Source organism: Sceloporus occidentalis, unplaced genomic scaffold (assembly GCF_023333645.1).
Source record: "Sceloporus occidentalis isolate IW3139 unplaced genomic scaffold, rSceOcc1.0.p SCAF_33, whole genome shotgun sequence".
Lineage (NCBI taxonomy): Eukaryota > Metazoa > Chordata > Lepidosauria > Squamata > Phrynosomatidae > Sceloporus > Sceloporus occidentalis.
In genome coordinates this window covers 286,699-358,787 of record NW_028317013.1, presented here as the reverse complement: position 1 = coordinate 358,787, position 72,089 = coordinate 286,699, and the positions used below count along the sequence as shown (strand labels likewise).

The following is a 72,089-nucleotide window of genomic DNA, read 5'->3' as shown; positions in this document are numbered from 1 at the left end:
ATTATGCAATTAGCACGTCCATATCTCCCTAATTGTGGTCTCATCACCTATTTTCCTCTGACTTGGTCATTGGGGAGGCCTGCAGTTTGTCTAGGTAGTAGCACACTCATAATCAAGAAGAGGGAACACAATCCTCCGTCTGGACCTGTGGCAGGTGAAGGGACTCCAAAACCAGTGGGACATCTGCGGGCCTCTGGATTATGAACATAGTAGAACCATGGAGAACATGCAGCTGGAAGGGAAAACCCCATCAATGCAGCATCCTATGCTCTGTAAGAGCTGTGGTGAGCGGGTGGAGAGCTCTTTGGGAGAGAAGGGATATAGGGTAAGGTCTTGGAAGAGGGCTACCTCATGCCCCTTCGAAAGATCAAATTCTGGCAGCCCTTGCCCTCATCATCAGTTCCTCTTTCACGGAAAAATCATAGAGGTAACAGATCACATCCCGGGGTGGAATATCGAGAGGGCCTCTGATTCCCCCAAACCCCCCACTCCTACATTTCTCCTGTGTCCTATGTTTTCCTTGTCCTCCACAACTGCCTGTTGTGTGTTTGATGCAGTTGTCTTCAGGGACGAAAGGTGAGAATCCAGGCCTGTCAGCTCTGTTCTAACCGAGGCTACCTTCTTGTGGAGCATCTTTTTTTATCTCTCCCACCAAGCCATCCTGTCTTGTCGGAAGGGAAGCAATAAAGCCTGTGGCAGGCATGCGGCTGAAGGATCCCCTCCACCTTTGTTGGAAAGGGCACTGGTGTGAGAGTCCGCCATATTGGTTAGATGTAAGGACTGCCGGAGTAGCAAAATACTTTTGTAAAGCCTGAGGTACCTGGCTCTCCAAGTATGCGTTTAAGGCGGCCTGGAAAACAGAGTGATGGCTGTGGATGTCAGGTCCTCGTCCGGAACTCTCAGGTTAGGCGCCTATTCCTCGGCATGGCAAACCATGCCACCTTAAAGGCTATTATATTTTCCTGACTAGACACAAATAAAAACTAGATCAAGGCCATATCGGCTTGCAATCTTATGTTTCTAGATGAACACATTCTGCAGCAGCTGTTGTCTTGCCCTCCATATCATCTATTAAGTGTAGCAAATGTCCTGTAGTTACTGCTGAGCACTTAATCATAGCCTGTGTAAATACCTCAAGGCTCCGTTCTTGCCCTGCTCTCTTTCTTTGTTCATTAATTTCACAAATGTACATATCCACTGTTAAAATAATAACTTACAAATGTTGGCAGTGGAGTTGATTATTGCTAAACCAATATTACCCACATCTCATATTAAATTAATAAAAACAGATATTTGTGTATTTCCTAAAAAAGAAGCTTCAAATGTCTGAACATTTATGAATCTGTGTGTCAGGGGACCCCTACCTTCCATGCAATCTTTCAACCTACTGATCTACTGATCTAAACATCTACATATAATCTGCTGCCCGGAAAGACCTCATTTTATTCTAGGAAGTCATGCATGTGTTGTTCAATAAAGGGGATGGCAGGACTCTGGCTTAAGTCCTTAGTCACATCCCTAAATGGCTTCAGGACCGCCACCACCTGCTCCATTAACGGCCATTCCCCTCTGCTCAATAGGCTGGACACCACAGTCAAGCGTGGAGTTTCAGCATCCTGACGTAGGTGGTGGTGTGATAGGCCTGCTTTCTCCTGCTCCTCCCTCAGCTGCTGGCTTGCCTTCACGCTGCAATTATAGTGCCTGGCAATTTTCAATCAATTTTGAAAGCCTACACTGCCTGTCAGTTGGAATAGCTGCCCTTGCCACCAAGTGTAGTATAAGAGCTGCACAATGCAAACCCACAAAGTCCCATCTCTAACTGCTTTCAGGATGTTTGCTATCCCATCATTCACCACCATTCAGATTTCTACTGCTGTACTTGCATGTGGTCCAATCCACTGCACCAGCAGCTTCCCAAGAGCTGCCAAAATGTGAGCTGATGTGTGCTACTCATTCATAGTCCCAACATGGAGTAGGAAGGATCTATTCACTCCTCCTTGCACTCAATGTCCCTGCACCTGCTACAGTGGTACTTTCCTCCAAGTATTTGGTCAGCCTCCAGTGATGACCAGTGGATGGTTTGTCCACCTGCCTTGAAGTTTGTACTTCAACAATGGCACACAAGACTGGTAAAGGGAGGATACTACTGGCCTGCTGAAGGTGGTGCGACAATTGAGACGGTAGCAGGAGGCGAGGGCCTCTAGCAGCTGCATGAAGGGCTCCCCCTCAAGCATGGAGATTGCCATAAGCTGACCAAGCAGTCGTGTCGTCTTATTTGACTGCTGCAATTTGGCATGCTCCTTGGGAAAGCCCCAAAGTGTTCTAAGGTAGGTGGAGCAGTGGATGTCCCTGTCACACCTGCCTCTGGGAACCGGTCATACTCCTCGAGAAGGCTGTGGCCTCACCATGCCCTTTGCTCTAGTAGCAGCTGCTGCTGGTGGTGGATGTTGTGGGTCTACTGTTGTCTCCAGTGCCTTCAGTTACCTCCTTAAGCAAAACTGCCCCTGCTCACTACCTCACGACACAACTTGCACCTTGCAGTGTGCCCATCTACCACAGTCTCAAAATTCTCCCACACTGGCGCTCCCCAGAATATTTTTAGATGTTAAAATAAGTAAGGTTTGCTTTTCTTTGGAACGTTAGCCTAATTCTTGATCTTTTCTCTAAGACTGCCATCTAGTGTTCACAACTAGCTACAACATATGCATAGGCAGGCACATTTGTAACAATGTTATGGGAAACATGTACCTGTTGTGTTACACTAAGATAAATAAAGCCTGCAATATTACAAATTACCTTAACTTACCAACCCCTCAAAAAGACTCACGCTGCACTAGACTAGTTCTTTAGTTTCTTGACACTAAATGGGTTTTGGGTTGAGACAACTTTACCAACATCCTCATTCTTCAGGGGGAGGAAGCAGACAAACTAATCTTCCTCACCAGAAAGCCGAAGTAAGAAATTCCATCTGCGCTGACTTTTACTTGAAGCATGGCCACCAAGGGAAGGAGGCGGCCAAAAAGCAAATGCTTACTTTTCTCATCACAGAAATGTTTTTCAAGGAAGGATTCAGTAGTATCTGGTTCAGGGCTGGCCCAAGACAAAATGCCACCTGGGGCGAAGTTTAAAATGCCGCCCCCCCCATTATCTACCCTTCCTCTCCCTCCCTGCCGCCCCCCCTTACTCTCCCTCCCTATTATCTACCCTACACCCCCCCTTGTACTTACCTTTCAACAGTCCTTCAGCGAGTCTCCCTGCTCGGTCTCGGTGCCGGCTTGTAATGCTGAGCGCCGGAAATGACGTCATCTTCCGGCGCTCAGCATTACAAGCCGGCACCGAGACCGAGCTAGAGGGCTAGAGGAGAGAGAGTGCCGCCGAACGGGTACTGACAACTTGGTAAGCGAAAACCACTCGGCGCCCCTCTCTCTTCCTTCTTTAAAAAAAAAAGGGCTTTTTTGCCCCACTCGGCTCCATTGTCGGGCCGGCCCTGATCTGGTTCCAAAGTAAATTGCCAGCACACTCACTCAAAATATATAAAAAAGTGTGGAAATAAAAAAGTACATCATGAGGAAGAGATAGGTGAATCCAACCCTTGAATCATATTAAAAATTGTCTTTCATTTCTTAACTTAAAAGTCACATGAAATTTTTCAGGTATATTTACTCTTAGCCAATAATTCAAGAAGTGATTGTGCCATTATGAAGCCCACTAGAACCTTTATTTACGCGAGACAGTCTTGATTTTGGGTCTCTGTCCCGCTGTCCCGCCTATCCCTTCCTCTGTCCCACTTTGCAGGGGCAGAGGTAGGGTGAGGCGAGAGCGATACTCACCTCAGGTGCAGCTGCGGGGGAGCACACAGCCGCCCGATCAGCAGCTGCAGACTAGCTGGGAGTTCACGATCTCACTCTAGTCGGCTCAACATTAGGGAGCGCGAGGTCGGTCCCTTCAGACCTCGCTTTACTGCTCCCTAATCACTACACGCCGAAAAATAATGTTGAGCGCGGGGCTATGACGTCATCCCTGCGCTCGGCAGCTATACCCTGCGCGTAGTGATGAGGGAGTAGTAAAGCGATGTCTGAAGTGACCAACCTTGCGCTCCCGCCGCAGGATACATGATGGAGGCAGTAGGATGAAGGATGGTGGAAGAGGTAAGAGATGGGGAGAAAGGGGTGTAAGGGCAGTGTATGTGTATGTATGTGTTTGTAAGCTTGTGTGTGTGTATGGGCCGGTGTGTGTAAGAGCAGTATATACATGTAAGGGCAGTGTACATGTATATGTTTGTGTAAGGGCAGTGTACATGTATATGTGTCTGTCTAAGGGCAGTGTACGTGTATATGTGTGTATGTGTATTTGTGTGTGTAAGGGCAGTGTACGTGTATATGTGTGTGTAAGGGCAGTGTATGTGTATATGTGTGTGTGTTAAGGCAGTGTATGTGTATACGTGTGTTTATGGGCAGGTGTGTGCGTAAGGGTCCTGGAAAAGAAGGGTAACATTAGCCTTTTTTCATTAAAAAAATCTCTGCTGCTGTGGACTACTCTTCCAATAATGCACAGCCAGCATTATGGTGAACACCTGGCTGGCTGAGAATCATGGGAATTTTTGTTCACAGCTAGCATCTGCAGCTTTACTGTTGCTGCACTTCCCATGATGCTCAGCCAGCATCATAGAAGTAGTATGTCTGAGTATGTCTGAGCCTCATGGGAATTCAATTCAATGTGTTGGTTATTTTTAATATGCATGACTGCTGACGAAACGAAGTGTGTTTAAGTGGCGATGCGAGCGCGACATTGTAAAGTGCAATTGCTTGTATCGGTGAGTTCCGCTGGATCGGTCTGTGACAAAAATGTTAAGTATCCAGCATAAACTGTGAATATTAACATGGGGTTTGATCACATATATCAAAAAATTGGGAGGAGGTTCTGGAGGGCATCACAACCGGAGGATCAGGACTTCACATTTTACTCAGCCCCTCACAGGGTGTACTCCCACATTGCTTTATGGAACATAACTACATGAAAAGGAAGGTACAAATTGCTACCATCAGTTGCGGAACTACCGGGGTCGCAGGGGTCGCGACTGCGACCGGGCCCCGGCGGCAGGGGGGCCCAAGCCAAGGGGCCGCCCGAAATCTTTTTTCCGTTTTTGTTTTTTTTTAAATAAGGCAGGGGCGTCCAACATGCGGGACCTCGAGGTGCGGCCCGCGTAAGATCGGCAGCCAGGGCAACCGATCTTACGCGAGCCGCACCTCAAGCCCTGCTACTTACTTGTGGGAGGGTCTTCTGGACTGCACAGAGGAAGCGGAGTTCACGTGACATCCTACTTCCTCTGTGCTTTAGCAGAGAAGGCAGAGGGAGGCCGCGCCCCCTGCTGAAGTCTGTGAGCGGCATCGAGGAGCTGCAGTGCAGGTAAGGGGGTGGGGAGGGTGTTTGAATGAGTGTGTGTGATTGAGGGAATGAATCTGTGAATGAATGATTATATGAATAAATGAGTGTGTGAGTGATAGCATGGATGTGTAAGTGCTGGAACCTAGGCATGATGGGACTGTGATTGCTGTTAGCAATCACACTCCTATCATGCCAAGTCAGCCAGTACATGCTGAAACCTGGCCAGCTGCCCCCCTTGTGTAGTGATGCTGCCAGCAGTATGGGGTCTGCACTTACAGCCACCCTGTACCAGCATGTACTGGCTGACTTGGCATGATAGGAGTGTGATTGCTAACAGCAATCACAGTCCCATAATGCCTAGGTTCCAGCATTTACTGGATGGATGTGTAAGTGCTGGAACCTAGGCATGATGGGACTGTGATTGCTGTTAGCAATCACACTCCTATCATGCCAAGTCAGCCAGTACATGCTGAAACCTGGCTAGCTGCCCCCCTTGTGTATTGATGCTGCCAGCAGTATGGGGTCTGCACATCACTTACAGCCACCCTGTACCAGCGTGTATTGGCTGACTTGGCATGATAGGAGTGTGATTGCTAACAGCAATCACAGCGAGCACAGTCCCATCATGCCTAGGTACCAGCATTAACTGGTTGCCTGGGTATGATAGGAGTGTGATTGCTGTTAGCAATCACACTCCTATCATGCCAAGTCATATTGCTAATTTTGTCCAATTGTGTGTTACCTACTTTTATTAAACATGTGAGTTTTTATTATTATTTTTAAAGGTGGGGGTCATTTTCGGTTTTGGCTAAGTGAACCCTGAATGTTTTGGTCCAGAATTTTCATTTTAGTTCATCCCTAGAATAAATCTAGGGAATCCTGAATTTTTAGTCGCAAAACTTTCAAGGCCCAGAAATCAGTGAGAGGAAGAGTAAAGGTTTTGTGTCATTTTACTTTATTTTAATCTGCATATTTTATTAAAGGCCATATTTTTTGTCACAGGGAAAAATGAGTGCGGCCCGCGCACGTATACAATTCTGATGAAGTGGCCCACTGCAGAAAAAACTTGGACACCCCTGGATTATGCCCTTTGTACATGCGCCCCTTTTTCTTTGATTTTTTTACAGATATGATTCAATATGTAAATTGAATTTGTTGAATTTGTTGAAAAAAAATTGTTGGGTAAAAATCATGTTTTTTTTGGGGGGGGGTGAGGGGGGGCCCTTAACAAATTCTCACACCCGGGCCCTGAGGCGTCTAGTTACGCCCCTGGCTACCATGACTTGGTCAGATCATTCACCAGTGATGACGACGCTCCACTACGTCTTGTAGAGTATATCCTATCTGATATCATGGTCATGTCAATTGTTGAAACATGATATCTAATTACTTCAGGGAAAATCAGCCTGAATGGGTGGCACATGGGAGGCACACACATTTGTCATCTGGGATTTCTTTATGAAGAAAGCAGCTAAGCTAAAGAAGAAACACTGACAGATCTCATGCCTAAAAGACCAAAATTCTGGGCCTGCAGCAGTCACATAAGCTGTATAAATACTTAGCAGGTACTATTACGTGTCTAGAGGAGGATCTGCCAATTTACCAATAAACAACTGCAGCACTCATGACAATTATATGTTTATTAAGAAAATGGTAAAGTGCTGAAAATGACTGACTAGAGCCATTTATTTTCCTGATGGGAAATATTGTCAGTATTATATTTTGGTTTGCTTTACTCCATTCCATCTACCTTCAAGGGCATTTATAAGGTTTAAGGTTAAACACATGTTTATTCCCTTTCCATAAGTTATATTTAGGAGAAAATTTGAAGCGATGATAAAGATTTTACTTAATCCAAATAAGTAAAAATATATCACAGCTTTTGGGACACCAGAGGTCTCCTCTTTCCACCTGAAGAGAACTCTGAGATCCTGAAAGCTTATGTAACTTTACCTTTCTACATAAAGAAGTGGGAAACAGTTGTGAGAATTGGTAATATATGCACCATTTTAAAATAAAACATGAGTGAGCAGGCAAAACACATTTCTTTTATTTCTTATGGGATTCATATTCAACTGTAGGTTTTTAACAGAATAGCACAATCATATCTCAAAACATGATCGATATTAAGGGTCAGGAGACTGTGATGGCCACTCCAGAACCTTCACTTTTTTCTGCTGTAACCACTGGAGGGTCCAAGAATGTCATAAATGCAAATTGTCACAGATCCCCTGTGCCTTTAAAGCTCACACACCCCAAAAACATTAGTGAGCCGCCACCACCACACTTCACAGTGGGGATGGTGTTATTTTTGCTATAGGCCTTGTTGACCCCTCTCCAAACGTATCTCTTAGGCTAGGTTTCCACTTGGGTATTTTTTGCAAAAATGCCCATAACGCCAATTCAGCCGCACGGCGTTTTATTAGTGAAAAAACGCAGCAGCCAGATGTTAGCTGTTCTTCAATAGGAAATCGCACAATGCCATATCCACTTGGCGTTTTTCTGTTTGGCGTTTTTTCAGTCCTCTTTGGCGTTTTACTGCTTTTTTGGGCTCTGTGGCAGTTTTTCAAAATCGCAGTATGTTGACACTCTGGCGTTTTTTGCAAGGAAATCTTGGCGTTTTTCTCCAATAGAAGTCTATGGGAGAGAAAAACGCCATGAAAAAGCCATGTGGGTTTTGCCTTGGCGTTTTTTATGGCGTTTTTTTCCACAGTATTGTGGTAAAACTTTTATCTTCTTGTACACTGTGTGCTGTCTCTGTGTAATTTATGAGCAGCATGGCACCCAGAATTGTCTTTGATGTGTCCAAGCTTATTCAACTAGTGAGTATCCCTTGCAATATGCACCATCGTTTTGGGCCAATCTTCCTAAAGGAGCAGACATTCGGAATAAAGCATGCCTTACAAACCACAGAAAAGAGAAAAAAAGGGTCCGCCGGGGCGTGTTTAAGTAGAACTCTACCAAGGAAATGACATCAGGAGGGGGCAGATACTTGCCATTTATCCTAATCCCTTTTAGCTGGGTGAAAATTCTAACTTGTAAAGGCTGGCAAAACTGCCTAAGGTCAAAAAAGTAATTTCCGCAGAAAGGCTAAAACGCCAGAAAAAACGCCCAAACGCAGGAAAATGCAGTGGCAGTTTTCCTGGCGTTTTTCATCAAGAAAATAACGCAGGAAAAATACCCAAGTGGAAACCTAGCCTTATGGTTGTGACCATAAAATTCTATTTTGGTCTCGTCACTCCAAATTAGTGTGTCAGAAGATGTGAGGTCTGTCAAGGTGTTGTCTGGCATACTGTAACTCAGCTTTTTTGCAGCATTGGCTCCTTCCTGGCTACTCGACCATGCAGCTCATTTTTGTTCAAGTATCATCGTATTATGATCCTTGAAACAACCACATCATCTTTTTCCAGAGCAGCCTGTATTTTTTTCCTGAGGTTACCTGTGGGTTTTTCTTTGTATCCCAGACAATTCTTCTGGCAGTTGTGGCTGAAATCTTTCTTGGTCTACCTGACCTTGGCTTGGTATCACAAGATCCCTGAATTTTCCACTTCTTAATAAGAGCTTGAACAGTACTGACTGGCATTTTCAACGCTTTGGATATCTTTTTATATCCTTTTCCATCTTTATAAAGTGCAGCTACCTTGTTACGCAGGTCTATTTTCTGCTCCCCATGGCTCAGTATCTAACCTCCTCAGGGCATCCATGTGAGAACTCTATTTAAACACAGACACTAATTGCAATGTAAAAACCCACAGGTTTGGGAATGTAACCTTTAATTGCCATTTTAACCTGTGTGCGTCTGTAACAAGGCCAAACATTCATGGGTATGTAAACTTTTGATCAGGTCCATTTGTGTGATATCTCTTATGATTTAAAAGGGAGACAAACAACTATGTGACCATAAATGGCTCACTAGCCATAGCTCAACGTACACTAGCCCTTAATAAAATCCTTTTTTTTTTGCATGATCAGTCATTTTCCAACAATGCCAACATTTCACAATTTCTGCCAGGGTATGCAAAACAACTGTACGCAGATATGGAGTGTCACGCTCTTCTTGTTCACAGCAAAGTTTCAAGTATATAGTGTGTGTATATTTTTATTCATTAAGCACAGATTGGGCATTTTACAGTATAACAAAAGGAGGAAATATAATTAATGTGGTTCAATAAGTAAAGACATTCATATTTGCGTGAATTCTAGTTGTCATAACCTTTGAATGCATGCACTATAAGCGGTTTGTAAATTGTTGGGACTATAATAAAATGACAATAAGACTAAAAAGAACTTGGATTTTAAGTCTAAGGTAGCAAAGTTGCCTTATGAAAAAATGCCATTGCATAAAATATCACAGAGCTTTATTTAGAACCACCTGTAAAAAAATATATTACAACCGTATTTGCTGTTCAATTTTTACAAAAATAAATATATCTGCATGACATAAAAGGCAAGTAAATAATTCTGACACAATGACAGTTCATCATATACATAACATTTACAGGTTTTGATCCAATATACACCTTTGCAAAATCGTAGTAACTAAGAAAAACAAGTTGAGAGCAGAAGGTCAGCAGATGTCTATAGCTACTACTTTCACGTCCCTCTCAACATCATGCAATCAATAAATCAGGTCTGTCACATGACACATGTGAGAAACCCCATACATTATCGAACATTCCAGACCAAATGTATAGTATCCTGGAGCTACATGTGTAAGATATGCATTATACATATTACCAATATCTTAATTTGAATCCTGATCAGTGGCAAAGAACATGATTTCTTGCATATTAGCAATCAGTAATGATGGAACATTTAAGCATAATAGTTTGATGCATACCAATGTAACTAGAATACAGGAATGTATTCCACGGATAAAAGTCAAAACAATATTATCTATAATAAACAAAGATTATGCGATGAATGACATTGAACAGTCGTCCAAATTAAAATAACCTCAATTAACTCTATTGGCTAGCTCATAATTTAATTTGCAACACTAGATTATAGGTATAAGTACAAAATATGTACAAAATTTAGCACTAAATAAAAATAAATTACCACAAATAGAAAAATACAGTAAATTAGCAATTTACAAGTCTGCATAGTTATAGGGAAAAAAAATGTAACTGTTGCAGCTGAATTAAGAATTTTGTTGTTTTAAATGCACACATTTTTGGATCTTAGCATTTAACAAGTGGCTTTGTACATGGCTCTGAAGTTTTTACAGCACCTCACTGCAATGAGCTGAGGGCAGAGTTAAAAAAGGCACATTTAGATGTTCAACTCTGAGAACCCTAGGCTGTGAATAAGAGCCGTCCAGCTTTTTTATGGAGCAGTCAAATTCTCACAATTCAGTGTCCAAAACAAAAGGGTGCAGTTCCACCATTCCATTATATATCCAAAAAAATGGAGCCCCAACACCAGTTTAGATCAAAATGTTGCCTTTGAGTCAGCATGCATGATGAATATTGGGTATGATAGTCCAAAGCAGCTAAAGTGCATGAGTTTGCCTATAACTAATGAAAGTTAACACTTTAGACAAATACATACACTGAAAGACTACATAAGAACAATTTCTTGTGATGGTATAATGGAGGTAGCAAAAGTAAGATTCTGGCTTAATATTATTTATGCATTTCTTTCCAATAATTAAAGCAATAATACTTTCTTCAGGGCCACCAAAAACCGATATTGAACAGTATTAATAGGGCTTTAATTCTAAGTGCACTATTCAAAGAACATATTATTCCAACGTGATCCTTCAATCCATCTGCCTCTTGATGTTGGCCCATTTATCCAACCCCTGAGGACTCCGGTGCTTCTTTTTTCCTTAGCCAGTCACTGATAAGATGATATAGTCCACTCACAAAGAAGATAACAGAAATGACTGCGAAGTATCCAGCATAAACGATAAACTGCAAGCATAAAAAAAAAAAAAAAAATTATGTTCAAAATATCTTAAACCGCATGATGAGCACTCTTCTCTCTTTCACTGACTTAAAAAAAAAATAAAAAAAAAATTGTACTGAGAAGGGCTTTCACTTTCCCACCCTTCATGAGCTGTGCCGAGACAGACAGGAGCACACAGCATCACCAGCTCAGCCAAATGTATGCAAAACCATTAAGAATTCTGCTGTGTGTTTACATTCCAATGGTAAAAGGTAATTACACCCCCCCCCTTAGGTACACTGCTGCACACGCGCACACACACACACACACACCTATATTTTAGAAAATGCACATTTACCATTGAACCACTGTGGGAATGCAAGTGATGCATTCTAGGTACATGTACATGTATGAGCAGGTATGTATGATTAAGGGAATGTACGAGTATATGAATGTTTGTAAATGAATGTGTGTGACAGCATGGATCTGGAAATATGGGGGGATAGCATGACAGTTCTAGCATTTACTAGCTGCCTGGGCATGATAGGAGTGTGATTGCTGTTGGCAATTATATATATATGATTTTTTTGGTCCAATTTTGGTGTGTTACTTACTTTTAATAAAAGTGTGCTTAACACACCAAAATTGGACAGAAAAAACAACAACAATATTAATATATATATATATATATATATATATGATTAACAGCAATCACACTCCTATCATGCCAAGTCAGCCAGTACATGCTGGAATCTGGGTATGCCTGGGCTTGATAGGAGTGTGATTGCTGTTATATACATTTATATATATTATTAATGTTATTGATTTTTTTTTGTCTAATTTTGGTGTGTTACATAGTGTAGCTATTTTTTTTTTTTTTTAAAGGTTTGGGGGGTCATTTTCGGTTTCAGCCAAGTAATTCCTAAAATTTCAGTCCCGAATTTTCATTTCGGTGCATCCCTAGATATATACAAATTATAGATCAGTTTGTATTTTATAGGTTTTATACACACAGTGCACAACCCAGTTTTCACAAAAGTGATTTTTTTTTTATTAATATTTTTTTATATTATATGTATATATACACACACAAACACACACACACTTACTTGCATCGGTATATCTAATCCGAGGCCACTGGAATCCACAACAATTAAAGTCATTAAAGTTTGTAACACCAAAGCAGCAAATGTGTTTACTCCAAACACAAGGGCATAACGCTCCATATTCAAGCTTGCTGCGATCTGAAATCTGGAAAAAAAAAAAAAATCAAATTCACACCATTGACAGTAACAGCATCATAAAGGTAACAAAAAAAAAAAAAAAAGCATATATTGTATACTTTTCAGGGGAGGAGCCTCCTTTCCAATATACTCGTACCCAGTTTAATCGAAATGCATGTGAACTACTGTACTTATATTAATCCTCCCATTTTATTATATTGTAAACTGTAAAAGTCTTAGTAACCATGTTAGGACTTAATTAAAAACATACATCATGTCACAACCTGGTTTCTTCTTTTCTAAACTACCACTGTCAGTTCAATTTGATTAGTAGGTCTAAAAACGAAGAAAAATGAACAGAATTCCATGCTTTAAATATATGTATTTAAACTTGGAATGGTTCTATTAAGCTGGTGGGAGCCAAAATACAGCAGATTTTCCGTTTCTAGCACCAAAAAAAAAATAAAAAAATATATACACCGTATTGGCTCGAATATAGGCCGTACTTTTTCCCCCCACTTTAAGTCTTTAAAGTGGGGGTGCGGCCTATATTCCGGGTCTAGCGCCGGGCAGGGTTAGGATACAGATCCCCCGCAGCGGTGCAGGGGACCTGCATCCTACTCCCCGATACGCTTAGACAGCACTTTCCACGGGGGGGGGGGGGGGGTTGGGGGTGCCGGCACAGGAGATTGTCTAAGCGCATCGTGCGGATGGTCACCGGCTGCGGAGGTTGTTTACCCGCATCGCCGCAGCCAGTGACCGTCCGCACGATGCGTTTTACCTCTGCCCCCAAGACTTACCAGAGGAGACTCCCGGGTGTCTTGCGGGGGACATCTACGCAATACGCGTATACAAGTTGAGTACGCGTATTGCGTAGATGTCCCCCGCCGGCCCCGCAAGACACCCGGGAGTCTCCTCTGGTAAGTCGGGGGGGGGCAGAGTGGCAGCATATCTCGGGGGGGGGGGGGGGGAGGACAGTGGCAGCATATCTCGGGGGGGGGACAGTAGCAGCATATCTCGGGGGGGGGGGGGAAGACAGAGTGGCAGCATATCTGGGGGGGGGGGGAGACAGAGTGGCAGCATGTTTTTTTGGTGCTTTTTTAAAGAAAAAAACTTTTTCTTTAAAAAAGCACCAAACTTTTAGGGTGCGGCCTATATACGGGGGCGGCCTATATCCGAGCCAATACGGTATATAAAAAGATTTATAAAATAGAAACTATGCATCGGTGGGGAGGGTTCAAATAAATGAATAGACAAATATGGTACTAAAGGAAAGTGATTATGGTTTAATTGTCATATGATTAAAATACAAAACATCCTATGGGGATGTGATACTAAACAACAAACACAACACTAGTATAGTCCTAGGTTGTATACACCTACTACAGAGACACCATTGAAGTTTAGGAGGTGATCGGTGATCGCCTCCTGAACGCTTTTAAAACGGGTGTCCGCCGCCATACAATGTATGGCGGATGTTGACGCCCCGGGGAGGGGCCAGACATGGTCTATGATGCCGATCTCGGTGTTGCTGAATGCCTCGACATCGAGGCATTACAGCAACACCGTTTAAGCTTAGAAAGTGATTGTTGATCACTTTCTAAGCTTGTTTAAGTCTCATGACATATCAGGCACGTCATAGGTCGTTAAGTGACCATTTTGCATGACGTGCCTGACCCGGCAATGGACGTTAAGGGTTAAAGACACCAGAAATACAGAAGCCTTGACTTACGTTGCAATAGTGATGAGGAGCATATAGATAATTCTGAAGACAACATATGATGCATAGCACACCCAAATGCTGAGAAAAGTATCCATGATGTATATGCAAACAGTGATGGCCAACGAGAAGAAAGCAAGAACCAGCTCCCCATACGTGGACCATGATTTCTTGATGAAACCAACAGCGAAAACTGCAACAGCTCCTGCGGTAAATTAGAAAACGAACAGTGATCGTGTGATTAATCTTATACTTAAATAACAGGTACATGTATGGTATATGAAAAATGTATAAGAGACAAATGCAGAGATGCACGGCTATGCAATGCACGAAAGACCTGATATTAAAGTGAGATTACCCTTCGATGGATCAAAATAAGGTTTAAATTGACAGTTTAAAAACAGCCAAATGTCATCTTTGATAAAACTGCTTTACTTCATTAAAAGGGTGTTCAATATGAACTCCTATATAAGGGCTCCTTATCACAAAGAGAATCTGTCGGGAAGCAAATATTTCTCAAAATAAAATGAAATAAACCTCTACATATCTTCAAGTCAAGATCCTTATCTATATCAGCATAGGCTACAGAGCAACCCATATGTCCTCTATATACATAATAGGATACACATCCCATCATACGACTCAACAACCTAACTAGAAAATTGTAACGCGCTCAAGAAGGGAACAAACTCTGACGCACATATGAGCAACATTATCAGACTCTGAAGTTTATATAAATGTGCCATAATTTGTTTACAATCATTTTGCGTCTGGTTCGCTTATACTGCACAAAACTTAAATTTCACTAATGTCGAAGGCACTTTTTCAGTTACAATTAAATACTATTGCTGCATTACAAGATAAAGAAATTAACTGTGGAGAATGGAACACGTTATCACAGGGGACAAACGAAAACAGAATCTCTGCACTTACCTAACAGTGTAGAAGCGCCCTCCACGATTCCATTGTAGGAGGCTGAATGGGAAGGCGGTGCAAGGTTTTGCCATAATCCTTGAACATAGTTTACTACTTGACAGTAACCACATGTTGACAGGGCCCACCAGACGGACCAACACAACAGTGTGCGGGAGGAATAGCAGTTGAGAAAATCATTCCAAAGTATTCTTAGTACCATTAGTAAGTTGACGGTACTTTCTTCAACCTAAAACCAAGCAAAACTATTTTTTAAAACCATAAGTATGAGATGTGTAATAAACCACACACATTAACTATCTAATTAAATACATACACACAGAGATATTATATATATATATATAATATCTCTATCTAAACCTATAAAGACATTCTGATAATCAAGACTTTCGCCTTGTACCTGTGTTTTGGGTTTTTTCCTCTCTTTCTAGAACAATTTGAAGAATTTCATGCATAGGATCTGTTGCTAGGGATCGTATTATGTAAAGTTCTTTTTTGCTCATTTTATCAGTGTTTCTACCGCCTCTTGCTGAATACTTTAAATACTAATATATATATATATATATATATATATATACACATATATATATACACACACACACACACACACCCCATGCATGAACTTCTTTAAATTGTTCTAGAAAGAGAGAAAAGAGAGAGAAAGAAAACAAAAACAAAAACACAGGTACAAGGCGAAAGTCCAGATTATCAGAGTCTTTTTATAGGAACATACAGCCAGCCATACTTTGTGTCCGCATGTGAAGGCCGTTTTGAGCATTTTTATCCACTTTGTTATTTCCACATTTCAAGGTAATTGGAATAGCATTGAGCTCTCCTGTAAGTCAAAACGGAGTCATGCAACGTCCATCAGCGTGCTGCTTGTGACATACCCATGAAAGGAGGGAAAAAGATTACTTACATTGGCCTTCAGAAAAAAAATAAAAATATTTTTCACTGTTTAAATATAACTAATGTAAACAGAGGCTATAGAAAGACAAAATATGCTTAGAATTGTTAACTTTTTTGGTAGTTACAAAGCAAATGTTTAAACTACAGGTTTTCCAAATGTGATTGCCTTTCATACACTGAAGATATTGGAGACCCCCTGAAATATCAGTACGGTATGAAGGGAAAGCCAAGTGATTTTTCAATTATTAAAGGCTATAACTACACACTTACCCGATTATCAGCAGGGGAGTTTTCGTTGTTTAACGGAATCTGTGCTTCGATGTCTTCAGACTCTGAACCGCATCTCAAGTCGCCATTGTTAATAGAGTCTTTGTGTGAAGGTCCCGTAACATTTATTTCCCTACTGGAATTTTTGTTTTGATGGAAAAAAAGGCTTTTCTTTGGCATTGGCAAAAACCATGCAGCAGAAAATGCAATAGAGACACTGATTAACGAAATCACGTTCAAACTAAACAGAGACCAGTTGGCCACTGAGAGAAGAATCTGACCCATAACAGAGCCAGCCGTGAGACCAGTTAATGTGGCAATGCGACAATAGCTGGTAACTTTCTGAAACATGCTTGAGTCGACCACACTGTAGATATAAGCATAATAAGCTACATCAGTTGCAGTTGAAATACCATAGAAAAATTCAAGGAACTGAATGGCCAAAGTCCCTTGTGCATACAGGAGCATGAACCATGTAACAATGAGGCTCAAACCCTGCAAAATAATAACTGGCTTATATCGGAGATAGTCTGTAGCAAGGAATACAGGGAATAGCAACGCCAGGTATGAATACGTCCAAACCGGGTAGATTTCATTGTAGACCTAGTGATGAGAAACGGAAAAAACATGTCAGCCAAAGGAGCAGTACAGGAAATGTCCACAAAATTCAGCTGGGGGAAAAAAAAAAAGTTAAAAGATAAAATATTTAATGACAGCACTGAGGAAGGAATTTTAGATGACAAAGCACTGATCTTTATACATACAATAGGCTCTAGGAATTTCTGGTTATGCTTCACATGGGCTAAAGAAAAGGAGGAGCGGGCGAGCACGAAAAGGAGGAGCGGGCGAGCACGAAAAGGAGGAGCGGGCGAGCACGAAAAGGAGGAGCGGGCGAGCAAGTGGCTGGACACATACTGGAATAAGTCATTCTGGAAAAGTAATGAAGAAGTGAACCTATTTTAATAAACAGGCACATACGCTTGTCATTAAATCACTATGTTGTTACAGTAACATGAGCACGTTGGGGTGAATTATTGACAGATCATACAACTAACAAGCTTCTCCGCTCCTGTTTGCAAACTAGACTGGCACAGATCTCTGCACATTGACTTCATATAAAATGAGCACTGCCTGCAATTTAAACTGTTCAATTTTCTATAGATGAAGTAATAGTATTCACACACATGAAGAAATACATCCAACTATGAAGTAACAGTCACTGGGGAGTAACATGACATTGGCAATCAAGCTGCTTTAGCATGTGATGACCACAAGTTACCCAACATGACCATGCAAATTAACGATTTAAACAGGGGCAATATACTTTATGATGTGCATGCAGGCAGTGGCACTTTATTCCAGATCTCGCTATCGTAGCTAAGCAGCAATAATACATAGCGCTATATCGCTCACCCAGGCTAAATGGATCTTCCCTGAGTCATTCTGACTCGCGTACCCGGAGGCTACTATGTGGGCACTTACAGCTCTCCCACCCGAACCCGCCATCACCCACCTGTCTCTCAGTCAGGTTCTTGTCTGGCCCCAGCAGGAACGCGGTGAGGAATGGCTCAGACGGCCTGAGGTTGGCGAAGAACCCGTAGGCACATAGGAGAAAGGTGGGCATCACATACCCAGCCCCGCACATAGGCATGCCTTTCCTACAACGAGCCTTCTCCCTCAGCTTCATAGTAAACAACCGGGACCCGGAGGGCAGCCTATAAACGCAGTACGCGGGCAGCCTTCGCAGCAGTCCTGTAAAAAGTCCCGGCAGCGCGTTAGCTCCATGCTCTAAACAGCAAGGTCATTGTCCCGTGCACAGCCTCCGCCATGCGTTTGAAGCCGCACCGGTAGGAGGAGAGATACCAGCCAACTAACACACCGCCCGCTCCCGGCGAATAGCGATCGTAGGAGGTCCTCAATGAAACAATCACGAGGGCTGGAGCCACGCTGCGTCATTTCACTTCATGTCATGATGCGAACAAACATAGCATGCGCTGCGGGACTGACAGGCTTCACACAGCCACCGCCCTCTTTTTACTGTTAAAACTTTATTAATAATACATGATCTGTGAACATAAATGGAATAATATATATAGACATATAGTATGTTTCCTTTAGAAGTAGCTGGTATTTTGCATTACACAAAAAAACCCCTGCTAATGTAGATCATTTCAGTGCCTGCATATTTTATTAAATGTAATAGAATAACTGAAATTTACTTTAGCTTTTCACATATAGGACATTTGAGGTAAAAAAGTCAGTCCTACTTTATTTTCCCTGTGGGCGGCATATTTATATGGTCCATAAGGTACTTGGCAATGTGTGCTAAGCAGGGGAGGTCTGCCAATGGGTTAGAGTCGATTGCCATTTCTACATATAACAACCAAGGAGCCTAGAGTAGCGGGTCTGGCCACTTGGCACACGAGGGCAAGTGCCACCTTTAGCGTCCGCAGAAATTCATTTATAATTATGAATGAATTATAAAAAAAAACCATGTAGAATCTGCATTCAGTGTTAAGCTGCACAAGCAAATTACATTCCATGGAAGAATACAAGACAAAAAAAAGGGGGGGAGAGATGGCAGGAATTGAGGAATATAAAACTGCTATACCTGCCATGTCTGCATTATGCATTTTTCTCCTCCTTCTGTTCCATTATACCGGATTGGCTCGATTATAGGCCGCACCCGATTATAGGCCGCACCATTACAGTTTGGTGCTATTTTAAAGAAAAAAATATTTTTAGAGAAAAAATACAAATGAGTGGAATGGTTAAACAGTATTTTATCTAATGAACAGGAATACATATATTTTAACATTTTTGGTATCTATTATGCAGTTACTCAGCATAGGTTATATATAAAAAAAAAATTGGGGGGGGGCGTGTCCGGCCACCAGGGAAGATGGCCGCTTAACCTCTCTGCTCCGCCGCCGCCCGCCAACTTACCGACGACCGACTGCACGTACCGGTCATGGGTCGCACCAAGAAGCTGCCTGCCGACCCTCCCACCCCAAGTGACCGCTCCCGTGGGTCTTCCTCGTCGCTCCGCAAGTTTTTTCGCACACCCGCCGACCTTGCTTCCCAGGCTTCGGAGGATCACGAGGCGCGGTCCCCTGCCAGCCTGTCCTCTGTTGATGATGGCGCGCCGGCGCCGCTCCCGCCGCCTGGCTCCCTTGCACCGGAGATCTCCCGGATTTTTTCCTCGGCACCATGGAGGAACGACTTCTCCACCTTGATACTGGAGTTAAAGCAGGTGGTCCGGGACGAGGTGTTGGCGCTTCGTACGGACCTCACGTCCTTACAGCACAGAGTGGGGGCTTTGGAGGATGCCTCAGCACAGCACCAGCTGGCTCTACAACAGGCCCGGCATTCTGCAGATCATCATCTCCACTACCTGCAGCTCATACGGCGCAGGGTCGAGGACCTGGACAACAGGGGCCGCCGCCACAATGTGAGGATCCGTGGGGTGCCTGAGGCCGAGCCTCCTGAGGATATCCATGCCCTTTTGACAACTCTGCTCTCAGACCTCATGGGCAGATCCATTGATGCAGAGACTGCCGTGGATAGGGCTCACCGTTCCCTGAGACCTAAGGGCTCCGCTGCTCACCCCCCCAGGGACATCATCTGTCACTTCCGTGACTTTCGTTTAAAGGAGGCCATAATGGCCCGTGCGCGGGAAGTTGGCACGTGGCCCTTGGAGGGTCATACCATTTCTTTCTACCAGGACCTGTCTGACTTGACCCTGCAGACGCGCAGAGCTCTGCGACCCCTGACAACAGAACTTCAAAGGCTCCGTATCCCATACCGTTGAGCATATCCCTTTGCCCTGTCTATCCGTCATGGCGACTCCTCCCTCGTCTTGCGCTGCCATCAAGATCTTCCTGGCATCCTGCAGGCACTGGGGCTGCCAGACCTTCATATTCCTGATTGGGCCCTATTGGGCCTGGAGCCTGGCGGTGCCCCTCCGAGACCTCCTCTGCCGCGTCGCCCTCGCCCCTCTGCAGCACCTGGACGTGCCCCGGTTCGGCTCGGGACTGCCAGCGGCCCTGGATCGTCTCATCCCGCCAGGGAGGCTGAGGAGTGATCAGTGACTGCTACGGTTTATTTTGCCCTAAGGGGGCTCTGTATATATATGTGTTTGTTTCCATGTTGATTTCTCAGCTCTTATTGTGGTTTACCACTGCGGTGACCGTTCCATGGGTGCTGCTGAGGTTTGCTACATGCGTTCCTTGGCGCATATGTTTTATCACCCACTTCATGGCTGCTACCGCAGTCCTTAATGTGACTCACCATTGTGTTGACTTTTGCGCGTGCGGGGTGCGTTCGCCTGTACCATACCTGCATCATTTCTGCACATTGTTTTTTCAGCACTTATTGTGGTTAACCATTGCGGTGCCTCTTGCAGGGGTGCTATGGATTTTCGCTACACGTGCTCTGCCTCGTGCTGGGGTGCTGTTGATGTTTGCTACCTGCGTTCCTCGGCACGTATGTTATGTTACTCACCTCCTGCCTGCACCGTTCATACCCGCTGCTACCGCAGTTATTACTGTGGCTCGCCTTTGCGTTGCCTTCTATGCGTGCGCAATGCCTCCATTCGCACTGTGCCTGCACCATTTCTGCACATTGATTCATTAGCTCTTATTGTGGTTAATCATTGCGGTCCCTTTGCAGCAAGGGTGCTATTGATGTTTGCTACCTGCGTTCTTCGGCGCATATGTTATATCACCCACTGCTTGGCTGCGCTGTTTATACTCGTTGCTGCCGCAGCCCTTAATGTGACTCACCATTGTGTTGACTTTTGCATGTGCGGGGTGCATTCGCATGTGCCATACCTGTACCATTTCTGCACGTTGATTTTTTAAGCTCTTCTTGTGGTTAACCATTGCGGTGCCTCTTGCAGGGGTGCTGTTATCCATTGCGGTGGCCCTCGCAGGGGTGCTATTGTTGTTTGCTACATGCGCTCCTCGGTGCATATGTTCTATTACGCACCCCATGACTGCACTGTTCGTACCCATTGCTATCGCAGCTCTGATTGTGGCTCACCGTTGTGTTGACATTTGCACATGCGTAGTGCAGCCGTCTGTACCATGCATGCGTCATTTCTGCACATTTATTTCTCAGCCCTTATTGTGATTCACCATTGCGATGTCTATGTTTTCTCTTGATGTTTGTTTCAAAGCAGTGCTTCATTATGTTATAATTACAATTTATGTAATTGTGCTCTTGATGTTTGCTACATGCGTTCACCTCCTCACCTCCTGGCTGCGCCGTTCCTGCCCGTTGTTCTCGCAGCTCTTGCTGTGTTACTTACTTACTGCGCCATGCCTGCACCACTCTGTATATTGTTTTCTCAGCTTTTCCTGTGGTTGACCTTGCGATGCCTCTTGCTAGGGTGCTATTGATGTGTGCTACCCGCGTTCCTCAGCGCCTATGATCTATTGCCCACCTCATGGCTGCGCTATTCATACCCGTTGCTCCCGTGGCTCTTCCTGTGGCTCACCGTTGCGTTGCCTTTTGCGTGTGCGGGGTGCATCCGTCTGCACCATCTTTGAGCGTCGATCTCTCAGCTTTTACTGTGGTCGGCCATCGCGAAGTCCCTTGCAGGGGCTCTGCCGTTGTTTGCTGCGCTCTTCTCGGCTCGTATATTATGTTACCCACCTCATGCTTGCACCATCTCTGGCTGGGATGCTGTTATGTTCCCCTCCACACGTCTTCGTTCTTTTTTTTTTTTTTTCTTTTCTTTGCACCATTTATCCACGTTCATTTATCAGCTCTCCTGGTGGTTCACCTCTATGGTGACTCTTACAGGGGTGCTATCGCTGGTTGTTGCATGTGTTCTTCTGAGCGTATCATATGTTACCCACTTCATGATTGCACCACTTTTAAGCGCTGCTTTCTCTTAATGTGGTTTGCCGCTACAGTGGTTTTTGCAAGAGCGCGGTGTTGCTGCTACGTTCCCCTCTACACGTCTTATGTTTTTTACATGCTTCCGTTTTTTTTTTTGTTTTGTTTTTTTTTCCCCCTGACAAATGCACCACACAACCACGTTGGCTCCCCGGGCCCGTCTGGGATGATGCTATGGCCTCCTTTCTACGTGTTAGCTCTGTGGAGGGTCCTATGGCTGTTTGCCACAAGCATACCTCGGCACTTACTTATATATATCATGTCTGGCCCCTTCCTTTTGGCCCTCAGCATTCGTTTTGCGCTATATTATGTTGTTTTCCTTTGTTTTGCAATATCTGCTTTGTCCTGTCTGTTGCGTGTTGTATGCAGTTGCGGGCGGCGGCTTGCGTTTGGTTCTGTTTGTTGGTTGTTTATTTTCATTTTTCCTTATTTCGCATAGTGGCCCTCTTTTTTTCTCTGGGCTGGTTCTCCCCCTTCACGGTAACGCCCGCGAAATACCGGTTTTGTTTCCCGGTGGCCGTGGTTGGTGTTTTCTCTATTGGTTTGTGAGCTACTTGCTCCTCCCCTTTCTCTCCTCTTCTTCTTCTCTCCTCCTTTCCTTCTTATCCTCTCCCCTTCTTTCCTTACCCTATTTTCCCCTCCCTGTGCCCCCCCTTTTTTTTTTCTCCCCCCTCTCTTCCCTCTCTTTCTCTGTTTGTTGCGCATAGCCCATCATGTCTGCTTCGCTTAAGTTGCTCTCTATTAACGCCCGTGGTCTGAATACCCCCGAAAAACGCTGCACCCTCTCTCGCGAACTGAGACGGGGACGGATCGATATCGCCTTTGTGCAGGAGACACATTTCCTCGAGACCCGTGCTCCTAAATTGACCGGCAGGTCCTTCCCCATTGGTTTTTATAGCAATAATCTGTCAGCAAAGACTAAGGGTGTGGCTGTGCTCTTCTCTAGTCGCGTCCCCTTTCAAGTGTTGGATACCCATGTCGATCCGGAGGGGAGGTTCCTTTTGGTGAAGGGGACGATTCTGCATCAGTTGTACACTTTTGCGAATGTGTATTTGCCCAATCGGGGACAACATATCACCTTACGCACTGTTTTGCGGAGGCTGGAGGGCTTCCAGGAGGGGATTCTGGTGCTGGGAGGTGATTTTAATGTGGCCCTGCATCCTCCTCTTGACACGTCTGCGGGTTCTACGAGAACGCCCCGTCGCATCTTGTGGTCGATCTCTTGTCTTCTCTCGGACCATAAACTGGTCGACTGCTGGAGGGCCCTACACCCTGCCGATAAGGATTTCACCTTTTATTCTACACCGCACCATTCCTATTCCCGCATTGATTATTTTTTTCTCCTCTGCCGTCATGCCTCCCTTTTACGTAGCTCTTCTATCGGGGTTGCCACCTGGTCTGATCATGCCCCAGTTTCCATATCCCTGGCCTCCTCTCTCGCTTGCCCCTCGGGGTGCTCCTGGCGTCTCAATGAGGCAATCTTATCTGATGCCACGGCCCGGGCGGAGGCCGGGGACCCCAGGGTTAACTGTTTGGGAGGCCCATAAATGTGTGCTCCGGGGCCACTTTATCAGTGTCTGCTCCCATCGTAAACGCCAGGAGGCGGCTAAGATTGATGAGCTTTATAGTCGAATAGCTAGGGCTGAACAGGCTCACAAGGCCTCTATGTCGGGGGACGACCTGCAGCTTCTGCTGACCCTGTGTAGGGAGCTAGCCACAATCCTTAATCAGAGAATGCACCGGTCCTTCCTGCGCACGAGGGCCTTGTTTTATGAACATGGCGATAAGACGGGCAAATACCTGTCGAGAGCCCTCCGGGCCACTCGGAAGCCTGCCTATATTTCCAGGATTCGCTCCCCGGATGGTCAGGTCCGCTCTCTCCCTTCCGACATCTCTGCCTGCTTTCACAATTATTATCCGCCCCTGCTTGCGTAATTCTTTGTTTGTATTGTCCCTTTCTCTCCCCCCTCCCTCCCCCCCTTTTTTTTTTTTCTTCTTTTTTCCCTCTTCCCCTGGTCTCCTTTTGCCTCTTCCCAGCACCTGTACCCCTGTTTCCCCCTTGTGGATATGCTCTTGTTCTTCTTTCCCTGACCTCACTCTGTTCCTCTTGACTCCCTTGTCGTTTTTTCCTGTGGCTGGGGTCATCTTCGTCTCTCTCATTGCCTACTCCCACGGCCGTGCTTGCCGGTTGGGTCACATTGTTGATCAGTATTGCCTGATGCTCACTTCCTGTTCTCCTCGCTTGTCGTCTCTCTTCGGGGCGCAGCCGCCGCGTTTACACCTGTGGTATGTTCTTGTAACCGTACTGGTTTGATATGTTCTATTTTACGCCAACTCCAAGGTGTACTCCTTGCTATTGTGCACCTGCTCTATTGACTTACTGCCTCTCTCTCGAGGACAAGGACGCTAGGGTTTCGTCTGTTGAATGCTCTTGTGACCGTCCTGGCTAGATGTGTTATATTTTATGTCAACTACGTTATGCACTTCTTGCTATTCAGCTCATGCTGTATTCACTTGCTGGGAGCATTGTTGCTCTTTCTTGTATCTCATGCCATTTTCCCCTTCCCCTCCCCCCTTTTTTTCTTTCTGTACCCCTTTCGTTACGAAACTTCAATAAATATTGATTTACCCTAAAAAAAAATTTGGAAAACCAGCAGCCATTTTAGATAGGTAAGAGGAAATGCTCAGCTAATCAGCAGCCCCACTTAATACATCAAAGCTTTTTTTATTACTGCCACCGTCCTAGGCCCACTTTGCCAACACTTAAACAGATTGGTAGCTTTTATTACAGCACACCAGATTACTGTCAGGAAATGATTGATGACATGTTAATTAGCCTTATTTTTTTTTAAATGAATTAGTATTAGTATCTGAATTTTTCTTTATTACACTATTTTCAGTGCAGTAGAAGTGCGGTTACATGAATAAGAACAAAAATACATAGTTGTAAAATTACTATACACAACACGCAAAAATAGTTTATTTTACATTGGTTAATACATTTCTCCCAAAAGCAGTAACACAGTATAAAAAAACCTCAAAACATTGAAATTTTGAACATAAGATCATTGTGTTTTTTTTACCAAGTAAAAATAGAAACTAGTTCCCTTAATTTAAATATATGCTAATGTTAATCTTCGCACCCTTTTATGAAAGCAACGTAGGGTTTATAATCAAGAGATTATCTCCTGGGCTGTTCTTTGTGAAAAAATGGTGCACTTGAAGTATCATTTTTAAATTTAACTTTAACAATATCATTACGTGCTTACAAACTTATTAAATAGTCAGATCTTAAGCATTTGTATAATGAATACCTTGTACAATGATCGCTTTCAGATTTTTTTTGCAGTCTAGTTTGGAGAATGTCAATGGATATTGCGGTAACCTGAGCAATATTTTTAATCCCTATGCTAAATCTGGATCAATTCAAATGTAAATATGTGAGATACTGATTGTCATGGCAAACTTTTTACACTCTAGTTGTGGTGGATGCTCACTCACCCATTTGGCATCATAGAAACCATGATTAGTGAATCTCTCTTTGCGCAAAAACTATTAGTAAGGAATTTAGTTATTTTTTATTAAGTGGGTAAACAAGAAAACATAATTCTATGTTAATCTGGCAGTCCAACTGTATATACTATGTTGTTTATTTATGCACCACAACCAAAGAGTTCAAGTCTAAGTGCAATGTTTTGGTTCCAGGATTTTGGGATGATTTTCAAGAAACGTGAGATTATTGGTGGCTGAAACTCATTCTTTACATGCCCGCTGCTGTTAATGTTTCCTTTGAATTCCTAAAATAAAAAAATAGTATAGTTTTTCATCATGCGATTAGTTCATTATATAAGTGGAAGTTTTTCCACAATGTATTGCATTTAAATAACACTTAACAGGGTTATAAATCATAATTTTAAATCAGTCTTGTATAGTAATATAAGTAAATAGTAATAGAAATAAAGTAAATGAAAGAAAGTGATATTCCTTGGGATTTATATAAATAGTTTCCAATTGAAGTTCCACAGTACAACTCGCATTAGCACACGCAAAATATGCAATTGATGCAAGTTGAAAAAAACAGCCAACTTTTGGAATCAACAAATTGCCAGCAAGTTGAAACTTTTGTGTGACTTGCAAATTCCTCTTGCTAATACCCTCCCTAGTCAATAGAGAAAAGGATAGAGGGAGGAAATAAATTTAAAAAACGTAATGTGAAGGGTGGCAATTAAACCCCATCCTCCACCAGGTATATTAGCCTATATACCCCATCCCCTTCTCATGGGGATGGAGGGTTAAACAACATATTTTAAAAACCCTAAGGGAGGCACAGGTCATTGATAGTGGGGTATATTATCTATTTTTTATCCCACATCCCAATGGACAGGGTGTGGGAGCAGAGATACCCCCAAGCAGTAGCGTACCTAGCGGGGGGCGGGGGGGCGGTCCGCACCGGGTGCCGCTTATCAGGGGGGTGCCAATTTGCCGGCACCCCTCCAGAGACGGACAGTAATGTCCGCTGCTGGAGGAGCAGGCTCGCAAGGGAGCGGTATCTTCCTTGAACACGGCTTAAAATCACTCAAGGGAGCCGGAGGTCTGTTAAAGACCTCCGATACCACTCCCTTGCGATCCGTGCAGCAACTGCTGCTGTGCGCCGGGATTTGTTGTCAGATCCCGGCGCACAACACTGAAGCCGCGCCCACCGCTGTCCGTGCCCTCTGAACCGGAAGAAGACAGAAGAACTGAAGAAGAGGAGCGAAGAGGAGGAAAAGGAGCTGTAAGGAGAAAAGAGGAAAGGTAGGAAATCATAGAGTGAGAGTGGATTGGTATATGTGTGGATTGGTATATATGTGTGGATTGGTATATATGTGTGGATTGATATATATATGTGGATTAGTATATGTATGGATTAGTGTATGTGTGGATTGGTATATGTGTGGATTGGTATATGTGTGGATTGGTATATGTGTGGATTGGTATATGTGTGGATTGGTATGCGTGTGGATTGGTATACGTGTGGATTGGTATACGTGTGGATTGGTATACGTGTGGATTAGTGTATGTGTGGATTGGTAAATGTGTGAGAGTGATGGGTGTTATGCTGTACCATTTCCAATAAATTTTTCATTTTATAATTATGCTCTAAAGTACATCATAACTCCCATCACTCTATACTGTTCCATACAGTGGCAGAGCTGGGAGACAGAGGCCTTGCAGCCCCACAGCAGGACTCCTGAAAGGTAAGTGAACTTCAAAGAGGGAGAGGGTAGATAGTTAGGAGGGGGTAGATAGGGAGAAGGGAGTGAGAAGGGGTAGATAGGACAGAAGGGAGTGAGAAGGGGTAGATAGGGCAATTATACTCCTATCATGCCAAGTCTGCGAGTATATCCTGGAATCTGGGTATGCCTGGGCATGATAGGAATGTGATTGCTGTTAACAATCATATATATATATATATATATATGTTAATATTGTTATTTAATTGTTTTGTCCTATTTTGGTGTGTTACTAACTTTAAATAAAATATTTTTTTTTATGGTGTGTGGGGGGTCATATTCGGTTTCGGCCAGGTAAGTGCTGCATTTTCGGTTTCAGTCCAGAATTCGTTTCGGTGCATCCCTACTACTAATGAAGTGGCAGGCCTACACCACATCAATGTTTGGCTTAGTATATAGTGATAGGAGTTATGCTGCACTATTGTCAATGTCTGGCTCAATGTATAGTGATAGGAATTACGCTGTACCACCGTCAATGTGTGCCTCAGTATATAGTGATAGGTGTTATGCTGTACCACTGTCAATGTCTGCCTCAGTATATAGTGATAGGTGTTATGCTGTACCACCGTCAATGTCTGCCTCAGTATATACTGATAACAGTAATGCTGTACCACCTTCAGTGTCTGCGCCGGTATATAACAGTAGAAGCTATGCCATTTTAAAGTGTATGTGGGGGGGGGGTGCCACATACAGGATCCGCCCCAGGTGACAAATTCTCTAGGTACGCCCCTGCCCCCAAGTGTGATTTATTTTAATTTAAAGCCCCCATCCCACTGGACATGGGATGTGGGGTGAAAGGAAGGCATGTCTGGGGCTCCATGCCTTCCTTTGTTATTTTAAAAATATGATTTAACCTCCTATCCATTAACAAGGAACGGGGAGAAGTGTATAATGGCTAATATACCCTTCCAAGGATACTTAATTACCCTCTTCCATGCACAGGGCAGGAGAATCATTTAATGTATTTATTTATTTATTTTAATAAATTTAATGATTCAATTTATATGAATAATGAGGGCAGGGGGTGTGGTTTTGCAGGTGTCAGACAAGAACACTTAAGTTCATCTTGAACTTACATGCCCTCACCTGAAACGTACAAATTTAAAACCACTGGCACTCACATGCCCTAGCAAACAACTCACAGATTAGTGAATCCGTGAGTTGTATTGCGAGTGTTACCATGCCAGGACATATGACTGGAGTTGAGTCTAATCAGGTTTGGACGACTGTCCACTCAACTTCTTATTGAATAAACCCAATTGAGTAACTCTTTAGTCATTATTCATTACCCCACATATGAAATAATATGCATCATTATACACCTTTACTTATGAGAGCATTTTCTGTAGGTAACCAATGCAGTACCTTCTCCATTGAATTTGATTGATCAATGTACGGTTTCCAGTCCCTTCCATTTTCACTGTATTGCACACTGTATGATTTAAGATACATTTCAGTAGTCATTGACTTGGCACCCTGTGTTATTATCCCAGTAACCCTTTTTGTCTGCAGAAGATCAATTTGAAGCCATTGTTGATTGTTGTTTGCCTACAGAAAATGATCAAATCATAATTTTGCATTACATTTACATAAACTGTTGACATATTTTTGCATTTATATTGCTATCATTAGCATTTTGCTGGTGGATCAGCCACCATGTTAACTGTTGATTCCATGGTTTAGTGTGCCTATTAAATTTATGTAATTGTACTACAGATTAAAATTAACACATCAAAATGTACTAAAAATCCAGCAAAATGCCTGTAGGAGCAGCCACTATAACTACCATGCATGATTAACAATCCTCGTTTCCTTCTCATTTGGTGGAGACTGATTCTAGACGCTTTAAAATAGCCTGGCACCAAACAGCCCATGTCGTAAACCAAAAATCTCAACTGCCATATTTTCAAAACAAGTTACAAGGTCAATTTTATTTTGGTGGTGGTAGGGGGTTTGTGCGGCTTCAACAAAATTAAATGTCATCTGCTCAATTTTGGATTGTTTTTTTTATTGGATTTCTGATTTCTGCATATTGAAACTAGATAAAGCTTCATGAAAAAATGCATATTTTTAAATATCAAATTATTTTTTGGGAAGAGCTTCAAGGATGTGAAGTTTTATTTGGAGAAAATAAATAGACTTGCCAATATTATTGGTATGGGCTATATTTGTAACTTTTAACATTCTCTGTTGAAGTTTAGGGTTTGAGTTCCAAAACATTTGTGTGTCTCTCAACACTCCTGCTTGTTACCTTGGCTTGCCAAGCATTGACACTGCCATACTTGTTGAGACGCGCTAAGGAGGGTTTCCAGGATGAAGAATACCAGGATGACTTGTATGATGAAGCTGTTATTTGCTCATCCTTAATCATATTATTTTCCATGCCCAATGGTGAAAAGCAACCTAAGAATGAGATTTGCGAGCATTTAGAAACAAATGTAATCAACAATGTATGAATAAATCTGTTTTGTTATTTATTTTATTATTATTATTTATATTATTATTATTGTGCACAATTCCCGTATATGCACATACGTCAGTTTGGCTGCCTTTTCCCAGCCCAGTGATGTAAATCACCTCATTTCACTTTGTGAGGTAAATCACATCCAAAATCCATTTTGGAACAGCCATCAATTTTTTACCAACACATTATCAGCTAAACATGTTTAGTATACATGGATGATGATAATACATTGTTAAATAATGATTTATAATTTGACACTTACAGTACATTTCTGTTTTGTTAAATTTTATAAAAACGTTGTTGACCCTAACTTAATGCAAATTTCTAGACTTATTGTTTACATCTGTAAAATCTAGACTAAATAGCATAAATGTAAGACATTTAAAAATTTTACATGCATAATTACGTTAAGAGAGAGAACCATATATTTGTCAACACTATCACATGAAAAACCCTACCTTGTATTTCGCACCCAAGTAGCTCCAAACGAAGTGTTGGTCTGTTGTAGTATTTCGTTGGATAAACTCTCACGTATCTGGCATAAATTGGAGGATGGAACTGATTTTGCTTTATAGTGGAAGAATCACTATTTCCATCAAAGAGCTGTAAAACATGATTTTTTCACTTTTAATATTCACAAACTAGATGAATAATGAAAAATATTTAACAGCTTTAGTCCCGTCTACCTGATGATGAAGGAAAAACAGTCAGAGATTGTATAATGCAAAATCTTTTGAGTGTGGTTTAGATGCTTATGGCATAACAATTTACATATCTTTCTATGGCTAAAGCTTTTGAAGGTACCTTTTGTGATCCAGTGCTGTTTCCTTTGAAAGCTGCCCACTTCTTATTATCTTTGCTGGATACAACAAAGAACTCTGTGGTATAATATGGCTTCAAATATTTACTGGCTCCTTGTGTTTGAATCCCAGAGATTAGAAACATCCTTTGCAGATCCACCTAAAACAACAATGGCAACCAGTAAAGACATCTTGTTATAAGACCAATAACACACAAGTAGTAGGTATATTGACAGTCAGATATTGAGTTATTTGAGTACTATGAAAAAATAGTTTTACAAAACCGACAACAGCAACTGATCTTACACCAAGGGAATGCCTAATTTAAGGACGATTAACCTTGCCCAAGTTGTCTTATTGTCTTAATAAGAGCATTTGCTCTGAAAAAAATCTCGTTTTATAATCGTGCAAATATGGTAATACAAAATCAGCAATATTTCTTTAATTTATGGACCACTATTTATGACAAATTTTTTCCTTGCGATTGTTTACTTATCACATTTTTCATACAATTCTTTTGAAAATACAAAATTAAAAGCATTACATACTAAACACATACCTGAATCCATGGTAATGAAGATTTACTCATTATAGTACTCCAAGCATTGTATGAACCAGCATTGTTTAATCTGGCTAATTTGGGTTCCCAAGAATCTGTGGATAAATTAAAATTGTACATAAAAAAGATATCAGAATTGACACTAATAATCTTAGATTTACTTGCACTTTTTTATTGACAGTTAAAATGTCATTTACAGTGGTCTGTTCCAATCATTCAGAGACACAGAGGTACAACAGTGTCTGCCAGGTGTGCCATCAGGGAATCTATTTTCTTCCTTTCCTCCCCTATCCTTATAAAGGGTCCTCCACCAAACAACAATTGGAAACGTAAAGAACGTGAGACTAAACTTTATGGAGAAAATTATGATCAGGACTGCCATCAGGAATTTTGAGGTCCATTAAAGTGTGCCAAGGCCCCCTCAGCACCACTCCCATTGTTCACTGAAATCACTTTCTTAGTTTCCTATAACTATTATTTGTTTACCCAGTGCCCCCAGTCTCTCCACTGTCCACAACACTCTGCTACCATCTCCACCAGTGTCCTTAACCTTCTAACCCCCCCTGCATATCTATACCCGTTAATGGTATACAATTGTGAAAGGATGTCTTCTGTCCTTACCCCTCTGCCTTCATTCCCCCTTAGTGTACACACCTCTCTGCCTCCTCCTTCTTTCAGTGTCTATCTCCCTCTCCACTTCAGTGTCCGTATCTCTCTGCCTCCATCCCTACTTCAGTGTCCATACCACTCTGCATACACCCCCACTTCTGTGTCCATACCATTCTGCCTCCTTCCCTCTACACAGTGTCCATACACGTCTGTCGCTCACCAGTGTCCGTACCCTTCTGCCATACCTCCTGCCTTATCTGCCTCCTCCCTTCAGGGTCCATCTCCCTCCCAACCTCACTGCTCATACTCCTGTCTCCATACCCCTCTGCCCCTATCTCCTAGTACACCCCGGACATATGCCCAGCAGCGACTTTTGGCAACCATGATATACTGTACTACACCAGCAAAGGACAATGGTCATGATGTTTATATATAACCACTATAGATATTGTTCTTTCTGGTTCAATGTTAAGCTTTTAAATTACCTGTATAATGAGATGCAGTGATCTGTTGATCAGATATAAGTCCCGTTGTCATGCCTAGCGGCTTGTTGCAATCTGCAGAGAACACAACAAAGTTTATTTTAACTAAATGTGCTTGATGCATTGCAGACTTTTTTTTTTATAACTTAGTATTTGGAATTGATGATTTCTAAACTACCAACCAAGGGTTACAACTGAATAGAGTGGGGACAGCCACATCTTCCTGACAGCAATGTATTTATTATGGGTCCTGCCATATGCCTGAGCCAGGCAGCAACCCCAGTCATCCCTTTCTCAGTATTGTGTGTGAGAATGACAACCATCTGGTACAGCATGCTATGGGTGATGTGCTGTCTAGGTACAGCCCTTAAGAGTGCCCCTAGATTTGTGCCACCCTGTGGACCTGCCACTTTCTCGGCATTTTGGGATTAATGCCCTGACTGCTAAACTGTTAATTGTAGGATAAAGCATGGTTTGCAATTTATCTTCTTGTCTTAACTTAACTATATGGTCACAGATTCAAGACTGTCAACTATGTTACATTGACAGCAACAAAAAAAACAGCTCTCCTAAGTGATTAAATGGGGTGCATGTCCACAATGCATATATTTTCAAATATACAATCGAGACCATTAAATAGTTTGTCTACAGATGTTGAAATACCTGACAAGACATTTAACCTGCTCTAGAATGCTGACTAGTAACACGCTTACCTTAAACTATGCCCTAGGCCTAATCCAGCGCAGTGCCACCAACAGTCCCCTCTGCGCTGCTGTCCTTACTGTTCACACTGCGCCAAAATGAACATGATATGAATAGGCTGGGGAGATCAATTATCTCCCTTTTAACAGGCCTATTTAGCAGTGGGAGCTACCAGCAGCCTGATACATTGTCTCTCTGGGATGTGGCAGTGGGACATTTCTGCTGCTCTAGAATTTACCACCGATGCTGACGCAAATATCCTCACACAATGGCCGACACAAACATGTGCAGATACGTAAAACACAGTATACAATGACAGCGACAATTTTACATTTTCAATGCCAGTACAGTTTTCATAACATTAAAACGTTATCACGCTACCTGGAAAAAAACATAAAAAATTGTATATTTTCTTTTCTGACTGCAGGACTAGGGAACTACTGAGTGTGACCCTCACAGGATCTGATGTCTGTGCGAGTGCCACTAAAGTTGAGCAGCAGATTCTAATGGCTGATGCTGATAGCTTGGCTGCCGAGCTGGATACATAGGTGCTGTTGGCTGGTATATACTCATCAGCTTGAGACATTGATGGCATCTGACTGGAGTTAACAAATATATTAGATTACCTTCTTATAACTATATCCTTCTGAGGAGAAGTCAGGTGGGCCCTGCAATAAGCTGGCGCCATATACAAGTATAGTGGGCTTGGTCCATAGTCCACTGATGTACCACCTGCCACCATCAACATAGATAAGGTGGTGGTCCCTACATGGCCATGGCCTGCAGCATGGCATAGATATGTGGCTAAATCCAGGTATGAGTTAAGGTTAAGGGTGGGGGATTGAGACCTCCACATAGGTGGCTGTGGTGTTGATGTGAATATGAAGTAACTACAAGGGTGTTGTTGAAAGGAATGTCATATACCAGGACCCAGAAAGTACCAAATTCCTTTGGGATCCCAGTAACTGGAACTCAGACTCTGGTGGAGCAATTTCTTGCATTTGCTGAAGGTGATCTTTGTGGGGGCCCTCCACCTTCATCCTGCATGTGGCTTGCAGCTTTAGCCATGTTTTTTGAAGTACTTTTCCAGTCAGCCAATCTCTTCTATATGGCCTCGTCTCTGTCACTAGCTGTTACCGTAAAAAAATAAACCTGTCTTCTATATCTCTCTCTCTTGGAATCACTATAGCGCTATCCAAAAACAGGCAATGTCTTATAGTAGGTGTTTATAGGTTAGTTGGAAAATATCCCGCAAATGTATGATCTTGATATAATGAACTTTTATTGTGCCAAGAACATGGCCTAACATCAATGTGGCATTTTTCTTTTCCATTGGAGAGACTGCAATTTGTGATTAAGTGAAACTGAGAGAGGAATAACTAGTTATATCACAGCAAGTGGTCTTCATTTGCCGCAAAAGTACTATACTACAATAATACTACTGTCATTCAAACCATATTTTTTTTTTGTATATGAAGAACGCTTTTATCTTACAAATTCCTCTTCCTCAATAATTCTTAAAACATATTATGTAAAAAGAACTATAAACAGTAACCTATTGTAGATTTCACTGGTCTAGGTTTCAAAAAAATAAATTTTCCCCCCGATTTTTTTTCAAATACATGTTTTTTTTTAATCTATGCTTAGCATAGTGTGTTTCCAATGTTAAAGGCTCTGTATACCATGACAGCTACTGTCTTTTGGAAGTTCCAGAGTAGGGTGACCACACCAGCCATGTTTTCCAGGACACGTATAATATTTACATATTGCTGACCAGCCCTGCAGCATGGGGGGACTAACTGATTAATTGGTTCCCTTCCCTTCCGTAAATCTACACATCCCACATACTGCAAGACAGATTTTTTTTCTGGCCTGGTCTGCAATATGTCAAAATTATATGTGTCAAAATTATATGTGTCCTGAAAAACATGGCCGATGTGGTCACCCTATTCCGGCACTGGTTGTTAATTCCATTTCTCACACTATTTCCAGAGTCTTCTCCTTTGACCAGAGATCAATAAATAAGTGTCCCAGTCGTTCCCACAGAACAGCAAGGGCTAAAATAATGCACGGCCACTGGTGTGGCAATGTTTTTTTATTAGTCTAACATATCTATGTTATTTATTAGAAATTATCACCTTAATATATACTTTTAGAATTCATTGTCAATTGATATAACCATAATTGATGCTTACGTGCCTACCTTTATGGATAATATGAAACATTGCCTGCATTCCTGCTTGCTGATATTCGGCAACCTCGGTATCCAAAAGCCACCAACCTTCTCTTGATGGCTGCATTTCAACTGTCGCAAATGAGCCTTAAAACAGAGAATGAAAACTAGTAAGAATTACCAGATTTTAAATTCCATGGATAATTACCGTATTGGCTCGATTATGGGCCGCACACGATTATAGGCCGCACACGATTATAGGCCGCACCCTTAAAGTTTGGTGCTATTTTAAAGAAAAATTTATTTTTAAAGAAAAAATACACACATAGATATCCCCCTCTGCTCCTCTGATATGCCACTCTACACCCCTGATATGCCACTCTACACCCCTGATATGCCTTATGCCCCCCTTATATGCCACTCTGCCCCCCATGATATGCTTTATGCCCCCTGATAATGCCACTCTGCTCCCTAGATATGCCACTCTACTTACTCAGACTTACCAATGTACTGCCTGGTGTCTAGCAGGGCCAGCCGGTGGACATCTGCGCGCAAGCTCCGTTGCCGGCACATCCGCCAGGGCTTCTATGGTGGAGCATCGGAAGGTTATGTCACGCCGGTGCTCTGTTATAGAAGCCCCGGCGGAAGTTCCTGCAGCGGAGGTTGTCTATGCGCATCGCGCAGACATCTACCGGCTGCCAGAGAGGAGGATCCAGGTCCTCTGCAGCACTGCGGGGGATCTAGATCCTAACACTGCTGCTTCCCCAAAGAACTGCATGTCCCGGGCATCGGGCGATACGAATAAAACCCAGATTATAGGCCGCACCCCCACTTTAAGACTTAAAGTAGGGGGGAAAAGTGTGGCCTATATTCTGGCAAATACGGTATATTTACTTTTGATGTTATATATCTAAAATTAAAAAAATAATGATATCTAGAGAATTAAAATTGATGGATTTCAGACACATTCTTTTACTCATAGGCAGAATTTTAACAGGGAGGTACTAAGGGGGGTACACTGCACCCAAGCGCTCATGTAACAAAGGTGCACCAGGGCCCGGTGAGGGAGATCACAAGACATTCCTTCACCCATGGGGCTGTTTCAGAAGTAACATCTGGCATCGTGACCTGTCTCGGCTTCTTGAGCAGACCACCATGGAATGCCGCCATCCTTCTTAAACCAATCCATAGCAATCAGCAGCTTAACAACATGGCAGAGGTAACGTAACCAGGAAGAATAATTTAACTCATCCTTAGAAAAGTTAAAATACCTTCATCGTTTTCAGTAGGTATATATTGCATAAACACGTAAACACGTAAACACTGTTAGATAGATTTATTTAGTACACAGCACCATGCCCTTAAAAATCTGTACTAATAATAATAATGAGTGCCTTAACTATAGCTGTCTAGTACATCGCATGCTAGGACATGAACTTTGGACTCTGTGTTGCTAATCTAGTTTTGAGAATTGAGAAGAAAAGCACTCCATATATACTCAGACTGACTACAGTCACTGCTAGAGGTGTCTTTACGGGATAAACATCTTGTAAATGTTGAGCAGCTTGTAAATAACTTGTAAGAGATTACTTTAGCGCCTGAAAACCCACCCCTCTAAAACTAATCTAGTCTTCTGTGAGATCAAAAAATCCTCTTGGTTTAGGAATAGAAACTAATGGTACACATATATAATATTTACCAGGAAGCAGAGGGTATGTTCCATACAGAATTTCTCTGTTGATCTTTTCGGTAATGGTTTGACCATGAAAATGAACCACGTGTATATCCTTCGGACCTCCCATATTCAACAGATGCCACCTCACTAGTTCATTTTCATACATATGCAAGCCTTGTAGGTTGTAAATAATTCCATTTATTGCTGGAATGAAATAGAAATAAATGAAAACATAAACATTTTACCAATACATGTTATTTAAAAGTATTTTGCCAATGTTGGGTTTCCACTCTTTTTGGGGCGCCACAGAGATCGATCTCTTCTTGGTTTGTTTGTCCTAGCTTGGGGTAAGAAGACAATCTTTTTGTAGCCTGCATGTTAAAAGATGGACACTGGGGGGCAGACAGAATATTATGTACCAAGGACAGTGATCTTAACTTCTCTACATTCAATTGCATTCAACACCCGAAAGTATAGGACTGGAATAGTCGGCTTGTATCCTTTCGTTGTCCATCCATTAAAAGTACTTCTCTGCATGCAGGTAAATATATGCATTAATTAAAAAAAGGATAACTTAAGCCATGGAGGATTTAAAATTAGGTTTCAGGGACAATGATCTCTGCTGCTGCACACTAGCCTGCCTATCTGCACACCTAAGGGATGGATGGATAATGCCAGCCTCCTACTCAATGTGCAAAAGCAAGTAGGCAGTAATAAACAAAAGGCTTTATAAAATAAGGCTTTAATTACCCTAGTTCCTGAGACGATGGGAGGGGGTATCTTCCTATGACCTCACATTAAACCACCAGGAAAAATGACCACAGAAGATGCTGTCTGAGCCATTGTAGCCTGGGCATTATATTAGCTGTGCCCCTCTACAACTCTAATTGGTACCGCAGTCAAATTTATACCTCCTCATGAAATCATATTTCACTTATGTTCAGTATAAAAGCAAATATACATATTAAAGTTCAAGTAGCCAGTTTAATAAACCTATATATTGTATTCACTACATGTCAGCATCTTAAATGGAGGTGACGATCTCATTTTTCCAAACTCTTTATAGAAAGACTCAACCCTCTTTATTATTAATACCATCCAAAATTGCCTTACCATGGAATGTGTGGCACTTCGCATTAGATGGCTTCGTTGCTGTGTTCTTATTGTTTGTATCAAAGTACCAACTTTTCTCTTCTTCAAAGGTCATAAAGAGCAATATGAATTCACGCATATCCACCGGCCTATTATTATGTTTATCAAGGGTGCCATTTCTACAGATCAAGAGTGGTCCTAGAAGGCCCGAATGAATATCTCTCTCCTGTTAACACAAAATCACACATTTTTTAAAATGGTAAGGTTATTTGAAAACTACTTCTTCTGGAGGTATGCAAGAATGGTGATCTGGCTAAGTCTAGTTCTTTCTTCTCTAGGTTATTTAACATGTATATTAGAAAAGTGAAATGAATAAGGGTATAGGAGGAATTCCATAATTTGTAAAGATGAGAAAAATTGGTCGATCATCTACACAAAGCTTTGTTTCACTTAACAAAGCTCATTAGTATTAGCATTATCTTATCAAATTGTATGTCCTCTGCTTTCTCCATACCCACTCTACTGTGGATGCCTAAACTCAAAGAGATGAGATATGTTCATGGTGAGGAATAATAATACAGATACTAAGAAACAAACATAAGATTCCTTGCTCGATATTATATGTTCACACAACGTGAGTTTGTAATGTACAGGTGTATGTAGCGTGGAACTGTAAAATGTAGGTTTTGGGGAAAAATTGACAGTCTGGTTTAGAGCTCTCATTGGATTTATTCACTAAAGAGAAAGCTGGCAGGAAAGCTTGAAGAACAGTTGTGGTTTCAACTGCCTGGATTTACTATTAATTATAAAGGATCATTCCTGGCTAATTTCTCTGCAAGAAGGGTTGGGTTGGCCCTGTATAATTCAGAGTTCAATCACCAGCGATGGCCCTTTGATAATGTAGAGTGAAGTCATGGTGGGGCCTATATACAGACTTTCTGTATTTGGCAGGGAAGAACCTTGCCACTCAAAAGATGAAGTTACAAAACAGTATCACATTTTTATCAGTAAATTTGAATGCACTGATCCAGTTAGAAAACATAATTAACTCTTACCGGGTTCACCGCTGAGTAGTAAGCCCATGCTCTGCAGGCTGACCCCTCTGGTTCAGGTCCTGATTGCTTTGAAGCATACCACACATATACATATTTGTCTCCTGGTTTCAGAGAATCATCTTTTTTTAACCAATCTTGTGTCTCATCATCGTATCCCCATCCTTCTGATGACTTTTCATAAGAAACACCGTGTGCATGCACAGAATAAGGCCTGGAGGCTAGATTTTTGAACGTTACCTTTCAAAATGAAATATTTGTCATTAGTGCCTAATATTAAATTATAGTAGTAACATGCCTTATAATGTTAGGTAAATATGTATCTACATCCGCAAAATTTACCTACGATAATGTATTAGAGCACTAGATGTGACTGTAAATCCTAAAACTCATAGAGTCGCGTATTTGCTTTGAGTCATAATAAGTAAATAATCACAACAAATAAACAAGATTATTAACAATGCAACAATATATTTAAGGCTCTTTGTTCAATCTACTCGATCTTGTAGAAATAGGTTCTAAATATATTCGTTTAAAAAGGTAAATTTTACCTAAATGTTCTTTTCTCACCTGTATAACATCATCAACTTCCGCTCTGATTACAGGACCAAGTATGCCAAGATGCTCTTCATATTGTCCTCGTACGGCAGGTTTCTGGAACGTGCTATCAATGTATTCTCGAAATATTACTTTTTTATATTGTGTTTCTTTTGTTTGACATTCTGGTGAATCACGTACATTATTCGAGCTAGTTATAAAGAAAATTGCATGTGATCAATGTGCTCATTTTTGTGAAATAAGACAAATATCTCAAGAAATAAAACCCAACCTGTAGGTTTCTAGCTATTGGTGGAAAATTGGCTTGATGGAGATTATGAAGATAATTGGATTTCCCATTAGGAATAGTAGACACTTGCCGAGAGTTCAATATACGAAGGGTGCTACTAATGACAGCTAAACCTACTTTAACACAATCTTGCCCATATGCCACTTGTTTCTTACTTGTCTGCCTCATTTCTTGCCAATGCCCCATTTGTAGGAAGTGTGGTTTATGAGCTGTAAAATAAGACCTTGTTTTAAATTGATACCAATATCTAAGTGGGGCCAACCCCCCCAAAAAACTATTAACGTTACCTGGTATACTTAAGTAACAGAGTATTGACACAGACCAGGTTGAGTTAAAAGCTTGTCTCATACTGCACACCTAACAAAATTTGCCTACTGCCTCTGATGTGAAATACAACCCAGATGTAGAGAATGATGTTGAAAAGTGGGAATTCAACTCAGACGCAGAGATCCACTGTGAACAGTATGGATAAGAAATAAAAACTATACTGTACCTTTTCGAACCTCCATAGTAATCCCAATGTACTTCTTCAGCAGCAATATAGTAATTTCTCTTCTTCCCTTTAGAGCTACGCAGGTAGCGTTCTATAACCCTATCTGGGTTGGAGTAATGAATAACATCATCTTCCGTGCTTACTTTGTATGGATCCTCGAATGTAATATATTGAATAGCAGAGCCTATGTCATCTTCATTAAAAGCATCTGTGTCATACTCAACATAATCACCTTCATATTGGCTGTACACCCCAATTTTAACTTCTCTAAATCCTCTGGGGGAAAATGCAGACTTGCCACTAGAGTTGCGTACAGGAACCTTTGATGTTGCATTTTCACTCTCAATCATGCCTTGGGTTTCATTAAATTCATCTTTGATTGGGTAATATTTATGAGAGCCTGTCCTTCTACCAGGTATATTTCCTACTCTTTTTTGTCTTCGAATCACGCCGTGCCTTTTGTGAACAGTATTGTTTCTGCTTTGGCCTGTATGAACTACTTGAGTTTGATTTGTGGTTTCCTCTTGTTTTGGAAGCTGCCCTTGATGGGTTTTGTTATTTGGCAATGTGAGTGTGCCATTTTGAAAAACTTCAGTCAAATTGTCAAGGTCTTCTTCTGCAGATTGCCCATAGTTATTCTCTTTCTCAGTACCATTATTGTCCTTCTGATAAAATATGGCTTGTATTATATCTTCAAATAGCTGGTTCCTAAAATTCCAAAGACATATAACATGTGATAGTACACCACAAATCTTTTCCAACTACATGGAGGGGTATTATAAAGAAGGTTAATCTGTGAATATGGGAGCACTAATACCTATATTTTGTGTTTAGTTTATTCATAAATGGCCAGCTGTACTACAAGTGAGAAAATGCCACATATTGTGACATTACAATTCTGACCACCTTGAAAAAGATGGTTAAGCATGCCTTGCTAAACAATATGGATTCCTTTTTGTGCAGGAAGCTCAATGAACAATGTCTTGGTGGGGACAATAACATGATGCTGTGCGGTTACATAGTAAGAAATGGCATTGTAAATGAGATTAGGTCTGTCACATTCAATTAAAATAGTATGTTACAAAAGCATGCTGAAGTCTCTCTGAGTCTGTCTTTTATACAACATAATTAATTCTATGTTAATTTTCTTGAGCTGCTGAGTTCAGCTGAACTGGTACGAATTTGTGCTACTGAGTTCAGAATAATGTTTCAAATGAAAATAGTGGGAATTCAGTTAAATTATTTTCTCATAGTATTATATGGAGTGAGATTAAAAAAACTCCCCTTCCTCCTCTTGCATACGGTCACTCCAGTTCACATATAGCCAGGTCAAGTAGAAATAAAAAAAAGAGATCAGTGATCCCAAAGAAAAGTACAGGTGCACAGATAAACTGTTCTTAGTTAAAAAGGGAGAAATGGGATCAGAACTGAAAACTGCCCAGGAAGCGGTAGTGGCCAGATTATTAAAAAGAATTGAAAAACTAAATGAAATGAACAAATGTTGCTTCCAAGAGGGCACCCTGAACTGAAACTTGTTATCAAATTAACCTAGCACTTACCGTGAATTATAATAGACCTTACAATAGGCCCTAGAAGTGACAAATAAGGCTCTGAATAGTGATTCTAAGAAACATATCAATATCATATAATGGTATTTTAACATTTAGCCTACATCCCGATTACAGGTATAACAATCTATTCATTATTACCATAATCATAAAATCCAGCTTTAACCAATAGATTATTGTGTGTCTCACCCAAACATTTCTGTAAATTCTGTATCTATATATTCTTCTGTTTTACTCTCTGGAGAAGTATATGTAGAATGAGTTGGTGAACTAGTTTCCATCTTCACAATATCGGAGGAGTTAATGTCTGGGATAGTTGAATATGTAGGATGGATTGGTGCAGTTGATATGTCCTGCTTTCCCATATCAGTCGCATTTATGATAGAAGAACTTGAATGAGTAGGATGGGTTGGTGTATTTTCTCTTTCTATGTCCACATAATCATTTGTGATTATGCCTGGTAAAGCCGAAGAACTAGGAATGGTTGGCCTATTTGTTCTCTCAGAGTCCGCAAAATCACTCGTCGTCGTGTCTGGTGAACTGAAATAACTAGGAGTTGCTCTCACACTTGTACTCTCAGAATCCTCAAGATCAGTTATGTCTGACATTGAATGTATGGAAGCGACTGGTGCACTTGTTATTGTTACTGGATAAATAGGATTGGTTGGTGGATTTGTTATTTCTGAGTCCACAGGATCCTTTACATTTAGTTCTGGAGAATAACCTGGATCATTTTTAATGTACAGATTTGTAAAGTCATTCTGATTGCTTTCCACGAAAGACAGAGGTATTCCTGTAGTAAATTGCTTGTTTTCATTAATTAAACTTAATGAGGAGACATTTTCAGGATTGAGGGGCACCATGTTTTTTGAGTTTTCAGTTTGTTTAAAATCTTGAAACTTTAGTGCAACAGCGTTCTCTGGAGTGTCAATATAATTTACGTCAGGGTGAGATTTATTTACTCGATTTATTACAGGTGCTGTATCTTCCATTCCCTCCTCAGTTTTGTCATGTTTTGGGAGAGATGCTTCTAAGTCATTCCTATCTTCAATTGAAACAAAATCTAGAGCCTCTGCTTCAATATCCGTGCCATTGTTTACTTGCGCCACCATTGGGATTTCATTATTAAACCAGTCCTCTTTTCTGTAAACATTTCCTTCTGTACGGAACTGCCCACGTACATTTTCCTCCAAAATATTTGTGTCATTAAATTGGGTATTTGTATCAGTGACTGTCTTATTCATCTGTAATAAGTCTTTATCTTCTGACTCAATGGACTCAAATGAATCACTTTCATCTTGTTTCAAAACAACTGGGCTATCAGAAGAGTTTTCATTTGACGAACCGTACATGTGTTCTATGGCCAACGCAGTCAAATTCAGCTCTTCTTCATGTGTCTTTGTCTGGTTTCTTAATGAGCGAATTTGAAACATTTCAGCCAAGTAATCACTATAGTCTTGCCTCAACGGGGAATCTGTGGTTTCCATTTCATTTATTGTATCATCGGAGTCTGTGTCTGAATGTCTGTGAATTTTTTCTTCAAAAGTTTCACTACTCTCAAAGGAAAAATGCTCATCCTCATAATTATAATAGTCTGCGGTAGGTAAACACTTGGCATCCCGAAATCTGATTCTCATGCCTTCGTTCTTCTTGCGAAAGCCAAAGGTTCCAAAAAGCCAAACACCTGTAAAAAAAAAAAACCCCAACAAAATTATCATTGGAATTAAAGAAACTACACACACGTTTTAAATACATATAGCTACTTTTACAAGGATTAAACAGAAAGTTTATTTTGTGCAGTAAATCTTGAGCAGTGATTTTGGGTAAACAATAAATCAGTACTAAGAAAACAAATGAAGCATTCAGCACTTTCATGAATTCTCAACAAAAGCAGGGATTGTCTACATCAGGGATCCACATAAAGTAATATAATAGAATTTTTCAATTTTATCTGTATCTTAAACGGAATGGAACCCAAGGTTGATCAATATGTAATGACTGCTTGTGTTTTTGCAACAAAAAAAGGCTTTGTTTCCCATTCTTTCCTACACTAAATCACAACAGTGGCATCGGCAGAGGGGGCCATGGCCCCACTACATCATGTTGTGCCCCCCTTGCGCCCCCCCCAATTTAAACACTGTACTTTTTTTCTCCAGCCGAGAGGGAGCACTGATTGGTGGGGAGGAGCGAGAGGGAGCCAAGAGATCGCTCATGAATACATTTTCAGCAACTGCTTGGCACCCCGCTGTCTCCTCTGTGAGGCCTTTGTTGGGGCTTCATGCTGAGATCCAGAATATGACATCATATCCTGTTGCTCAGCAGTGATGCAGCGCGTATCCAGCCATAATAATTTCTATGTTTAATATATATTTATATATGATAGCCCCGTCCCAGGTGGTAACGCTTATAGGAACAGTGATCTGTACTGCACAGCTCATTTGTGATGTGTGAGCCCTTTTGGTAGAGAAAGGTAAAATATGATCCATTGTTCAGTATGAAATACTTTTTTTTCATTGTGGTTCATTGTTACAATCAGTAGTTAAGCCTTGAGTGTTCAACCTCTCCTTGTTTTGAACAATGTGAGTATTATTTACCTTGATTATCCATTTCAACGCTGACACTTTCACTGCTCATTGGAAAAATATTTACTATATCCTCATTTTTCCTTTTATATCGAAAGGAGTGTCCAGTAACATGGACTCCAATAATTTCATCTTGGAATCCTATGCTGGAAATGTGCCATTGAATGACTTGGTTATGGCAAAAGCCTAGTATTGCATTCTGGTAGGCATTCCCATTTATAGCTAAGGGAAAAAAAACACATACAATATTTTGTTATTATTAAAACAAACAATTGATAAGTATCATTAGCAAAATTCATTTGATTCACTTTCTGTAGCAAATAAAAGTTACAAAATTTACTACAGTCTGGGATTGTTGCACCTATGCTTTCTTTACCTTTACCCTATAAAATAAGGGAATAAAAAATATGTTAGTACTGTATAGTAACATATAGCCTACATAAACTGGATTAAACCACAATAATGATAATAACAATAATAATAATAGTGATAATAATAATAATAATAATAATAATAATAAAAAAAAATGGATAAACTCACTTGGTATCACATTGCTATTGTACTCTTGTATTTGACCTTTGTTAATCTTATTACATGACTTTTGGTTTTCTTCCTGGTACCAGCTTTGGTTCTCATCAAACACTGTAAACATGGCAATCTGCTCCTGATCTGCCTTTTGCTGAAAAAAAATATTAAGATGTATATAGTCAGTAGCGTACCTAGCGGGGGGCGATCCGCACCGGGTGCCGCTCATCAGGGGGGTGCCAACAGTAATGTCCGCCGCTGGAGGAGCAGGCTCGCAAGGGAGCGGTATCGGAGGTCTTTAACAGACCTCCGGATCCCTTGAGTGATTTTAAGCCGAGTTCAACCCTTGAACCTGGCTTAAAATCACTCAAGGGAGCCGGAGGTCTGTTAAAGACCTCCGATATCGCTCCCTTGCGATCCGCGCGGCAACAGCTGCTGTGCGCCGGGATTTGTTGTCAGATCCCGGCGCACAACACTGAAGCCGCGCCCACTGAACCGGAAGAAGACAGAAGAACTGAAGAAGAGGAGTGAAGAGGAGGAAAAGAAGCTGTAAGGAGAAAAGAGTAAAGGTAGGAAAGCATTCAGTGAGTGAGAGTGGATTGGTATATATGTGGATTGGTATATGTGTGGATTGGTATGTGTGGATTGGTATATGTGTGGATTGGTATATGTGTGGATTGGTATGTGTGTGGATTGGTATGTGTGTGGATTGGTGTGTGTGTAGATTGGTATGTGTGTGGATTGGTATGTGTGTGGATTGGTATGTGTGTGGATTGGTATGTGTGGATTGGTATGTGTGGATTTGTATGTGTGGATTGGTATGTGTGGATTGGTATGTGTGTGGATTGGTATGTGTGTGGATTGGTATGTGTGTGGATTGGTATATATGTGGATTGGTATGTGTGTGGATTAGTATGTCTGGGTTGGTGTATGTCTGGATTGGTGTATGTCTGGATTGGTGTGTGTGTGGATTGGTATGTGTGTGGATTGGTATGTGTGTGGATTGGTGTGTGTGTGGATTGCTATATGTGCGGATTGGTAAGTGTGTGAGAGTGATGGGTGTTATGCTGTACCATTTCCAATGTATTTTTCATTATATAATTATGCTCTAGTACATTATAACTCCCTTCACTCTATACTGTTCCATACAGTGGCAGAGCTGGGAGACAGAGGCCTTGCACCCCCACCGCAGGACTCCTGAAAGGTAAGTGAACTTCAAAGGGGGAGAGGGTAGATAGGGAGAAGGGAGTGAGAAGGGGTAGATAGGGCAATCATACTCCTATCATGCCAAGTCTGCGAGTACATCCTGGAATCTGGGTATGCCTGGGCATGATAGGAATGTGATTGCTGTTAACAATCATATCTATATATATATATATATATTAATATTGTTATTTAAATGTTTTGTCCTATTTTGGTGTGTTACTTACTTTAAATAAAAGTGTTAGATTTTTTTTTTATGGTATTGGGGGGTCATATTCGGTTTCGGCCAGGTAAATGCTGCATTTTCGGTTTCAGTCCAGATTTCGTTTTGGTGCATCCCTACTACTAATGAAGTGGTAGGCCTACACCACATCAATGTTTGGCTTAGTATATAGTGATAGGAGTTATGCTGCACTATTGTCAATGTCTGGCTCAATGTATAGTGATAGGAATTACGCTGTACCACCGTCAATGTGTGCCTCAGTATATAGTGATAGGTGTTATGTTGTACCACCGTCAATTTCTGCCTCAGTATATAGTGATAAGTGTTATGCTGTACCACCGTCAATGTCTGCCTCAGTATATAATGATAACAGTAAGTGTTATGCTGTACCACCTTCAGTGTCTGCGCCGGTATATAACGGTAGAAGCTATGCAGTTTAAGTGTGTGTGTGTGTGTGGGGGGTGCCACATACAGGATCCGCCCCAGGTGCCAAATACTCTAGGTACGCCCCTGTTAACCCCTTCATGACAATGGCTGATTAAAAGCGCACAAATTATATATTTATTTTTTTTCAGGACAAGAAGGGCTTTCTTCAGATCCCATTATTTTGATAGTATCATATAATTTACTATAATAAAGTATTAAATATGGTGAAAACAATTGAGAAAAAATGATTTTTCAGATTTTTCCTTGAAAAATCTTTTACTCATTTTCAAAAGCTAATAAGTGGCAACCCTGGGGGCAGATGTGCATAACTGGGGGGGCAGGTTGGCAAATAAAAGGAAATAAAAAAATATATATATTTTTCTCAATCATAGCTTTTATTAAATATGAAAATATTGTTTACATGAATTAATATTTACTAGTAAAACTTTTTTTCCTATAGGGTAGTCTTATATTCAGGCTTTTTGTTTTTTTCCTAAATTAATATTCAGATTTTGGGGGGTCGTCTTATAATCAGGGTCGTCTTATAATCGAGCAAATACGGTATATATCATTGTGTACATATTAGGGGTGTGTCCTGGCCTTTAAAAAGACTGTTCAATGACTGCCTTTCTAAAAAGACTGTTCAACGTATTGCTGGGTATATTACAAAGAAAGTTATATTTATTTACAGTTCTCATGGGCTTGTTGCACCGCTGCAAACTACACTTTCCTAGATTCAAGAGATATTGGCATTTATATTAAAGGTACTGTCCCATTTACTCTGCTGAATTTGCAATATTTCAAACTAAGTGTACCATTAAAGACATCATCCTTAGTACTCAAGGCTTTCCCATACATAATTCTTGAATCATGTAAAATGTTATTTTTTCCCCAGGAATACTTAATTGCCATGTGATAAAATAGCAGGCTTAGGTAGATTGTTGCCAGGGCCGGCCCGACAATGGAGCCAAGTGGGGCAACCGCTCCAGGCGGCACTTTTGAAGGGGCGGCACTTTGCCGCCCCAAGCCCTTTGCCGCCCCAAACCCTTTTTTTTTTTAAAAAAGCGAGAGAGAGAAAGGGGCGCCGAGTGGTTTTCGCTTACCAAGCTGTCAGTACCCGCTCGGCGCCCCTCTCTCTCTCCTCTGCAGCGAGTCTCCCTGTTCGGTCTCGGTGCCGGCTTGTAATGCTGAGTGCCGGAAGATTTCCGGCGCTCAGCATTACAAGCCAGCACCGAGACCGAACAGGGAGACTCGCCGAAGGACTGCTGAAAGGTAAGTACAAGGGAGGGGGACGGAGGGAGAGGAAGGGTAGATAATGGGGGGGGGGGGGCGGCAGGGACGGAGGGAGAGGAAGGGTAGATAAAGGGGGGGGGGGGGCGGCATTTTAAAATATGCCCCAGGCGGCATTTTGCCTTGGGCTGGCCCTGATTGTTGCCTTACAACTGTGTTGTTTTATGTGAATAAATCTTCAGAGGGATGAATAAGCTTATAGACCGGCTAAGGTATATTTGGATAAACCAACTCAAGAGTATAATATATGTGGAACAACACACTTAATGTAATTATGTTTTAATTTTAGTTTACTAAGCATGAGTGTTACCTGGACACCTCTTGTATTCAATGACATTGATTTGCAAATCAGAAGCGGCCCAATCAGTCCAGATGCAATATCCTTACTGATATTAACAGCACTATGATACATTCTTGTTAGACATTGAGGGTCATCTTTTGTAGGTTCATCCACATCAAGAATAGTCCAGTAATAGGTCCTTATGTCTCCTGGCATGACAGCTTGATCTTGTACCTCATTACCTAAAAACAAAAAACATTTAGACAAAACTTTACCTACATTCTGTATTATGTTTAAGAAATTCACCTTAGAAATGTATCATTATATAGTTTACACTGATGAATCATGGAAAACAACTCTTTTACTTGATTAATAAATTCTTTATTTGAAAGATTGGGGAATACAACAGTACTATAGTACTGTACTTAGGTACAAATGTCTTAAGTTGAGAAAAGTGTGTGAAACAGACTTTAGATTTCCTACACATTCCATATGAATTGCGTCTTTTAATTTTATTGAAATGAATGTCCACATCCTTGTACTTGAACTAAGCCTGTGAGATCAATATAATTAGAATTCTATTCATAGTCAAAGAGCTAATACATTTAATGGTCGAACCTTTTAAGTCAGGAGGGTAAGTTGCACCTTCATAGTCCTTTTGCAGTGATACTCCATGGGGATAAATACTGTAGGGCTGACTTGCCATGTTCTTAAATACAACCTAACAAATAAAATTTAGGTTATTATTCCAGTACCAACTCTTCATGTGAAATTATTTAAGTCATGGAAAACCTAATACCATTTACAGTACTATAGCTGCAAATGTTTGAATAGCAGCTTGTTAAAGTTGTCAAGGAAGGGTTATTATAAAACTCACAACTCAAGCTAAGTCTGATGGTTTGTTTGTTAAAACAACTAAACAAATTTATCATGTTTGAAAAAAATGAATACGTACTGTAATCGTATCCTTGACCTGAGCTCTAATAACGGGACCAAGCAGGCCTGCTTCATTGGCAGCTGGTGCACGCTTTGTGAAGGTTTTATCGGTATATTCTCTATAGATAACTTTTTTATACTTTTGTGGGCAGTGTGTCCTGTTAGTGGAAAAGTAAGCATAACAAGGAAAAATTAAATGAACCCTTTGGAATAACCAGCATTTATGTATAAATGATGATGATATGATCTTCATCTAAGTTACAATAATGGACAAACACAATCTGTTTTAACTAATAACACACAAATTATTGTATTGTTCTGGTCTTTATTGAATACATCATTCAAACATTGTATGTATGTGAGTCAGGAGTTAGCAAACCTGGAGTCCAATCAACAAAGTGGGATTTGAAGAGCTACTTTGACATTAAAAAAACACTCAAACATTTAGCGTTTGGTATTATCAGGAAGCATCTGTTGATGTGAACCATGCCTCCCAAAAAGAAGACTTGTTTATAAATGGCTACTTTCCCTAGAAGTGGGCGTTCAGCCAAGATGGCTCCAATAGCACAACTCTGAACGCTCAATGAGGTAAAAAGGTTAATATCTCTGTTCATGAGTCTATTATACCCAAAATAATAAACAGGCATGGAGTCCATGGCAGGACACTGTCAGATATTTTATGATAGAAAACATGTATTCCACATATTCTGTATTTTACATGAAAACAAAATGGAGTCAGAGCCATTTTATTTTACTTAATCATATAGTGATTATTTCTTTTTGTCCTTGTTCTCTCTATAATTGAGAACAAAGAAGTATTCATGTATATAGATGTTTCAGTAAGTATGATACAATTAATGTTATCTTCCATGAGAAAGTTAAGGAGTAGACGCTGCATATCCTTGGGAACGTAAATTCGTATGGGGGATACATGGTAAGTCTACCAAGTCCTGAGTTACTATCTAGGAGGTAACACCTAGCGATAAGGGTGACCAAGGATAAATTCCAAACATATATGTAATGGTTTTAAGTTAATTCTTAGACCAGAGCGTCTCTCACAGGTAAAGTAAGAAATTACAACGGTGTAAATATGAGTAGAAATTCTAATTATAATGGGTAAAACCCACCGTTATGATTGGAGAATTCCAATCAAAAGGTGGAGGCTATGATAATAAGCCCTGTCTTTAAAAGCTTATGTCTTTAATAAAAAAAGGGGGGACCTTTAAAAAAGAAAAAAAAGAGATCGCACCCTGGAACGGACAGACCCTGACGGATTTATTCACCAAATTTTCCCCAGAGACTTGGAATCTTAAGATTCTGGCACCATATTTCACTCTTGGAGTTACTTTGAGTTATAACCTATATAACTGGTAGACAGTTATATTTTTTCCACTTAATTTCTTGCCACTGAACCTGGATTAATTTCTACAAGGACCGGTGGGATAACAGCAACAAGTGGTGGTAATTATAATTGTTTTATTATTCTGAATAGAGATGAATTTTGTCTTCTTCGTATAGAATTCCCTGTTTCTGGGAAGTACTATATTGCATTATTGTATATGACGGCTTGTGAGACTGCAGCTTATAACCCGTGATAATAACAATAATGAAAAGGTATTTTTACCTATAGATGAAGTTTGACATTATTTGCATCTATTAGGAACTTCACTAATACTCTTAGACACAATTATATTATTTTTAATTTGTTATATTAGTTGAACTAATATTAGAGAGATAGTGATATCTTTATTACTGCCCTGATTATTATCAATTTTTGGTTGCTGAGTGGGATGGAAATTAATTGTGTGTTACTTATAAAGTAGTAACTTATATTGATAACTATCGATAATATACTGTATTTGAATTGATTCATTTTGACATGTTTTAAGAATTTTGTGTTTTATATCATGCACTGTGTGACCCATATATAGATTTGATAAATTGTATTCACAATAAATAATATTTTTGATTGATTATCTTCGTGATATCTATCTAATTTGAATTATAATTTTCGGCGATCTGAAAGAATTTAGGATCGGAGATAAAATATAGGGTATCTCCTTAAATTAATATTGTGGATGTGGTACTACAATATTTGGTAGCGTCGTTATTTTGCGTATGTGATAAAATATTGGTTTTGCCTATTTTGTCTCATTAATATCCCTAACATAATTGGAGGCACTGCTGAGATATTTCACGTAAAATAATAATTCAAATTATTGATATACGGTAGTTGTTGTTATTTTCGGTTGTTTCACATAGTATATTTCTGGTACGGTGTATTGCATACTGATCAGTGCATAAAACATGTCTGTGTCCAGCAAGTCGAGTGCTGCTTCTGATGAAGATGTTTTGATGTCTAAAGCACAAATGCTGGTACATGTTAATAACATTAAACAGGATATTATGAGAGGTTATCATAAAAATATGAAAGCCAAAGAGAATTATGGAGAGTGGCTCCAATCCCTTAAGGATGAAGTACAAATGACCCTAACAAATGAATGGTCTGAAGGATCACCTTTGGTTGGACATTTGAATGCTATTGTTCAAACATCAGATTTGAAGGAGCGAGAAGGGTTAATCTTTTCATCCTGGCCCTACTTCTTTGTATTGGCTTCTCGGTTGTTGCGAGATCGTGAAACTAGAGAAAAAGAAGTGTCTAGTCTCCAGAAAGAAGTGTCTAGTCTCCAGAAAGAGGTGAATGCTTCTAAAGCAGCCCTGGATCAGTCAAAGGATACTCAGGCAGAGTACAAACAGTTGAGACTAAAGTTTGATGATTTAACTGATAAGCATTTGGCACTTCATGGCCAGTACTTTGATGCTAAGAGCAGGGTAACTGATTGTCAGTATGATCTTGTTAATTGTCGTGGGGAGATACGAGAACTCCAAGCCAAATTGTCTAACCAGGATAGTGTGCAAATGCCTAAGCTATCTTTGTATGGTGAAGGTGATGAAGGGGTTAAAACCCACACCACCGTAACAGAGTCTACTGTTCTGAGTATAAGTAAGCAATTACAAACTCTACAAGAACAGGTTAATCAGGTGGCTTCTGTCCAATCACAGCGGAATCAGAAGGTTATATTGTCTGATACACGCGATTCCTCTGATTCTGATGAAAATCAGGAGAGTGATAAAAGTGATAGTGAATCTTCCGTTTATTCAGAAGGTCATGTTTCAGGTGAACCCTCTGTGATGTTACAAGGTGCCAATACAGCCAGAACACACAGATCAGACGGGCGCTCCCGTAACTTTAAAGGAGCAGTAAAGGGTACTAAGAAATTACCCGTACCTGTCTATGATGCCCCTAAGGTAATTAAATTCCTTAAGGAGACTGTTGCTGAATTTTCTAAAAAAGGCACAGCTAATATTGCTGACCATTTAGAATCATTTGAAAGGGCAATGCAGTTTTTGGGAATGGATGATGATTCCAATAAGAAGCACTATGTGTCGTGGACTTTCTCAAGTCATCACAGACATTATTTTGAAGGTTTACAAAGTATGCGAACCCTTTCTTGGTCTAAAATGAAATATGAGATTAAGATTGAGTTTGGACAGTATAAAACTGTCTCAGCCGCTAAGAAGGCTGTGTATAATCTCAAATGTAGGCCTCACCAAAGTCCTAGAGAGTTTTTAACTGTTCTAAAGAACGCTTATTCTCTTACAGAACGTAAACCCAGATATGATTCTCGAGAATTTCGTGATCTTTTCTTCTATGCAATGCCTTCCCCAATTCGGACAAATCTTGCTAGAGATTATGATAGCGATTGCTCGTTAGACTGGCTTGTTAATGAATGCATGACACTGTATACAGTATTGCATGCCAATGATGATTTGTCTGATAAAAAGAGTCAGAAATTTCATGGACAAGAGGTGGCAGAGACCCAAGCCCATCTGGGATTAGAATCACAGAAAAAGAGAAGCTATGCTGAGGTGGTTAAATCCCCAAAACCTCAGAAACAGGAATCGGCAATAGCCTCACCTGTTGTCAGGCCTAAAACTCTTAATGTGGAATCCCAGGATAATAAAGGAAAAAGTCCTACGGCCAAAAAGAATCCACAGTGGAGGAAGGGTAATTCCCAGTGGAAGAAAAACCCTCAGGCAAGGAGGAAATTTTACAGGACTAATAGGGACAGATCCAGTCAGTCTGAGTCTGATAACTCCCAACAGCCTCAGCCAAATAACTCCAAACCTAATAGGCAGTACAGGAATGGGAAAAACAATTTTCGTTATCATGTCAATCAAATGAGTGACCAAATGAAATTGTTAACGGAGCAGATGACTAAATTAAGTCAAACTATGGCTACAGCGACCACCAATCCTTTTTTAGGGGTAGGTCCTGCTACAATGCCAGCTCCCCCGCAATAGATCATAACGAAGTTAAAGCCGATGTGGCAATGCAGGGATGGTTGTCAGATGATATAATTCCTAACCCTGTTTTACTTCCAGATCCTCATCATCTATCAGATGATTGTGTTAATAATGATGGTAAAACCTATGTGATCCCTCCACTTTTGGCTAGGGGGGACGTGTCTGTAACTTTGTCTTCTATATTGCAGCCAGACCAAATGAGTCCGCAAGCTAACTTGTCTTTAAAAGCACCTAGTTCCCTGGAACCGGCTCTGAAGGAGTTAACCGATGAGATGCCGACCACTAATAAGAGCTTGAATGCTCAAGACATTCCTGAGAAGGAAGAACTAGTGGGTAAGAGTGTGCACACATCAGTACAGGTTGGAACTACTGCCGTGACAGGTAACGTATGGAAGACAAGTGATATGCTGACACATTCTAAATTCTTATGTGAACTAGAAGAATATGAAGGAAGATATTATGTTTCTGTAAATGTACAGGATTCATTGCCACAACCCTTCATGGGGTTAATTGACACTGGGTCACAGGCAACTATATTGTCAAATGTGTACTTTCAGAAGGTAATGGGCTTAGCAGCAGAAAAGCCGAAGCTAAGAGATTTTCCAAATACTCTACTGAGTGTTGGAGGTAATTCCCTTCATGTCATAGGTTCAACCTGGTTAAAGTTTACCATAGGTAATAAGACCTTGAGACACCCGGTAATAGTGGTAAATCTCCCCTATGACCGATTGATTTTGGGTATAGATATACTCAGAAGACTTAATGTAATCATAGATTGTGTGAATGGGATTGTATGGTCACAAACCAAAGTACCCATTCCATATGATAAGTCTCATCAGCAATCCAGGCGTAATTGCCATGTAATTGAGGAAAGGCCGGACTCAATTGAAATTTATTTTAGGAATAGTCAGTCATCTGATGTTACTGTTTTGCAGGTTAATGATTTTATTTCCCCTGCAGATGATCATTCCATAAAAGTTCAGCCAGAGAGGATCCGAAATGTCTCTCTGGAAGGCGATGTTTTAACCATTTCTCTTCACAGGAATTATGTGGAATCTGTGGAATCAGCAGGTCATGTTCAATTCCTTGACAAAATTGAAAGGGTTAATAACAATTTATTTTTTTCTGTCCAAGTGAATGATCTAGGGAAAAGTAAGAATGCCAAGCTAAACTTAGAGATCGAAAACAGCTATATCAGCAAAAGTCTGTTAAAACAGATCGCTAATCCTAAAATGATCCGGTATCTTTCTCCCCATGACAGGTGGATCCATAATCTGGACGGCGAATCGGATAGCCATAATATTATTGCAAAATGTTTGTTATCCATTTCTATCGGAAATAAGACAGCCAAACATTTGTTTCTGGTGTTGGACGAACCTCGTTACCAGATTTATGTAGGCAATGCATCGCTTTGCTATCCATCTGGATCTGATTAATTCTAATCTTTGGACCAGGTTAAAAGGCGATCCTTGTGAATTTCAGGATGAAGATGAAGCCCTGAAATCGGCACAGTTATTGCCATATGCAGTCAGTGTTCAAGTACCTGAAGATGTAACCATTTCACAAGGGAGTAGTAACTTTCTTCTACCCATACAGGTTAAGAAAGGCCAGAGATTGAGAAATCCTAATGCATTTATCTGTTTATCCAACCGGATGCAGCAGCTAGGTGTCATGGTAACACCTACACCAATGGTAAATATCCATGGAAACCCTATTTATGTTGTTATAAACAACATTGCACCTCATAATATTACCTTATCCAAAGGTACTGTTGTAGGTTTGGCATTGGATTCAGAATATTATACTTTTGGATTCCAAAATCATGTTATAGGTCTCATTCCTGAAGAATACCTGACAGAAGAACAAATAGTGGAACAAACGTTTAATTCTATTCCAGAAGGTTTATTCACTATCCAATCTGTTTATCCTTTCAATATAGGTGAAGGTTCGTGCAGGATTGAAGAATCCTCCATCATCTTTGACCACCTAATTGATGAACAAGAATATCATGACCAAAAGAAAATTAATCCACCTGGAGAGGACCTAACCTCTAAACTTGAGGAATCCTTTGAAATAGGTCAACCTAAAGTTTTTCCTGGATTTCAGGAAAGGGTGGAGGAACAGATATCCATGGCTGACGCTTGCTCTAACGATAATGAACGTCAACAGCTAAGGGAAATCCTAATGGAGTTCCAAGAGATCTTTGCCAAAGATTCTTATGATTGTGGTTTTACTAACCTTCATGTCGCTAGGATCCAGACTGATCCCGATCTACCACCCGTATGTATCAAGCAATATAGACTACCTTTAGCGTCCTATGATGCGCTACAGGATATCATTCGGAATTTAAAGGACCGGGGCATTATCCGTTCGGTGCACAGTTCGTATAATAACCCCATCCTAGGAATTCTGAAGCCTAATGGTCAATGGCGTTTGTGTGCTGATTTAAGACAGCTAAATAAACGTGTGTATATGTCTGGATGGCCTGTACCCTACATAGACCAATACTTGGTACAAATGCAAGGATCTAAAATATTTACTGCCCTAGATTGTGCCCAGGGATACTGGACTATTCCGGTACACCAGGAAGACCAATACAAGTTGGCCTTTACATTTGGAAAACAGCAGTATACTTGGACCCGGATGCCTTTTGGTTACATAAATTCTGGTCATGAATTTGCTGTATTCATGCATAAAGTTATGCCTGATGCATTTGAAAGGGGAACCTTGGCCTATGTGGATGATATTTTACTCAAAAGTACTTCTTTTGACAAACATATTTTGGAGATCCGATATGTTCTTAATCAATTAAGAGAAGCAGGAGTTAAACTTTCATTACAGAAAGCCCAATGGTGTCGCACCAAAGTCAACTTCCTTGGACACGAGGTAACTTCTGAAGGGTTAAGTCCACAGAAGAAGAAAGTTGAAGCCGTTCTGAATGCCAAAACTCCTACTAATGTCAAAGAATTAAGATCATTTCTAGGAATGATTAATTATTCCCGTAAGTTTATTGATAACTATGCAGAACTAACAAAACCTCTTTTACAGCTGCTTAAGAAAGACGTGAATTGGAACTGGGGGGAAGCCCAGGACAAAGCCATAGACGAGCTGAGGAGAAAACTCACTCAGGCACCCTGTTTGGCATATCCGGAGGGAGGTAAGCCTTTCTATCTGGAAACAGGATTTACTAATTTAAGCATAAGTGCGGTTTTGTATCAAAAACAGGACAATCTGAACAAGGTCATCGCATATGCAAGCAAAACCTTGTCACCTGTTGAAGTGAAATTCAACAACTGTGAGAAAGCTTTATTGTCTACGGTATGGGCATTACAGAATTTTCGGAGCTATATCCACGGCGAGAAGATTATTGTAGAAACTGCTCACCAACCTCTACAATATTTGCAGAGCGACAGGATACGAGACGGTAATCTTTCTAACAGTAGAATTACTGCATGGACTTTATTCTTACAGGGATGGCCGTTAGAAGTCCGTTATAATCAAAACAAGAAGAATGTAGTTGCCCAAGGACTAGCAGATCTACATGATTGTGCTGCTCTACTTCTGGATGATAACTCTACCGGAAATGATTTCCTAGAGGAACAATTACTTTCTCCGTATAAAGTTTATGACGAGGAATATTGTCGACCACTATCATGTGTATACATAGATGGTTGTTCATATCATATCACTGTTGATAATGAACAGAAATTGGTTGCAGGTATTGGAATCACCTGGACAGGTGATTATCCAAATATATCTGTAGGATACAGCATTGGTCCTAAAAGCAGTCAGATAGCTGAACTTTGTGCCGTATATAAGGCCATTCAAATGGCAATTGAGTATGGTGTTAAAGAATTTGTTATCATAACTGATTCTAACTACGTGCGCAATAGCTTTGTCGAATATCTACCTAGCTGGAAACGTAACCAAATGCTGAGAAGTAACAACAAACCTGTGAAGCATGGTAAGTTGTTTTGTAGGATTGATGATTTGGTAATCAAACATGATTTGACCATTTACTGGAAGAAAACCAAAGGCCATTCTAAGATACAAAGTATTGATAAAGAAGGTAATGATTTGGCTGATTCATTAGCAAAACAGGCAGCCATCAATGGAGAACTTTTTAACATTGATGATCTTATTGGATCAATTCAGATTGAAGCCATAACTAGACAGCAAGCTAGAAATGAAGTGGACCTTAATGTTGCACAATGGAGTCAAGAATTTCCCAATGAGGATCTGATCACTAGTCAAAAGAACGATCCCGTTATTGGTCGATTTTATGAGTATATAAAAGATCCCATTGCCAATCCTATCACTGATGATGATTGTAAGAATAATGAGGACTTGCGAATCTTGATGAGATATAAAGTCCAATTCAACTTGATGGATGGATTGCTGATCAGAATATCCAAACATGGCATACAACAATGGGTAGTTCCTACCGCCTTTAGAGGTTTAATGTTGCAACACGCACATGATGCACCTACTTCTGGTCATCGTGGGGATAAGATCACCTACGAAATACTGCGTGATTATGCCTATTGGCCACATATGCTAAGAGATGTGCAAACTTATTGTCGAGGATGTTTGATTTGTCCGCAATTCCAACCTCATGCTCCAACTCATCGTGCACCACTTCAGAAACGAGGAATGTCTCTACCTTGGTCTGACATACAAATCGATTTCATAGGACCTGTAACTAGATCCTCAAGAGGTAACAAGTATATGTTAACTGTTACATGTATGTTCACCAAATGGGTAGAATGTATCCCATGCAGAGAGAACACTAGTTCTGTATGTGCAGCATTACTAATTAATCATGTATTTTCCAGATTTGGCCTTCCTCAGAGAATCGAATCAGATCGTGGAAGTCATTTCACAAGCGAAGTGATGACAAAAATGTGGAAAATCCTAGGTGTGAAACGCAAGTTACATATCGCCTACCGTGCAGCCTCTAGCGGAGGGGTAGAGCGTTATAACCAGTCCATAGTAAATATACTCAAAAAGTATGTGAAAGAATCTGGTAAGGACTGGGATGTTAAATTGCCCTTAGTTCTGATGGCTATTAGAGCTACACCTAGTACCGCCACTAAGATGTCACCTTTTGAATTGATGACAGGCAGGAAGATGATTTTACCACAACATTTGCTATATCGCACATCTGATCATAATTTGATCAACGCTGCAACAACCCATCAGTATGTTGAAAATCTACGTAAACATCTTCAACATGCATTTGCTTTCGCACAAAAGAATCTAGGAAAAGCAGCAATCAGTGCTAAAACCTACTATGATCTGAAGACTACCAAGAAAGAATATGAAATCTCCGACCAAGTTTATCTGTATAACTTTGCACGAAACCAAGTGAAGGAAAAGAAGTTTCTACCTTCTTGGAAGGGTCCATATGTCATAATTGACAAGATTTCACCAGTAGCCTATAAGATCAAGATTCCTAAAGATGGTGATTTTGTTGAAAAATGGGTTCATATTAACCAATTGCGTTCTTGTCATCCCAGATCTCAGTTAAGAATTATAGATAATGATTCTGAGATAGAAGACTGAACATCGGTGTGAAATCAGAAGATCCAAGTCAACAATGTGGTATCGTATACAACTTGACATGTGATTATGTTATGTGATAATGTATATCCATATCATTGATTTCCATACCATCCAGCAACAATTTTAAGGTTGATAGATAGATTGGATAGCTATGTTTTAATGTCAAGTGATATTACAAGTATGTATACTCATACTATTCTTCTTTTTGAATATTAAGGCAAGGATTCAAGTTCTGAAAGATGTCCAAGAAGGATGTGGCGATCGTCTGGATCGTATTACTCCTGTGTCACGAGATACGGATGGAACCAATCGCAGAGCCTGGACCATCCTCTGGCATCATGATCCAAGAAGCTCCTGGATTCATCCTTACAGAAAAGAGGATCCTAACACAACGTGTGTTTGTCAGCTTAGACCCGAAGATCTCCATCGAAAAACAGTACAATGTTTCGTCAATGCAGCTCCCTGAATTAAAGGCCTGGTACCAGATGCATCTTGAAAGAGCACAAAGACGCGTTCAAGAAATTTTGGAACAAGCCAGGAAGCCGTTTGTATCAAGCTCCATTACAATGAATCATCGAGCTAAAAGATTCCTTGTTGCTTTAATTGTTGCCTTGGTATGTACAGCCATAGGTGCAGTCGTTGCAACCGGTATGTCTGCCGCAAACTCTGTTTCTGTTCAAACTTTGGAGAACGAAATTCGAGGCTTAAAAGGAGAAATCAATGCTATTCATCGGGAAATGGAACGACAAAGAGAGTATCTAGTCGACTTAATGGTTATGGTAAATGATACCATTGTAACCACGAATATGCATTCCAAATTAATCTCTCACTCCATTAATCTGCACCAAAGTCATGAACAATTCAAACGTGAACTTTTGTTTGTGCACGACCCGATAATATTCCACACGACTTCATTTTTGGACGAAGTGCAATCTGGAATGACTGATTTAACCAGAGGACACATCCCTTTATATTTTGTTGCAGATGATATCGTTCGTAAAATGATTACAAAAGTCGATGGCAATACCGTGGAACCCATGCAACTAAATCTGGTCTATGAAATGGGAAGTGCTCTTCCTCTTTACATTGATCCAGAGAGAATGGAAATATGTTTCTTATTATCAATCCCGTATGTTACCCCACGAAACATTTTTCAGTTGAAAACCATACATAATGTTGGAACATGGAAGGATGAGATACATGTCAAGATCCAAACCCCTGCTGTGTTGGCTTTTCAACCATGGGTACCAGATTGGTATTCAATACCTATTTTGACAGAATGTGTCAAATTTAAGGACAATAATTTTCAGTGTGACGGGAATTCTTTTATATACGATTCTACCAATGCCTTATGTGGAATTGAATATATTAAGCACGGTTCTGAAAAGTGTCAAGTAACTATGACAAAAACTGGTGATAATGCCCCAGTACATGCTATCTTGGTAAAAGATAGATGGTTGGTCAGTACTCTGTACAAAAACATGAGTATATTTCGGAGAGATCAGGTGACTAATAAGGTGATAGCCTTGCCATCTCCAGTGTCACTCATCAAGGTACCCCAAGACTCGCGTATTACTGTAGGCACTGTTACTTTGTATCCTGCTGGTACCGATGTTTGGGAAGGGGAAGTTTAAATGGTTGATGCGTTTCAAAATCTTGATATTCCCATTAATCCTGATCTCCAATATCTGCTTGACCATAAGCCTAACCATACGATACAGATGTCTATCAGGAAGAATAATATTTCTGTCGATGCTTATAAGTACACAGAACAAGATACCAATATCATACACAATGTGGATTGGGCATATTACAACAACATCATTCTTGGTTTGATGATTGTAACAGTTTGTATATGGCTAATTATTCTTACTGTAAAGTTTTCATTAATGACTTCTCTTTCAGGAGCAAAAGTGTTCCAATCCGTGCATTATACCCCTGCACGTCCCATGTCGGACAACATGATTTGAAGTCGTTAATATACCATCTGACGTTTGTTTAGATCATTCTAAAGCAAACTGGATTTTGCTTTGTCATAATCTAAAGGGGGGATTATGTCAGATATTTTATGATAGAAAACATGTATTCCACATATTCTGTATTTTACATGAAAACAAAATGGAGTCAGAGCCATTTTATTTTACTTAATCATATAGTGATTATTTCTTTTTGTCCTTGTTCTCTCTATAATTGAGAACAAAGAAGTATTCATGTATATAGATGTTTCAGTAAGTATGATACAATTAATGTTATCTTCCATGAGAAAGTTAAGGAGTAGACGCTGCATATCCTTGGGAACGTAAATTCGTATGGGGGATACATGGTAAGTCTACCAAGTCCTGAGTTACTATCTAGGAGGTAACACCTAGCGATAAGGGTGACCAAGGATAAATTCCAAACATATATGTAATGGTTTTAAGTTAATTCTTAGACCAGAGCGTCTCTCACAGGTAAAGTAAGAAATTACAACGGTGTAAATATGAGTAGAAATTCTAATTATAATGGGTAAAACCCACCGTTATGATTGGAGAATTCCAATCAAAAGGTGGAGGCTATGATAATAAGCCCTGTCTTTAAAAGCTTATGTCTTTAATAAAAAAAGGGGGGACCTTTAAAAAAGAAAAAAAAGAGATCGCACCCTGGAACGGACAGACCCTGACGGATTTATTCACCAAATTTTCCCCAGAGACTTGGAATCTTAAGATTCTGGCACCATATTTCACTCTTGGAGTTACTTTGAGTTATAACCTATATAACTGGTAGACAGTTATATTTTTTCCACTTAATTTCTTGCCACTGAACCTGGATTAATTTCTACAAGGACCGGTGGGATAACAGCAACAAGTGGTGGTAATTATAATTGTTTTATTATTCTGAATAGAGATGAATTTTGTCTTCTTCGTATAGAATTCCCTGTTTCTGGGAAGTACTATATTGCATTATTGTATATGACGGCTTGTGAGACTGCAGCTTATAACCCGTGATAATAACAATAATGAAAAGGTATTTTTACCTATAGATGAAGTTTGACATTATTTGCATCTATTAGGAACTTCACTAATACTCTTAGACACAATTATATTATTTTTAATTTGTTATATTAGTTGAACTAATATTAGAGAGATAGTGATATCTTTATTACTGCCCTGATTATTATCAATTTTTGGTTGCTGAGTGGGATGGAAATTAATTGTGTGTTACTTATAAAGTAGTAACTTATATTGATAACTATCGATAATATACTGTATTTGAATTGATTCATTTTGACATGTTTTAAGAATTTTGTGTTTTATATCATGCACTGTGTGACCCATATATAGATTTGATAAATTGTATTCACAATAAATAATATTTTTGATTGATTATCTTCGTGATATCTATCTAATTTGAATTATAATTTTCGGCGATCTGAAAGAATTTAGGATCGGAGATAAAATATAGGGTATCTCCTTAAATTAATATTGTGGATGTGGTACTACAATATTTGGTAGCGTCGTTATTTTGCGTATGTGATAAAATATTGGTTTTGCCTATTTTGTCTCATTAATATCCCTAACAACACCATGGAGGCTCTCTCTCCAATTTAACATTGCTGTTTGCTTGAGGTTTGCTTCTAGGAAAATGTTTTGTGGACCGAATAAACTAAGTTTGAGTTGTTCAGGAAGAACATGCAGCAGTATGACGTAACAAGTGTTAACTTACCAAGTTCATTCTCAACAGCAAACCTGGTGTTCCATTTAAGTGAACTCAAGTTACTCTGTTGAGACGTGTTCCACCTTCTTATGTTCAAAAAACTTTAAAAGTACTACAGTGTGTTAAATAGCTGCACTGTTCTTTCACTTATTGATGTTTGGTAATTAATTCAGCTTTTCAATAAAAGAACAGCTTTTCATATTTATGTGTTAACATAATCAGTTCTTACGTATCTGTTCCCTGCTTTCCCGGTGCATAGTCCCACATTACTTCTTCTGCAGCAATGAAATGTTCCCAGACTTTAATAAATCTTTTATGGAAGATGGATAATCTACGGACAGTGGTAACTTTTTCACCACACGTGTCCACGTCAATATAACCATGCATGCCAGCTAGAAATGAAAAAAATATAATACTTAATGTTGGAGTAATACAAATACAGTAATCAGGAAGAAGTGATGACTTTAGACACATGCACAAAATGCCCATTATATTATGGTAGGTCTTACCTCAGCCAAGTGTTTGTAGGCAAGCTGGGCATTTCAGTTAACCATCTTCACTATTTCACTGGATATATTTGGATCCACAACTATTTACAAACTTATACTGAAACATTTGTGAGTGTTTGAGCCCCCCAAAATTCTGGAAGTTGATATTGTCCTAATCTATGTGCGCATGATGTAGGTACCACTATACCTGGTTCCCACAGGAAAGAATTGGGACCATTGTTCTGCCAAGACCCTACCTGTCCAAATGACCATGGGTATATTAATCTACTCACTTTAAATGATAGTAACATAAGTCTTGAAATGAAATACAGAATTAACACTAGTGTTTTTATTTGATCTTAAAGTAAAACTAGTGTACCATATACAAACAAATACAGTGGAGTTACTAAGAAACTCTGTACTCTGGGTAACATTACCCTCAGGGTGTCTCTTCTACAACCTGGGCATGAAGTGCCCTTGTCCACTACTAGTCACCCCCTGCTCAATGCCTATAAGTCTCATGCACATGTTTTAACAGTGAGTATTCATTAAACAAGACCCGAAAAATAAAAGTAATTCAAACTGTGCTGATGATGTTCAAAACGGATTACCTTGAAGATGTTTATTAAGAAGGGATGTTATTAACCATCTACCACTTTGGTTCACTGTCATATTTGCTGTTGTGGACGAGGTGCCTACAAGACTGATGACTGATACTTTGTGATGGTATTGTTCGATACTTTGCCCAAAGAAATGCACAGAGAATAATTCTGGTTTAGAGCTTATTCCTATTATATGCAAGCGTACTGTGTCACCCGCACAGGCTTTGAGATCTGAAAAATGAAATATAAATAGATTTAGCACTTGAAGCATATAGTACAAGGCCCATCTTTGAAAACAAATAGGCCCTGGGGCAAGCCCAATCATACTGCCTGGTTTTTCTGGACTGTCATCCCATGGACCCGTTACCCTAGGCATAGTCAGCCTAGGCCAGAATATGCCCCTGCTTGTCAAAGACCTTACAAATTAGTTTCCATTAATTTCTTACCTGGCATAGTTCCATTAGTGTAGCCATTTACTGTATACATTAAAGTTTCATGATCTTTTGATGTTGGTTTTTGGGAACTTTTATTCTCATCAAATACTGCGAACATCAGGACATATTCTTTGTTGAACAACTTTTCTGTGCCATCAATGTTTAAGCTTTCTGAAAAACAAGAACATGTTACAAAACACATACAAACTAGTGCATATGGTGGGATTTAGATGGGCTGAGCGGTCCTCATCTGCCATCAAATCTGTTTTTCTATGCAATCTGGCAACTAAGGTACTGGGAATTTAGATGGACAAATTACGTTCTAACGCACTTGTTACACACTTTGGATAATAGGGAACAGACATATAACACACATTAACATGGTTTTCAAGTCACATTACCAATGTGTGTGTTAGCATTGGGGGTTACTAGATGTACATCCAAACACAACCTAATTTAACAATCTAGCCACCCTTTTGGGTAAATATTTTCCGTGTAAATCTTTAAATCCATATGACTAGTGAAAACAATATTATACAGAAAAAATAAGCATGTTCCCCTGACAGTTTTAGCCCTAACTGTTCACACATCACATCACTAGAACAAAGAACTCTACTTTTTGCAAAATTCATTGACATGGCAGAGGGACGTGTCAAAATCTGTATGTTTTCAGAGAGATGAGCAAGTGCAGTGCAAGTGCATTTCAGAAATCAACATCAATGAAGATATAGTGTATATAATTTAGCTAAACATCGGTTACCATTTTTACATATAAGCAATGCACCAACAAGTCCAGAATTTAGATCTTCCATCATGTTTTCATGCGAATAATAAATATTGGTAAGGCAGTTTGGATCATCCTCCTTGGGTCCCACTTCTTGAGTAATATCCCAGTTGTAGGTGTATGTTTGGCCTGGCAGAACAGAGTCATCCAACTTTTCTGAATTATATGTTTTGTCTGCATAGTTTGAACCTAAACACAAATGATAAGCACAATTAGTTTTCTAAGACAGGGAATTGGCAGCAACACCCTTTCAGCTCACACGTGACTCATTTCACATCCGTCTATGCCTGTCCATCTGGAGACAGATCTTAAAAATGACCTATGAATGCTAAAGCCGAAACATTACCCCCTCCGTCTGTACCCACAGTCTGTCCTCTCCCCTCTCCTTGTGTTCACGTTTCTTTTTTACCCTCTTTCCTATCCACTCCCAAGTTTTCATAAACCTAGTTCCCTAGTTTAAGTTAGTATATTTAACTCCCTCACATGTTTCTCCCAGGCTCTGTGTATAATCCCCTATTTTATGCTTTCTGGTCTTTGCATAAAAACTCTTCTAATATGATTTCCTAGGCCTTTGTTTCCAACACTCCCCATATGTTCCTTTTGTTTGTTTCTTCTTTTTTTAACATATACTTAGGTTGTTCTCCCAAGTTCCCACTTTATCTGCCATTGGAAGTTGACCTCATCTATGGTGGTCTTCTAGATGAAGCCAGGTCGATGCCCCCTCCTGGCACAGACCACCAATGACACCTCTTCCTTACCCTGTCTGTGCCTTAGTTGGCTGAGCACCGAGATATAATGTCATACCCCTCGCACAGAAGCTGCACACTGAATGTAGAGCAAGGGAACTGTAACTTGTGGCTCAGTGTCTTTGGAGGCCAGGTACAGATGGCAAGAGCTTTATGGTAAACATTTCAAGAAAGGCCCTGTAGCCGCCATGGTATACAAACTTTACTTGTTCGTGGTGAATACAGAGGCCCCTGCTCCATTGAATCACATCATCCTCAGATATCCTCAACTAGTTTAATGATAATCGGATAATGAAGTCTAATCCCGTCAATGTCACTTTAATTTAGTAGCTTTTCGCAAGCTTTTTGTTCCAATGTGTCTAAAGCCTGTAAGGTTCCTAATTACTTGCAAGTTGTGCTCATTTCTATAAGGAATAAGTTGAGTTTTAAAATAAACTAATAAATGAACATTCACATTTTATCATTTTATTGGATGTTTCACATATTTTGTCCAAAACTGAAAGAAATAAAAACAAATATTCAACTTCATTTGATTCATTTTTTACCTTCTGATTTTTTTCCATATGCAATGCCTTGCGGGTGAATGGTAAGGGGCTTGTTAGCCATATTTTTGAAATGAACTCTCAATGTATCCCCAACTTCTGCACGTAACGTTGGACCCATTATACCTTAAAAAGAAATAATCAATATGTTTTTTTCTTAAAGAACAATTGTTACCTTTACCAAATTCTATATTTCTTATACGATATGTAAACTTAATTTATCTTAGCAAATTATGTATACTAAAAAGCAAGAAGCTCAGGAAAGTAAATGGATTAGACTATGATCTATGCTTCAACTAAATATGTTGTTGTTAACAACTAAATCATGCTTAACACTTCAACTGTATAAGTTCCCCTCTAATTGTACATATTTAGTTTTACTTTTTAGTAAAATTTCAAAGCCATAAAGCTTCTGGTTTTTACTGCGCTGTTTCTATTTCACCAAGTAAAACAAGCTAAATTAATGATTTTGTGGTCCAGCTTGAGTCACACAAGCTTTCAGGATGATTTTATTATTTTCCAGAATTTTCTTGCAACATCTGGGACTGAGCGAAATTTGCTGGGATATTTTTTTAACATATACATGACTTTCGCGCAATACCCCAAAAAACATTGTGATGACCTATACAGAATTATATTTTAAGAATTTACTGGTATTTTATAACTTTGGGTAAATATTTCAGTTCCAAAGGCCGCTATATTTTAAGACTGTGGCTTCATAAACCCTTTAAAGAAAAATAGCATTGAAGCTATACATCGATGCACGCACATTCTTTTTAGACTTTTACAGACTACGCTTCCTTACCACTGTGATCACTGAATACCAGTACTGTGTTTTAAATGAATTATTTTCTAGTTTAATTAATTATTGGAATTAAAAACTATAATTAAACTGTTTGTGCCTAATAGCTTGAGAGGACAAACAGAATAAAAGATGGCAGCAGGGGGCAGACAAAGTAGATTTGGGATTTTTCAGCAACAGGAACTGCAATTAAAAGAGGATTATGTGTTGGCTTAAAACATTGAGGCTTTGTAACAAAAGCCAGGTTTACATTCCACATTATACTTGGTTCTTTCAGCTTTTTTTTTTTTTAAATTACCATTCTTATTTTTGCTCTACGTAGAAGCTGCCATCTTGTCGCCATATCACATGTTTTCAGTTGCCACTATCAACGGGTTTACTGTAGTGTTATAGTCATGTGTATGTATGCAGTGTGTATGTGTGATCGCATAGTGTCAGTGTGTGTGTATTTTGACAGTCAGTGTGTGGGTACTGTAGTGTTAGTGAGTGTGAGTATGTCAGTTGTGCTATAGTTAGTGTATGTGTATATATATATATATATATAGTGCCAAAGTCCGTGTGTGCGCTGTAGTGTAAAAAGTTGTGTTCATGAGCGTATAGTGTTAGGTGTGTGTGTTTGTAAGTATATGATTATAACTATGTCTATCTTTTACTGTATGATGCTAGAGTGTCTAAGCATATGTTAGTTAGAACTTATATAGACATTTCTATATATGATTTGCTAATAATGTTGTATATTAATTTATCAGCTTATTAAATGGTTTAATGTTTTCACTAATTGGCTCCTACATTTTTTTGTCTGGCTCCTAGATCCAAACCAAATTTGTCAGCCCCTGCTTTAAACTCTATTACACAATGGTGGGTTATATGTAGTTATAGACTATAACAAAGCCTCTGAAAATTCAAGATTGTATTGTAATAAGAAGCATTTTTTTTTGTGTCTGTTCTGTCTCTCCTTATTACTTATCTCCAAAATAGTCACGAAAAGCCAACCACCACTAAATATGTTGGAGAAGCCTGTGTGTACTTAATGTGTGTACTTAATGTGTTTCGGAATGTCCCATAAATGGTTAATCTGGTGTATTTTAAGTAAATGGAACTAAAGCCTCCCTAGTTTACAAAATGTGCTTTGGTTCCATCACCTTATGGGGTAAATGCTGCTGTACTAAGTTACTAACCACCCAGTTGTGAGTACATATATTTCTTATATAAATATGGATATAAGTTCATATTACTAAGGATGCATCTTGATGTATAACACATGTTTATGCCCAAAATGTCTGTAAGGGTTCTTACCTAACAACTCTGAAGCTGGTTTTGCCTTTTGAAAGTCTGCTTCATATTCTCTGTATATTAGCTTCTTGAAAACATAACTGGAGTTAAACAAAAACAATATAATGCAAATATTTTAGTGAATACATGTACTTAGAAGCAACTTCCAGTCAGAATAATAATTATCAGATAAAACAAGATTTATAGTTTTATGTTTTTGTTTCCACTAAAGGAAAATTACCAAATTGCCCAAATATAGATAGTTTACCTGTCAAATCAATAAATAATGATAATAAATAAGCCAATGTATGGTTGCCATGGATATTTATATCCAAGAGGGAGCATGCTATACAAGAACGGTCTCCCATATATTTTGGAAGAAAGATACTCCATTAGGGTTGCTATATACAGTGAATTTTCTGGAAATTACACAGAAACATAGGCCGCCATTAGCTTTTCCATATTTTTCAGCGGGATTTTTTCCAGACAGAGCAAAATATCCTCCCCATCTTTCCCCTCTCCCACCCCAATACCTCCTTACCTCATTGCCCACCTTTATTGGCTCAGGAGAGGGGTTTTCTGGTGGGAGGCAAATGTTAGTTACCCATTAATAGGAAAAAATATATGAACATGGTAGTAGTAGCTAACAGACCATCATGAGCCTCCGCAACATAAGAACTTTAGTTTACAATAGGGTGGTTTTAAAATTAAATTATTTCACTGACTACACAATCTGCTAGCAATATATAAATAAATGGAATGTACTAGTGTTCATCCAGTAATGGCTGACTGTATACCATGGGAGCTGTACTTAGTGCGTAGTGTTTGGCCACCACAACCCTAGTCAATAACTACAATTCTCGTGAAGTTCAGGCAGCAAAATGGCTGCTGAATATTATTGTAGATGCGGTCAACAAAAATTTGTGTTTGTACTGAAGACTTATTGTACCCCCACCAAAGCCCAAACTACAGTTACTAGCTACTATTCCAACTATTGCTGGCTCAACATCATGGGTGTTGCAGTCAAAAAATGTTAATGGTGTGTAGTGTAGTTCTATGATGCACAGCAAACATTATGAGATATTACAAAAAAGAGGGTAGTTAGAGGGGAGTATAAAGGCTTGGAACCAAAATAGTTTCCAGCAGTCGTGGTAACATTTGGCACTTAAAGCGCTGTTATTAGATTTCTCTTCATGTTCAGCCAACTAAATGCATGGCTGAGAATTATGAGATGTGCATTCTATAGCAGCTGCAGTGTCAATCCAAAATTAGACAAAAACTAACCTTTGAAATTACAGTTGTACTCACTTTCCCATAATGCTTAACATACCATAACATAGTGGCTGAGAGTTATGGGAGCTGAAGTAGCTGCAATGCATGTTTGAAATAAAACTACTTTGTGCCTGCAGCCTGTAAATTGTGTCGGGAGCTGTGTCTCTGAAAAAGCAGCTACCAGAGTGAAGGGAAGGAGACCAGCTAGAGGCAGAGGGGTGTATAGAATTAAATGAAAGCTTTTTTGGTGACTAAAAGGTATTTTTTGTGCCACTATGTCTAGTTAATGTGCCTCTTTGAATTGCCTCCTTACTTTGAATAAGGTACAACGAGTCATCTATAGTGGTTGTACACATTTCTACAACTCTGTTTGAAATGGTCTTTGCAATGCATATCATTTTTAGAAATTCTTTCTTTGCATTATTATTTTTTTTTACTTTTTCAATAGGTTACAAGTGAGAAAGAAAAGAAGGCATACACGTACTATGACACTTGGCCCTGAAACATGACATAAAGCAAAACCGACAACCCAGGCATGTTCTACAGAGAGATTGCTTGTTAGTGCAGCACTTTCGACAGTAATTCAAGTTTAAAGTTTAGGCAATTTGAGTTCATGGAGCAGTCGTTGTAGGCTGACAACAGGGTTAGGGTGTGTGATAGAGTTTAATGTAGTGCAGTCCAAACAAGGGAAAACATTTTGTTTATTGTACAGTAGAGTGAGCAAGTGAGTTTTCCCCACAACTTTTAAAAGTAAGAGATATTTTCCAGGCTGGGTCAACGCTATTACTTGAGTTAACCCCAAGGTCAATGCACACAAACATACACTGCACTGAAAAGTAACCTAGGTGCCATTGCACAAGCAATTTCACCACTGATCACCAAGTTTCACAAACCACTCATATTTTGAAATTATTACTGTGTCAGAAAACAGAAGAATGGTTTTGTCATGGTGACCGATTCTATATTGATAGTTGTCTTATTAGCAGTTTTTTGTTTGTTCTTAAATTGCTTCAAAATGATAGCTGTTATTTTATTTGTAATTGTTGTCCAATACAAAAAGTATAATCATAAACCCGGGTTACCACAGTGACTTGTGTCCACATTCATATATTTAGACCCCCATCCCACAATATTCTAAAAAATGTATCCACTGTATATCAGATTGATGTATTAAAACACCCTTTGCACCTGTTTAGGTTTCCACTCCCTTTTATTATTATTATTATTATTATTTTTTATATTTTCTCATTAAGCTTGAATATTTTTTTTTTCTTTTGTCAAATTAGAATTGCTGTTATTATTTTTGTAGATGGGGTGATGGGACAGCCACTCTGCTGTTCTGTCAGTGACAACAAAAGAGGGGGAGTTGAGAATAATTAAAGCTAAAAAGGCAGTACAATAAGGATGGATAGCTAGAGGCATTGCCTAGAGTATTGTGTACAGGTCTGGAGACCCCATGGCTAGAAGGATATTGATATAGAAAGAGTTCAGGCAGGGGAGGACTACTAAAATACTAAATGGTTTGTAGGATAAAAATTATAGGGAAGGGCTGAAACATCTCAATATGTATAGCTTTGAGGAAAGAAGAGAAAAGATGTGATAGAAACAAAGTACAGAAGTTTATTTCTGGGGAGACATGTCAGACAAGGCAAGTAAGGCAATGTAAACATTCATGGCATAGACATAAAGCTGTCCTGAATAAAAGACAAGACCAAGGACTGATTAAGGTTTGAGTCTCTATGTCAGGAGAAATGGGCAGAACAGATTGGTTAAATGGTTCTTATCTGCCATCTGATTTTTTTTTTAATGCTTATGTTCCACAGTTTTGTTATGGCTGCTCACATAATCAATGCAGACTGGAAGGTCAAGAAGATCTTTTTGTTTGTTTTTGTTGTTCCCAGAAAATAATTCAGAAAACTGTTTGACACTAAGAGAATTCCTTCAACCAATAATACTTTAGGTAAAGTATAATTATGAAAATAAATCCATGATAGACCAGAGTCCATGATAGGCTTGATGAAGTTATACATGCCT

General features: G+C 40.1%; 2 protein-coding genes across 2 annotated transcripts; both read right to left on the bottom strand.

The window, feature by feature from the left end:
• Positions 1 to 11,180: 11,180 nt before the first annotated feature.
• LOC149298295 (thiamine transporter 1-like) lies at positions 11,181 to 18,016 on the bottom strand. The gene is made up of 6 exons (XM_089487478.1): positions 17,843 to 18,016; positions 16,333 to 16,932; positions 15,154 to 15,382; positions 14,233 to 14,425; positions 12,387 to 12,528; positions 11,181 to 11,303 (listed from the first exon to the last, which is right to left on the bottom strand). Exons 1-6 carry the CDS (start codon positions 18,014 to 18,016, stop codon positions 11,181 to 11,183), a joined length of 1,461 nt encoding a protein of 486 aa, XP_089343604.1.
• A 7,870-nt stretch (positions 18,017 to 25,886) lies between these two features.
• On the bottom strand, positions 25,887 to 69,329 carry LOC149298294 (coagulation factor V-like). The gene is made up of 26 exons (XM_089487477.1): positions 69,325 to 69,329; positions 68,808 to 68,884; positions 66,713 to 66,835; positions 65,398 to 65,610; positions 64,650 to 64,808; positions 64,213 to 64,434; positions 63,343 to 63,505; positions 49,507 to 49,645; positions 49,170 to 49,272; positions 48,582 to 48,793; positions 45,145 to 45,283; positions 44,617 to 44,826; positions 42,212 to 43,706; positions 40,450 to 41,162; positions 39,685 to 39,836; positions 39,118 to 39,354; positions 38,084 to 38,288; positions 36,995 to 37,174; positions 35,326 to 35,442; positions 32,424 to 32,495; positions 31,330 to 31,424; positions 30,775 to 30,930; positions 30,429 to 30,573; positions 29,758 to 29,909; positions 28,872 to 29,054; positions 25,887 to 26,030 (listed from the first exon to the last, which is right to left on the bottom strand). The coding sequence occupies exons 1-26, from the start codon at positions 69,327 to 69,329 to the stop codon at positions 25,887 to 25,889; spliced, it is 5,811 nt and encodes a 1,936-aa protein (XP_089343603.1).
• Positions 69,330 to 72,089: the final 2,760 nt, after the last annotated feature.

Bases quoted from the DNA above. Each gene is read 5' to 3' on its own strand.
- LOC149298294 (XM_089487477.1), bottom strand. The intron at 41,163-42,211 runs GTGAGACACACA...TTGGAATTTTAG, and splicing joins GAATTTACAGAAATGTTTGG to GAACCAGCTATTTGAAGATA. The intron at 26,031-28,871 runs GTACTGCATTGG...TTTTTATTTTAG, and splicing joins AATCAAATTCAATGGAGAAG to GAATTCAAAGGAAACATTAA.
- LOC149298295 (XM_089487478.1), bottom strand. From the start codon at position 18,016: ATGAAGCTGAGGGAGAAGGCTCGTTGTAGGAAAGGCATGCCTATGTGC. The intron at 14,426-15,153 runs GTAAGTGCAGAG...AATTTACCGCAG, and splicing joins GGGCGCTTCTACACTGTTAG to GAGCTGTTGCAGTTTTCGCT. The intron at 12,529-14,232 runs GTAAGTCAAGGC...TTTTTTTTCCAG, and splicing joins CTCCTCATCACTATTGCAAC to ATTTCAGATCGCAGCAAGCT.